The 71670-nt window shown below is 48.1% G+C and overlaps 3 protein-coding genes across 5 annotated transcripts in view; 2 read left to right on the top strand and 1 right to left on the bottom strand.

Moving 5' to 3' along the window:
- The first annotated feature begins 44399 nt into the window (after window positions 1-44399).
- On the top strand, window positions 44400-48110 carry LOC144097077 (uncharacterized). Its single transcript, XM_077629865.1, has 2 exons — window positions 44400-44536; window positions 47252-48110. Exons 1-2 carry the CDS (start codon window positions 44467-44469, stop codon window positions 47785-47787), a joined length of 606 nt encoding a protein of 201 aa, XP_077485991.1. The 5' UTR covers window positions 44400-44466; the 3' UTR covers window positions 47788-48110.
- A 3137-nt stretch (window positions 48111-51247) lies between these two features.
- Window positions 51248-53815, top strand: LOC144098984 (uncharacterized). The gene has a single exon (XM_077631973.1). It carries the CDS (start codon window positions 51981-51983, stop codon window positions 52347-52349), a length of 369 nt encoding a protein of 122 aa, XP_077488099.1. The 5' UTR covers window positions 51248-51980; the 3' UTR covers window positions 52350-53815.
- A 13448-nt stretch (window positions 53816-67263) lies between these two features.
- Window positions 67264-71670, bottom strand: part of LOC144097076 (neprilysin-1-like) — a 325749-nt gene continuing 321342 nt past the window's right edge. For 2 of the 3 annotated variants that reach the window (XM_077629862.1, XM_077629863.1), the window contains exons 6-7: window positions 70023-70226; window positions 67680-69437 (exon numbers count right to left, since the gene is read on the bottom strand). In XM_077629862.1, coding sequence (XP_077485988.1) covers window positions 67868-69437; window positions 70023-70226 — 1774 coding nt within the window. In that variant the 3' untranslated portion in view covers window positions 67680-67867. Of the gene's footprint in view, window positions 69438-70022; window positions 70227-71670 lie in introns of all 3 variants that reach the window. The other variant, XM_077629864.1, reaches the window with a different exon arrangement.

Here is a 71670-nt window from a genome sequence, read left to right as displayed (position 1 = left end):
AAGAAAGAAAAAAAGAAAGAAGGAAAGAAAGAAAGAAAGAAAGAAAGAAAGAAAGAAAGAAAGAAAGAAAGAAAGAAAGAAAGGGAGCAATAAAGAAAGAAAGAGGAGCCAGCTGTCGGAGCAGTAAAGCTTCCTCTTTGATACTCAGTCTCAGTATGTTCGTGGGGGCAGCAGGAGATGCACGCCCGGACAAGCACGAATGAAGATGCCGAATCTGGATGCCTCATACGACTCGTAAGAATGGCAAAGAAAGAAAAAGAGACGTCTGAGAACCGAGCACGTGTTAGCGAGTTTCAATCACCCCGCAAGGCACTCCAGCCTGTCAGACCAGAGTCAATAGAAACGCGTGGCCCGCGCACAAACAAGGGGGCAGCAAATGACGCATTCTCAGTACTTGCCCTTCGTCCGAAGCTTCGGCCTCCCATCCGCCCGCGCTCTTTGCCTTTAGTGGTTAGAAAAAGCGCAAGATTCGCCCGGTCTGTTGAAAAAGCACGACGCCGCGCGCGCCCACCACTTCAAAACCCCGAACCCGGAGTCCGCGGTTTTCCAGTATGCCCCGAAGGCACAGCGCGTTATGTTGGAAAAGGCAAGCCCTTGAAGAGGGCCAGCCCGAGCACATTCGAAACCCTAGCCCTTCCTTCTCTTTTCATTCTTTCTTCTTGCAGAGCCGAGCCCGCGCAAAGCCCTGCTCTGCAAACACTGCAGCTCTTGAGAGGGCGTCAGCCCCCGCGGTGTGTGCTCTGTGGGCGTTGCGGGTTCCCGCGCGTTGTCGGGCTAAACAGACCCTTCCCATAATGCTCGCGCCACTGCGAGCGACCGCGGTCACGGTTTCTGTTTTGGGACCTTTACCCCCATCCACGACCACGACCTCAGCGGCGAGTTCGGGCGGGGTTTGACGCAGGAACGGCGGCGTCAGGGCAGGCGTGCGCGCTCGGACCCTGTTTACACCAGCAAAGAGTGTGCGCGCTCAGCCCAGGATCCCTCCGCGAAGCCCGGAAAAAGGTCTCAACGACACTTCACAAGCCCTTCGCTACGCCCCCCCCCCCCCCCCCCCCCCCCCTCTCTCTCTCTCTCTCTCTCTCTCACCCATGAGCTGGGCTTTCTCCCCCAAGTTGATAAGAGAGATGTACTCGCTCCCAGGCGCCCACTAGAGGACCGAGCCGTACTCTAAACTCTGCTTTCTGTCGCGGTATTATCGACAGGGCTCCGTGTACCCGCGTCCGCCGCAGTTTGCCCGCGGTCTGGCACTCACGCGTCGCCACAGCGCAAAGAGCGACCATTTTCGTCACTCGACAAACACATGAAGTGCGAGCTAACTATACGTCGACGCTGAAATGTGTTCCGTCGCACCGAGGCGGGCTAGCCCGACGGGCACGTTGGACGGCCGAAGATGATAACATCTAGCTTAGAGGTGAAGCCTCCCCTTCCAGGTTGCACACGTTTCCGTTTTGGCGTATGTGTCTACCGGAGGCATGAAAAATAAACTATCAATAAAAGGCAGAAACGTTGGGGCGTGACGGGCGGGAAGATGGGGGTTGCGGGGCAAAAGCGGCGTCTCTGCAACATGTTTCTCACTTTTTTCCTCTTTCTTTTTCTGTCTTTCCCGAGCGTTGTGAGGGGCGGAGGGGAACTAAACCCGTTCCTCACGGAATCGCGACTGCCGCAGCGACAGACGTTCGGTAGCGAAGCCGGTGGCGAATGATTTGTTGGTCGGAGGAAAGCCGAAACGGCGGTGCAGGATGCCGCCCGTGTGCTGGTGTACGTGTGCCGCACCCGAGCGGAAATAGCGCGAGAAACAAACTGATACAAAACCAGCGCCGAAAGCATCCCCCACTGCCGCAGTGACGCAGCGGTTTTCCCTGCCGGCTTCAGAGCATTCAATATTCAGGGGAATTGCCCGTAGCGAACTCCGACCTGCCGGTGTCAGGTCACATGAACTTTGTGCTTAGGATTATATTTAAGAAAGGTAAATTATGGTTATTATACCTGCGGCTGAAGACGTGCTCAGGGAGAAGAGGCATGACTCAAAGGAAGGAAGGAAGGAAGGAAGGAAGGAAAGGACGGGAGAAAGAGAGAAATAAAAAATGAAAGACTGGTAGAAAAAATACAGATAGAAAGCGGTAGAAAGGAGGAAAAAGGAAAAAAAAGATAGAAAGGAAGGAAGGAAGGAAGGAAGGAAGGAAGGAAGGAAGGAAGGAAGGAAGGAAGGAAGGAAGGAAGGAAGGAAGGAAGGAAGGATGATGGAAAGGACGAGAGAAAGAGAGAAATAAAAACATGAAATACTGGCAGGAAAAAGACAGATAGGAAGCGGTAGAAAGAATGAAAAAGAAAAGAAAGATGGAAAGAAAGAATGAAAGGAAGGAAAGAAGGAAAGAGGGAAGGAAGGAAGGAATAAAAAATGAAAGGCAGAAAAACGACGGATATAAAATGGAAGAAAGCAAAAGAAGGAAAGAAATAAATAGAGAGAGGAAGAATGAAATTAATAAATAAAGAGAGAAAGAAAGAAAAGAAAAGAGAAGCAGTAGGTTGCTGATTTTCCCGACATCACACAATCCTACACCGTTGGGTTCGAATGGGCTGATTACTACACCGATGGTGATGCCACTTGTGACAACCGAGACAAAACGATTTCGAAAGAAATGCACAGAACATTGTCCTGACAGCAAAGCTTCCCAATTTTGAACAGGATGCCAACACAGGCCCGTCCAAACTGAGCTGGGACTGTCAACTAGCATCCCTGCAATAGGCGGCGACCGAAGTCAGTCGTGCGGTCACATTTCGCGAACATTTCTTTTATATACATATAACCTTATTGCGTCTCGTATTGGTGACTCCAGCCTTTGACACCAGAGCAGGGCCGGTATGATGTGACTGCTGTTTTCTTTTCGAGGCGGTTACACGCTTACTACTCGCCGCGCCACATGGTGTACCGTGGTGGCCGCGCGGTCGTATCGTTGCTCAAGCCAGTGACGAAAAGGATCAAGGTGGAATGCATTCATTTTATTATACTTGCCCTGAAGGTATGCACTGCCCCCTAGCTACTAGCGCTTACGTCAGAAAGTGCGGTGACCTATTTTCATGAAGGTCAAAAACTAACTGAGAACATTGTCACATTCAGCAATTCACTTTTCAGCAATTCACGTTCAGCAGTCACTTCTATGCGCAAATCTCGGCAATACCTCCGCTTCTTTCTTAACAGCTTTCTTTCGCGTGTTCGGCGTCTTCAGTCAAAGGCTTCGCGCTTGCAACTTTTTAGCCACGCAAACACTGCTCCAGCCAATATTTTTTTTCTCTTCGACAAGAAATTCGTACAGAGAACCAACCATTTAGGCGTGACACTGACCTCTGCATAGTGGCCTGCTTAGCTTACCCGACGTCTAAGTGCAAGGTCAAGCCAGCTGTTTCTGCGCAGCTCGTGAGAGTCATAAACGGGCGAGGGCCAAGTGCTTAAAAAAAAAAAAAGTTTGTTTATGGAAGTACGCGAGGCGCACGCCTGCGAAAGCAGCCTTTTACACTTAAGGAAAAATCAATACACCCCCGCTGCTTGGACCAGCACGTGGCGCTGTTGCGTTACTATGGGCCGACGTTCTCACTCTCCGCGTTGCGCAAACAGTTTCGTGGCGACCTCTAGAGTAAAGAGTAATAAACTGCTCTCGCAGATTTAACTACGAAGGGCGCTGAGGCAGTAACTCGACTCCTATAACATTGTTCCACGGGCTTTTGTCAGTGCGGGAGGGGACGAAAAAAATAAAAATGGAAGAGGTTCTTGGGAGCTCCTCTGGTCAATGCTGGGCAAACATAAAGCGCGGCCGTGTACACGCGTCGTGCCTGTATTTATACGGCGGCCTCTATTGACTCGGCGGCAACAGGTGAGGCATGAAAAACTGAGCGCTAGGTTTGCGTTGTACCGGGGCTTTTGGCTTTCATTTATTTATTTTTGCTTTTGCGAGACAACTTTGTACCGGTGCTTTTGAGGTCTGAGAGGGCTGTAGCCCGAGAAACAACTCCGTCGTTTTCAGCAGCGTTCGCGTTTCACGTTGCAAAAGTGTGGCGCAGCCGCATAGGATACAGTATGAGAGGTTGAGGTGTTCGCCGGCTGCATGCTAGACTAGACTTGCGATCGCTGGAGGCCATTGCAACGCCGTTGCAGCAGTTAATAAAAAAAAAAAACTCGCCACTAGTGGTGGCAGAGTTCAGAGACCACGTGATTGTGAGAGGGCCTATAGGAATATAAATATGTCTAGCTGTCGTGACCACTTGTCGCTCGATTCTGTGTCGCGGGAGTTATCGGAGAAACCAGAAAGCCTCCCACTGAGATGTCCGGTTCTCGCGATGGAAATCGATCTCTTTTACTGAGCCATACAATATACTCGGCATATGCTACCAGTAGCTCTAATGCCTCGGTTTAGACGATACCTGTGCAAGAGAAAACATCTTAAATGAGCCTTTTATACTGCTTATTTTTTTACTATTCAACTAATGATGTATGAAAATGAATAGCAAGGAAAGGAGCAGTAACTGCCTAACTCTCGGTGCAAACCTCAGAGAGAGAGAGAGAGAGAGATAAAGGAATATCGTGTTGGAAGGGATATGAAGGCGGGAATGAAAGATGACATAGGGAAATATTTAAAAAGCACCGTAGTGGAGGGCTCTGGATAAATATCGCCCACCGGGAAACCTTTAAGCCTGGACTCCATGTACGCGAAAACTCACGCGAACGCGAAGGCGACGGCGGCAAGCGACGAGCGACGCCGTCGCGCGTATGAGGCACACTCGCAAAATTTTCAGAGAGAGAACAGGTTACGGGCGTGTTTCTAAGCTTGAGTCCGCTGCGCAGGTCGCGGGTTCGCGTCGCCTGCCGCCTTCGCTTGCATGGAGGTCGCCCACAAGCGACGGAGCGAGCGTCGCCGTGCCGCCTTGTCGCGTCGCTCGCTCTTTCGCGCACATGGAGTCCAGGCTTTAACGTGCAGTGACATCAAATGGTATGGTATGGTATGGTATGGTATGGTATGGTATGGTATGGTATGGTATGGTATGGTATGGTATGGTATGGTATCTGCGGCTTAACTTCCCAAAGCGACACTTAAGCTATGAGAGACGGCGTAGTAGTGGCCTCTGGATTAATTTTGGCCACCTGGGGCTCGTTAACGTTCCCTGACCCCGTACAGCATACGGGCGTTCTTGAATTTGTCCCTTATCGAAATGCGGCCATCGCTGCCGGGATTCGATCCCGCAACCTAAGTTTCAGCAGTTTAACGCTATGTTCACTAAGTCACCGTGGCCGGTCACTGACTTCAAATGACAGAGCTGCTGAGCTAAGGATGAAATAGAGCTGGTACATATAGCAGACGCTCCTAGACGAGTAACACGGGCAGAAAATAATGAAACGAAGCTAGGAAAGGACGACTAAAATCAGAAGACGCGGATACTGCATACATTGAGGCTGAGGGCGGTGGAACAAAGACGCTATTCGTTTGAACTATGAAGTGCGATCACTGTACGCTGTGGAGAAAAATAGCGTTTCACTGAGACTCCATTCACTGAAATTGTTATAATATTCTGTTCTTATTTGAACAGCGCGCCACTCGACTTTCAGTTCTCGCTTTGAATACATTCCTTGTTCTGGCTGCGAGCCCAAAGACGTTCCCAGAGCAAAAGAGAAAGCTGAAATAGTTGGAACGCGAACAATGGTCGACTAAAATGAGCCCAGCGAGGAAAATGAGGCAAGGTATAAGTAAGCAGAAAGCGTCTACAAATCACGTGCGCATTGGTATGCGTACATGTGTCCTCCGGGGTGCGTATGCGGAAGAAAATGAACGTTTTCACGTCTAATCGCATTGTAATACTCACGGAAGTCTGTCGGAATGAAGGATTTCAGCAGTTCAACAGCAGAGAGAAACGCAAGTGATCAATACACACAAGTGAGGTCGGTGAAATCACACCGTCGCACAGCACGGGATCATCTTGTACAACTAGGCGGCTCAGGAAGTCTACCATTGTCATGATGACGTCATGAGTTATTAAGAAGCCGTCTTTAATTGATGTACTGACGCTGGTCTGGTCATCGCGTCCCGGGGCTATGGATGCACAGGACATTCACTGTATATAACATGAAGCGAAGGTGAAACACAGGATTGCATGGTGACACATGTACTATCAGCAACGGATGAAACTGAGGGGAAACACAAAAACACCAACATATTAGCTTCTGGAGAGGAAATACAAGCGAGGCTGATTAGCGCTTCTGAATAACAGTCATCCCACCTACGAAGTTAAAATAAGCTCAGCTGGTGTTTAGCTTCCTCTTGCGAAGAGCTTCTTGTTTTGGTGTTCTGGGCTCAATTTTTATTTTTTCGCGTTTCAGTTCTTGCTCATAGGCCACTGAGCTTCTGCCTGAGGTTCCTAGGCGACTGAAGAACGACCTCCCCCTAAGAAGCCGTCCCGGACTGTCCACCAACGATATGCACCGGGTGGTTTTCGCGCCATTCCAGTAAAGCGAGCCGTCCATGCTGCCTCGGGCGAGTCGCATAAATCTAAGCGCTGCGCGCTTCGGCGGTACGCGGACTCGAGCGCGGCTCGAGGAACAGAGAGAGGGTCGGGAAAGAGGCAGAGCGTTTCCCATCGGCCTAAAAGGGAACGTCTTCCGCTCCAGCCTCGGGGTAAGTAAGGGTGCAGAGAGAGAGAGAGGGGGAAAAAAGGACCGCTGGCTATTTCACCTAACACCCGGCGTCTGTCTTCTTCCCCCCTGTCCCGGAGGACCGTAAAAACCTGGCCACGCCGCGACGGCGACCCAGGAACGACAGAAAAAGCAGCCCTGGCATCCCTGGTAAACGCGGCGATGGAGAGACGGTGAAATAACGAAGACAGGAAAAGAAGTACGGCAGTAGGAGAAGCTGGGAAGGGGAAGAGGCATGAGGGAGGGGTTGCTACGAAAACGAGAGAATTACGCGCGGAGTTAGGGATAGAAAGAAAGAACTCGACGACAGCGGGAGCCTGCCGTGGCGCCATAGTTCGTGCTTCCTCTGGGCGCTCGCATATAGTGCGAGTGAAAGAAGTCACACAAGGCTGGCTGTACGACGGGCTCCTGAAAGGATCTCTCTCTCTCTCTCCTCTCTGCAGCGAACCAAGCCTGGCCGACCTTTCGTCGGGTTCTTGGACCCATCTGTCACGGCGGGCCCGGTTCTAGAACCATGCCGAACCGATCTGCATGCCTTCTGCCGTCCCCAGCTCTCCTTTGCTGGCGGTATACAGTGCAACAATAAAGGCGCGTCGAAAAAGAGCGCGCACAGGCTGCCGTCATCCAACCTTTCTTGTACGCACACACAAATATACGCAGACTCGATCCCCCCAACATATCCACCCTCCGTCCCCCGTTTCGCCATTATTGTCGCGCCCAGCGTTTACGCCTCGCATGGCCACTCACAAAAGCGGGAGGTCGCGCGCTGTTGGAAAACGGGCAGACTGCAGCTAGACCCCGCGTACACCTCTATTCAGTTTCCACAAAAACGGTGCAACGCTGAGGAAGCTGTTGAGGACAAGGCTCCCAATGCGGTCAAACGCAGTGCGCGGCAGAAAGTAGTTCCTGGCTTCGACACCATTTTAAACCGTATTTGCTGCCGTATAGTTTTGACGAAGCATACAGCTCTACCAGTTCTGACTCTGCGGCATCGTCTGCACGATTACGGAAAGCAGACGACGTTGGTTTGAAAGCGGCAGAAGACACGGTGGCCAAATGCTGGACGCGTAGTAACACTGTAAATTGGTACTAGTTAACTCTCCCGACCGGCTTGCGCCGATTCATAGCTTCCCGCAACACTGCATCGTTTTAAGCGAAGAAGCAGATGCGTCCCGCTCAACCTGCGCGCATGTGTTGGCACATCGGTGACGCGTGTTGAGTAGGGCACGCACTGCTCTAAGGTAAAGTGGCCTTCGCGTGCCCTACACCGATGGGCGGCGGATATCAAAGTGGCGGCTGCATGTATCGACCTGAGTGCCCCGGTTCGCTTTGTTAGGCTTGTGAATACCGCAATCTTTTGTCTACTTCCCCTTGCTTTCATAAATTCTCTGAACGCATATATATACCTGCTGTCAGCGCCATGGTTGGAGAGGCGAACCCGAAATGCTGGTTTTTGCCAGCACAGAAGCTCTGCTTGTATGCGCTGTATCAGGCTGCAACCACCGAAACGCGTTTTGTTCAGGTTTCGAAGAAGCATCGGTGACGTGTGTTTGTGAGGAATCCAAGGTTGAAACTTCCCGGATAATGATGAGCACCAATTTCTTCATAAGCGTACACTGTGTACACGGTTACATACAAAGTACTATGCCTACATACGGCCGCGCAGGTACGAGTTGATGGAGTTTTCTTGTTACTTAGCTCAGCTTGGACTGAAGACTCCACCCATGAAGACTCCCAAGGCTCTAGGAGCAATGCAGAGGAATGAAAAAAGTGAAGGCGAAATCAAATTCAAAGACGCAATGACAAGGTGATCAATGAAAAAGTGAAATGCACATCCAAAACCACGAACGCAGATTTGTCGCATCACATCGAATGTTCGCTTCAGCACTTTCTTTTTCCGTGCACCCTGATCTAATTTTTGTACTCTGAGGCGACTAACTTCCAGCTCTGTCAGACTGAGAAATCCATGGTTTGGTTTATAGGGGTTTAACGTCCCAGAGCGACTCAGGCTATGAGAGACGCCGTAGTGAAGGGCTCCGGAGATTTCGACCACCTGGGGTTTTTTAACGTGCACTGACATCGCACTGAAATCCAAATCTGGCGTCATGTGTGTTTGAAAAAGAAAATCGCTGTCTTCTCGTTAAACCCGGAATTTCTGAATATCCGATCTTGTTAACCAACCAGCTTGTTTCTAGTAAATGAACGAAATCAATCAAATTGAAATTCAATCGTTGAATCAAAAGTCCGATTATATTGTTGGTTATTCTGTTCAGTGCTTGAGCTAACATGATCTGTCACCTCCCCAAACGGCATTCACACCCGCCAAAGGCAGGTACTTAACAACGTCCCGCAAAAGGCAACAGTCATGATTAACAACAACAAAAAAAGTCAGCAGCCCGAGCAGGAAACTTCCGGTGTGCAAGAAGAGGCCAACTTCTCCCTCTTCCTAAGGGCGGCAGCAGCGTCGCGCACCACTACACTCTCTCATCTCTCCAGGTGAGGCTGGAGATCCTCTCTGCAGCCCCCGAAGCGAGGCCGGTGCCCCAAGCACAGCGGCTGCGAGACCTGTCAACGGGCGCGCCCATACGCGAGCGGTCCCTTGTTGAGCTGGGTGTTCATACAGGGGCCCGTCCCCCTGTTCGGAGACCGTATCGCTCACGCTTGTTTGGCCCCCAATCGGGACGGATGTAAATCCCCGCGCCAAGGAGCTCAGCCCCGCCCCGGAGCTGCCTGCATGGGCGCGTGCTAGTCAATTTTTGCTAGTTGAAAAAAAAAATAATAATAAAGGCCCCGAAAGCCGGACGTACGTCTTCGAGTGGTAGCTCGATCGGTGGACAAAGCCGAACGTCGGCAGCAGGGCTTCGTGCCGCTACTGCGGGGCGTGCTTATAAGCGGACTCTCGTTAATTCGAACTCATTGTTTGCTCCTGTCACATGCCAAACGTATAAAAAAATTGCCCTTTAATTCAAGCTCCGCATAATTAGAAAAATATTCTTGGTGCTCTTCCTTCGTGTTCGGCTTATCGAGAGGTGACTACTCAGATCTAGCAAAACGTACTCCTGATTGCGACAGAGTGCCGGGGTCGGAGGGGGGGTGTGTGTACGTTGTCGGCTCGATGTATATTGAACGAGAGCTCCGGAAGATATTTGTGCCCCTTTTTCTCCGACTTTCCTCATCTCGGACTTGTCGGCGAGATAATAGGTCGCGTGTCGATGCTTTGTGATGGCTTCATTTCTTGCGGACGTCGACCAGGAGATTTCGTCATCAGAGTGCCTGGTCGTAAGAACGTTATGGCGACTTTGTCCCAATCCAAGTGGCTGAGTGCTGGCTAAGTGGTACAGGTTGCCTAATGTACGCGGCCGGATCAGTTTGTTGCGGTAAGCTATAGACGTTGTGGATGCTTAGTACGCGCCCGGAATGAATTGGCTCTTCCTCCGTATTATAAGTTTACATCTTCGGAAAATTTTCACAATCATCAGGCAGGACATCGCTTTTTTTCTTCTTGCGTTTCCCTTGTGTTCTCGCGAAGGGAAAACTGCAGTTTCACGGGAAAATTGTGGAGGTGTATCGCGTGCTAATACAGTCAAACCCGGTTAATCGAATTCGAAGGGGATAGCGAAATAGTTCGATATATCAGTAATTGGATATACATAAGAAAGCTAACAGACAAGCTTATTTCAAACCTAAATGAAAGAATACATTGCAGATATGCTAGCGACGCTTTTTTCCACCGGTCAGCAGCATACGGCTCGCTAGGAGTTACTAGGCCTAACCTGCTTCGTACATCGAAGCCGCCACAGGCGGCGCTTTTTGAACTAAAGCCGCATCCTATCATAAGATGTATAATCCTGTTACGAGTGCACTACAAATAGAATATTCGCTCGTTAAGATTAAGGTACGGCTCGTTTTCGCAACGCCTTCGGCAGCGAAGAGAGTTTGGTTGGGTTCACCGCACGACAGCGATGTGCGTGGAAGTAGTGCGCAGGAAATCGAAGGCAACAAGCACAGCCCACGTTAACATCGTCACGCGGTTTCACAGCCCTATCTATCGTTGCCAGCAGGTGCCCAAGGTTGCCAACCCTTCCGTTTCCGCGCACGAAAAGTGATCGAAGAGTGTCGTTAGGAGAAGCGTCATGTACAGTGGCGCGGAGCATCGACGGTTGGATATATCGAATGACCGCCGAAAGTGGAGCCGAATATACTACGAGGCTGTCCTATATTTTTACGCATGGTTTTCAAGGGAATAGTATTCGAAATATCCGGGTTTGATATGTATGGGTTTCACTGTGGCACAGGCATGAGACTAATTAAATTGCTGTCATTCAACTACAGTAATTTAATTACTTTTCTAGTGTTACGTCTCGCATACGACGCGCGGTATAGCGGGCGCGGATGCAACGGACGCCGCGGCTTCGTTCTTCGCGGCCGCAACGCCTCCCGCCAAGCGCGTCCAGGCAGGTTTCAGTGCCACGTGTCGTCGTGCGTGCGTGTGTGTGTGTGTGTGCATGTTGGCGCCCACGCTTGTCAAAGCGCGGCAGCCGGGGAGAGGAGCTCCCCAACTGGGAGGCGAGGAGGTCTGACCGGCGCCGGCCTGGCGGACGCGCCCGTCACGTCTGGACATGTTCAAGCGTCGCCGTATCGGACGCCTCTTCCCAAGCCGTTCCTTCTTGCCCTCGACTCCGTGGGTATAAAAAACCAGCTGCCCCGGACGCCGGAGAGCCTTCGATTCCTTCCTTCGAGTAACGTGGTCGCCCTGACCGGCTGCTCTTTTGCGATGCCAGAATAAACAAGTTGTTCTGTTGCCAGTCGACTCATCCTTTGCCGGGACCTTCGGATGTTTCCAGCTTTGCCCCAGGCCGCCAGGCCAACGCTACCCTTGGGGCTTGCAACCCAAATGCAACAACTGGTTGCCAGCGGTGAGATCCCGACAACGGAGGCCAGCAGCGAAGATATGCGGTCAACTGTATGCTGAGCAGCACAACGACCATCCGGGAGCAGTGCAACGAGCCCTGTGTGATGACTGGTTGCCTGCAGCGGAACGACTGCGCTGAATTCGTGGCTGCGAGGTTTGGTGAGTGCGGGACTTTCTTCTTCTGAGTTTTGCCAGGCTTTTGTTAGTGTCAGAAACAGAGCTGGTAATTGTGGTTGTCGTTGCTGCCGGGTTAGTTTGCGGCAAGACAATAGTAGGCAGTAGAGAAAGCAGCATTCGGAGCAGCCATGGATTTGAAGTCGTTGCGCAAACCGAAATTGCTGGAGCTTGCAAGAGAGTTGGGTCTTGATGTCTCAGACAAACTCAGAAAACCGGAACTGCTAAGGGCGATTCTTGAGTTGGAGGCTGAGGATGACGAGCTGTCGGAATGCCTTGAGACCATTGAGGAGAGGGAACAAAAAGAGAAAGAGGAGCGCGAACGTAAAGAACAAAAAGAGAAAGAGGAGCGCGAACGTAAAGAACAAAAAGAGAAAGACGAGCGCGAACGTAAAGAACAAAAAGAGAAAGAGGAGCGAGAACGTAAAGAACAAAAAGAGAAAGAGAAAGAAGAGCGCGACCGTCGACACGCTTTGGAAATGAAGCGTCTCGAGGTAGAGATGGAACGCGCTCGTAATGGAAGTCAGGCACACGGTGCAGGAGAACGGGTATCGTTCAAAATGACTGACCTGATGCGGCCGTTTAAGCTTGGAGAGGACATTGGTTTGTTCCTGGTTAACTTTGAGCGAACGTGCGAGAAGCAGGGGTTCTCTCGGGAAACGTGGCCACAGCGCTTGCTCACTTTGTTACCCGCCGAGGCGGCCGACGTAGTCGCTCGCTTGAAGAGAGAGGAGGCAGAGGATTTCGACCAAGTGAAATCAAGTCTGCTAAAAAAGTACAGGCTGTCAGCGGAGGCGTTCCGTCGGAAGTTTCGGGAAAATGAAAAAGGCAGAAATGAGTCATATACAGAGTTTGCCTACAGGCTTATGTCAAACATGCAGGAGTGGCTCAAAGAAGAGAAAGCGTTTGGTGACCACGAGAAAATTCTGCAGTGTTTCGGGCTGGAACAGTTTTATAGTCGGTTACCTGAGAACGTGCGGTACTGGGTCTTGGATAGGCCAGACGTTAGTACAGTGGCTAAAGCCGCCGAGCTAGCCGAGGAGTTTGTGACGCGTCGGGCTCGCGGAGCTAAGGACGGTCAAAAGGGTGAATTTGGCTCCAAGTCTGAGAGGCCGAAGTTCACACCCATGAGAGCAAGGGGGGACACACGTAGTGCGGATGCGAGTGAAAGCAGTCCGACCGAACGTAAGGAGACGGCGGCAGCCGAAGCCGAACGCAGAAAGCGGTTCGAGGCGAGGCAAGCGCGCGTGTGTTATACGTGCCAGAAGCCGGGTCACTTTTCGGCGCAGTGTCCAGAAACAAAAACAAAAGTCGTTTTTTTGTCATTATGCAGCACTGACGAGAACATGAAGCTTCTCGAGCCTTACATGCGAGACTTCCTCGTGAACGGGAAAGAGTGCCGAGTGCTTCGTGATTCCGCAGCTACAATGGATGTAGTTCACCCCTCTTACGTAGAACCCGATATGTTCACGGGCGAGTGCGCATGGATCAAGCAAGCCGTGGAAGCTCACAGCGTGTGTCTGCCCGTAGCAAAAGTGGTTATTGAAGGACCTTTCGGAGCAATTGAGACGGAGGCCGCAGTGTCATCTATGCTGCCCCCCCAGTACCCGTACCTATTTTCGAACCGGTCCGATCACCTCCTGCGCGAGAAGGGTCTTTTGTTTGGTGAGGCTAGCGTTCAGGCCTTAACCAGATCGAGAGTTCGGGAGCTCGCTGCAAAGGCGGTAGTTGCGGGGCCGACGTTGTCGAACAATGAGAAAGGGTCGGAGGCGCAGCAAGCTGATATTCAGAGCACGTCCGAACTGAATAAAATTGAGCCTGTAGCGCTTAAGGCACCAGGTACTGGAGAGGAAATGCCCGACACGGGAAAATTAGAAGAGCTATCTACAGATTTGCTCATCGCGCCTACGTCCGATGGACTTAATAGGTTGCTAAAAGTCAGCCGGTCGGCTTTGATAGCAGAGCAAAAAAAGGATGGCAGCCTAGAAAACATGCGCTGCAATGTCAAAGAAGGTATCGCCAAGAAAAATGTTCGTTTTGTGGAAAGAGGTGGGGTCCTGTACCGGAAGTATCTAGACCGCAGAGGAGTCGAGTTCGATCAGCTGATCGTGCCTCAGTGCTACCGTCAGGATCTGTTGCGCTTGTCGCATGGCGGTTCGTGGTCCGGACACCTAGGAGTTAAGAAGACTAAGGACCGTCTCTTGCAAGAGTACTATTGGCCAGGGTGTTTTCGTGACGTAGAAACCTTTGTGAGGACATGTGACACCTGTCAGCGGGTTGGCAAACCAGGGGACAAATCGAGGGCGCCGTTGAAGTTGGTACCTATCATTACGGAGCCTTTTAGACGGCTCGTTATTGATACAGTGGGACCTCTGCCGGTAACAGCCACGGGGTACAGACACATTTTGACTGTGATCTGCCCAGCGACAAAGTTCCCTGAAGCAGTGCCGCTTAAAGATCTCAGCTCAGTTGAGATAGTCAATGCACTACTGTCCATATTTGCGCGAGTTGGTTTTCCTGCGGAAATCCAGTCAGATCAGGGCACAGTGTTTACCAGCGCTTTGACGACAGCCTTTCTCGAAAGGTGTGGGGTAAAGCTGTTACACAGCTCAGTGTACCACCCACAGTCGAATTCCGTTGAGAAGCTCCACTCCGTCATGAAGCGCGTGTTGAGAGCATTGTGTTTTGAGCAACAAAGTGATTGGGAGCTGTGTCTGCCTGGGGTGATGTTTGCATTAAGGACCGCGCCGCATGCGGCTACGGGGTTTTCGCCAGCTGAGCTGGTGTACGGTCGCTCGCTGCGGTCTCCGCTTCGCATGCTTCGAGACTCGTGGGAAGGCAGGGGCGACGACCCAGTCGTGGTCGAGTACGTGCTTAGTCTCCTCGAACGCTTAAGAAGGGCACAGGAGTTGTCAGGTGAAGCAATGGCAAAGGCCCAGCAGAGAGCCAAGGTTTATTATGATCGGACAGCCAGGGCCCGTCGTTTTGAGGTGGGCGATGAGGTGATGATATTGCGCACATCGCTAAAAAACAAACTCGACGTGCAGTGGGAGGGCCCAGCACGGATTGTTCAAAAACTGTCGGATGTTAACTACGTGGTGAGTCTGCCAGGAAAACGGAAAGCACAGCAAGTTTACCACTGTAATCTGCTCAAACCCTATAGACAACGGGAAGCAGTGGTGTGTATGATGGTAAACGTTCCCGAAGAGCTTCCGGTCGAGCTTCCGGGACTAGGCTCAGTGACGAACAGGGAAGACACTGATCAGGTCATTAGTGACTTAATCATTAAAGCACCGCTGTCAGCTGAGCAGAGAACCGAACTACACCAACTCTTACAAGAGTTTCAAGGTCAGTTCTCTGAGAGGCCTGGTAGGACTTCTGTCCTTACTCATGATATAGAACTTACCTCGCCAGAGCCAGTACGATCCAAGGCGTACCGGGTGTCACCCCGCCAGCGCGATATTATGGAGGCTGAGGTAAAGAAAATGCTACAGCTCGGTGTTATTGAGGCGGGTGAGAGTGATTATACCTCCCCTTTGATTTTAGTTGAGGTACCGGGCAAGGAACCTCGTCCTTGCGTCGACTACCGCAGGCTTAATTCCATTACTAAGGATCAAATTTATCCGATCCCTAACATCGAGGAGCGCCTTGAGAAAGTTAGTAGCGCTCAGTTTATTTCCACCCTAGATCTTGTCAGGGGTTATTGGCAGGTTCCACTTACAGAAGAGGCTAGTAGGTATGCGGCGTTCATTTCACCAATGGGAACATTCCGTCCTAAAGTTTTGAGTTTTGGTTTGAAGAACGCGCCATACTGCTTTTCAAGCCTCATGGACAAAGTGTTGCGGGGACAGGAAGAATTTGCTTTACCGTATTTAGACGACGTAGCGATATTCTCCGCATCCTGGTCTGAGCATATGGCACACTTGCGGGCAGTGCTAACCCGCCTGCGCGAAGCGGGCTTGACAGTCAAGGCTCCCAAGTGCCAATTAGCACAGGCCGAGGTTGTATACCTCGGTCACGTGATTGGACAGGGTCGTCGCCGCCCCTCTGAAATAAAGGTGGCCGCTGTGCGAGACTTCCCGCAACCGCGCACGAAGACCGATATTCGGTCGTTCTTAGGTGTCGCCGGCTACTATCAGAGGTACATCCCCAGGTACTCCGATATCGCGGCTCCCCTGACGGATGCTCTAAGAAAAACAGAGCCCCAAACAGTCGTCTGGAGCGAGACAAAGGAGAGAGCTTTTAGCGCCCTAAAGAGCGCCCTAACAAGCCAGCCTGTGCTACGATCGCCAGACTATACCAAAGGGTTCGTTGTTCAGTGCGATGCTAGTGAGCGAGGCATGGGCGTTGTACTGTGCCAAAGGGACAATGGAGAAGTGGAACACCCCGTCCTGTATGCTAGTCGTAAGCTGACCTGTCGTGAGCAGGCGTACAGCGCCACCGAGAAAGAGTGTGCGTGTCTCGTGTGGGCCGTTCAGAAATTGTCATGCTACCTAGCCGGCTCGAGGTTTATCATTGAGACGGATCACTGCCCTCTCCAATGGCTGCAGAACATCTCTCCCAAAAATGGCCGCCTCCTGCGCTGGAGCCTCGCTTTGCAACAATATTCCTTTGAGGTGCGTTACAAAAAGGGGAGTCTCAACGGTAACGCCGATGGCTTAAGTCGAAGCCCCTAACGTGGGAATCCGCCTCAAAGTTGTTGGTTACTGATGTTTTCTTCCTGAGGCAGGATTTTTAACATATTGCTTTTGTTTAGTGTTTCAAAGTGATTATGTGCTTTCTAGTGCAATTTTCCAATTTGTGGACGCGTTCTGAGTGCTGCTTGACTACTGTAAGGAACTAGGCAGTAGTATAAAAGGGGAAAGAGCCTGGCAGAGCTTAGTGAGGGTTGTCTCGTGCTTGCTGACTGAGCGGTTGCGTTTCGGCGTAGTTCTAACGCTTGCTGGGAACGAGCACAAAAATGGCAACTCTCCTGAAGTGACTTTGCAGTGCCCTGTGTGATCCTGAACCTGAGAACGAGGCCTTCTCTGTGCGCTGCGCTCAAGCAACGTCGAGGGACGATCGGTTTCGATTACGAGCATCATCGAGCGACATCCCTCTGGACAGCGGATGCAGTCCCCTGACCATCGGGATCTCCTTCTCCCGGCGGGGCGGTCTGTTACGTCTCGCATACGACGCGCGGTATAGCGGGCGCGGATGCAACGGACGCCGCGGCTTCGTTCTTCGCGGCCGCAACGCCTCCCGCCAAGCGCGTCCAGGCAGGTTTCAGTGCCACGTGTCGTCGTGCGTGCGTGTGTGTGTGTGTGTGCATGTTGGCGCCCACGCTTGTCAAAGCGCGGCAGCCGGGGAGAGGAGCTCCCCAACTGGGAGGCGAGGAGGTCTGACCGGCGCCGGCCTGGCGGACGCGCCCGTCACGTCTGGACATGTTCAAGCGTCGCCGTATCGGACGCCTCTTCCCAAGCCGTTCCTTCTTGCCCTCGACTCCGTGGGTATAAAAAACCAGCTGCCCCGGACGCCGGAGAGCCTTCGATTCCTTCCTTCGAGTAACGTGGTCGCCCTGACCGGCTGCTCTTTGGCGATGCCAGAATAAACAAGTTGTTCTGTTGCCAGTCGACTCATCCTTTGCCGGGACCTTCGGATGTTTCCAGCTTTGCCCCAGGCCGCCAGGCCAACGCTACCCTTGGGGCTTGCAACCCAAATGCAACACTAGGTAACTTGTAATTTAATGAATTGCTATTCTGTTCTGATAATTAAGGAATGTAAATAATTACTTTCTAGCAATAATTTGCGGGCGAAACAATTACAGTCGAACTTACTTTTATTAAGAGTACACCATTGCTCTTTGTGCAGGCAAAGATTTGATCTGTGGTTAGCCGGGTAGGCCACCTGCAAAAGCAGGAGCAATGCGCGAAAAGCCTGGGCCGCAAGCCAGCAAAGTTTCACACGCGGGCGAGTGTGAAGATTTGCACGCGGACTTAGCCGTACAGCCTGCCACCTTTCGAAATGGGAAGATGAAACATGCATAGCCACGGCTGGGACTCAGTGCCGCATCTCTGTGCTCAAAAGCAGACCGCCGTACCACATGCTCAAGCTAGCAAGCAGCACGTGTCCAAGGAGCACCATACCTATTTCGCTTTACTGGCTTGGCGTAACCTTGAGCGACGCTAGACCCTGGATAAGCTAGAGGACAGCACGTCTCGCCACCGAAGCCTGCCTCAGAACAGGTCTCGCCATCTATCGGAGGCTGGTAGAACGAGGCGATTCGTTCTGCAGCGGGCGAGATTGTCGAGATCGTCGAGTCGAGACTCAAGGACCGGCATAGAATTCTATAAATACTCTGAATCTGTACAGCTTTAGAACGCTTAGCACTGCGCAGCATTTACCTTTAGGTGTGTTGACACGTGCTATGTGTGGGACTGTTGTCGGTAATTCTGGTGAGATTATTTCAAAGCACTGTGAGTGGCGTCTTCCAATTTCTTGCGGTCTTGGAAACCGAAAAGCTTGTAAGGGGGAGAAAAACATGAACTTAAAAAGTAGTGCATTGTAAGTGCAACTGACCATACAGATGTCCCAATAGGACAAGATGGTGTGTTCGAAGTCTAATGAAAGAAGGGCGAAAACGCATTAACGCAACCGAAACACACAGAGAGAGGGGAAAAAATTGCTTGTTCTATAGATGGATCAAAAGCGAAGGGTCAAAAACTCAAGAACGAGGGGGCAGATGTCCCTCAAAAGAGACCCTCCAGCCAATGGCGTACACCGATTTTCATGACGCCCCAGTTAATCCGATGAAGTCGTGTTTAATCACCAATTTAACCGCCACCCCCCCGTTATCTCATGCTAGCAGGCCCAAGGAAATTAACTACAACGTCATGAGAATCAGTCGTCACCATTGGCTGGAAGGTCTCCTTCGAGGGACATTTTCTACTTCGTTTTTGAGTTGTATCCGGCTATAAGAGTGCAGTGTTTTTATTTTCAGTTCTTATTCCCGTACAGTAACTTTATTAACTCTTATATGATTCATCTCCTATGGTTTAATGCTATATTCCCTTTCAGTGCAGCTCGCAGGGTGCGCTTGTTGATAGGGGAAGTAACCTAACACAAGAGGGAACTATAAACCTCATAATTTAATTTGGTTCGCGCAGTCGTATAATTTCTCTTCAAGCAAGTATCTCTCCGTTTGTATGCGGACTGTGTTTTAGTCGAGAAACTCGCAACTGAACGACGAAACAGACATTTCGCGCTTAAGAATAGCACAACTCCCACCGCCAAACGTGACGCCACAGAACCTCACCGCGCGATTGCGCCGTATTCTTTTTTTTTTTTTTTTAGTGTGAAAGCACTACTTCATGAGGTCAAACCGGCTCACCGAGTTTGTGTGAAGCTTGACCTTAAGGGTGATCTTGGCCAAACCATAAATAAATAACGTAAATATTGCCGTGACTGGGATTCGAAGCCACGGAGGCGCAAACAGATCAGCTTCGCTGGCCACTGCACGAGCGCACTATGCTGTCGCCGCAGCCGATCACGTCTCGCATTAAATTGCAGCACACTCTCTCGCTGTGCATTGTGCATCGTCGTCTTGATCAACTAATATCACTAACTAACAAGAAGATGATCATGCGCCGACGCCGAAGCTCTTGAGGCAGCCGGCTTGCGATCGTGCTGGAGAATTGCTCCTTGTAAGATTACGCGCTCACCGTTGGCAAGGAGTGCAATTTTCTCCACGTTTATAGAACCGTCCACACCGCGCGCGGGCGTGATTCGTTTCGCGCCACGCCCGCTTTTGAGATATGCGTCGATTTTTGTGATGTCTTCATGAGCAAGGAGTACGTTTTTAGTTAATTTCAGGGCATTGCGGTGCGTTCCTTCAAATACGACGGCCGATTTCTTAGCGAATACAGAAATCCATAGGCCTGTTGCCCATGTCGTTCCGAACCTTATCCCGCTGGCTGTGTCCCGTTGTGAACGTTTCCAACTACGTCACAATCTGAGCAATGAGCCTATCCTTGCTACAGCGGAGTACGAGCATCGAAAATGCCCACGGAGAGGACGTTCGCGTGCTTCAAGGCAGCGTGAGGTTTTCACGACGCTCTTGCGCTGCAGTATTCCACATATCAATCTTTATTTATGCCGTTATAGGTTAACGCCGTCGGATCTGTGCCTCATGCGGGGACGTTGAAACCTTAGATCATTTCATCCTCTCCTGCCGGTGGCTTGCATGCCAGATGATTAGGTGTTTGCAAATTCCCCTCGCTCGATTAGGCCTGCCGTTTACTTTTCCCGGCCTCCTCTCCTTCCGTGCAGCCGTCAAAGGACATGCCCTTAACCTGGTGTGTGAGCTCCTTCACAGGTATATCATTGAGATCGGGAGATTCTTGTGTTAACACTTCCTTTCCTTTACTTTTCTCTCAAAATTTCTGTATTTTAATTATTTAATTTAAACTTCACTTATCAGTTCCCCAGACTTTCATTCCCGACTCCACAAAATCTTTCAGATTCAGTATTCGCTTTGCCAGATTTCTCAATGTTTACTTACGAACCGTTTCAGCTACGTCGGAGTGATTTTTTTCCTGTTTGGATCTGCGCCTTGAAACAACAAGTTAAACGGCGGAACGATAGTGCTGCCTATATATCCTTTTGAGTGGAATGACGTACCCTGCGATGATGGACAAATATATTCTTTTCTCCGAGGAACTGATCACGGAGGCAAAAAATTGCTGGTGGTTTAGCTATGCATGGTTACCCCTGGTCGAAAGCAAAAAGCTGCATCTCCCTGGCTACGTTCGCGGTCGAGCGACTGGGGGTTTCCACAGATAGCCATACTGAGACACACACAGTAGTAGACATTTTTTTATTTTTTAAACATCTTGCTTTCTTTGAAACGACATAAACTTCGCGACCATGGCTTCTCGGCGCGAGGCGACGGCAGGGTGTTCATATTCCTCCATCGCCCCAGGACAGTGAGCGCGCACACACGCGCTTATACACCCCTCGACTTCTTGCTCCTCCTCTTTTATATGACGTCAGCTACAGCAGCGACACCAGCGGCTATTACACCAACTATCTCAACTTTCGCCTTCGACCTTGACCTTATTATGGACCACCTTGGTGTCGAACCTGACTACCACCAGTTATGTTCATGGTTTGACCTCTAGCTACATTCAAGGTCAATCGTGCAGCCCCGTTGACGGCTCGAAAAGCTGGCGCAGTGCAGCTTTTTGCTTCGAAATGCAGTACGAAATTTTCGCGATAGTAGAAAGCGCTCAGGGGCGGATCATAAGAATGACACGGCAAGGCGGAATAAAGTCCCGCATTTAGGCTCGCCTAATTATGCTGCACTCTCGTGCCTGAGCATATCTCGAAATTGGTTCATGTTTCCGTAACTGCACAGCGCCACTGGAACTTTAGGTCACCGCTACGTCATTTCAGGATCGCTTGTCCAGGACTGCATCTTTACACTCGCAGGACGTTATTGCACAGTGTTCTGCATACTGAGGCCATCTGGGTGTAGCTACATACACCATTACTGAAATGCACACAAATGAGTAGAATGTGCCCCAAACATAACGAACCACGTCGAGGGCGACAAGAGGTTAATTTAATACCAAGATGCAATCCCATGATATGGTAGCTTTTTGGATAATTTTTACTTCTCTTATTTGCACTACTTCGCACAACGCCTCTGTTAAGGTCTAAACGTTATATCTAAATAAAAAAAAAATAGACGCAGGTAATGTATTAGAGGTCGCATAGTTGGAAGACATCGTAAAGGGACACAATGAGCACAATATATTATTGGTCTGTTTCTACAGATCACTGTATTCTAATGACATAGGTACCGCATTCTATGAAAACGAAGATATTCTATGAAAACAGAGCTAGGGAAGGTCAGAAAAATAAACACAAATAACGCCGCCATCTACATTCTAAACACGAGTATGCTTATACGGGGTTAAAAAAGGAGTAAATTGCCCTCTCTATACTCCGTTTCAAACATCATGTGCAACGCTCTCAAAGCTAGCGCTCTTGTTTGCGCTGCCTGCATCCGCGACCAAAAAGTAGTGCGTTATTTCTGGTGAGCGAAACAGATCTGCCACTACCTGACAGGTGCCCTCACTGTGGCGCTGCACCGGACATATGTGATGTGCGGCACTTGTTGTGGACGTGCCCAGCGACGGCTGCTATCAGAAAACGGCTCCTCAGGGAGGTTGGCCTGCGGTGGAACCGCGAAAGTGACTTCGTGAAGTGGACAATGGACAACCGTTTCATTAACAACCTCTGCGACTACCTCAGCGCAACGGTTCTTCACTCCTTCTTTTAACTTTCAATCCCGTGCATTCCTTCCCCCCTTTCCTTTTTCAACTTATGCCTCATGGCACACTTCTCGAATAAAAAAAAAAAAAACAAGCTGTCGCTTTCTCGTGTCATAGACCACTAGGGCACAGAAGAAGCGCGAGTAATACGCATCCCTTCATTTTTGCCGTGCGGACTACTTCCGTACCTTTCACAGCGTTGCGCCTGATGTATGAAAAACGGAGTATAGCCGCTCCTAAATGGCAGCCTCGGAGTGAATTATAGTCTCGAAATCATCACGAACGTCACGAGTTTGCTCGTCCTACAATAAAGTTTCACTAAGAAAAAAAAAATCAGCATAGAGTGATGCTCAGTGCAGCATGAATACAGAGCGGATGGCGTAAGACTACATAAAAGAGCACTACGTTTGCTGCATGCCAAGTAATCCTTTACCAAGTACGCTGTTTGCAAAGGTGACGAAACGAGCTTTGTAAAACTCCCTCACTCGGTATTGTAAACTGCAGCGCGCGTCAGTATAAACCAGCAGGTAAACTTGATGCTCATATCTCTTGCATCGGATATGATTAAATTACGTTACTGAGGAACGCAAAACGGCTCTCAGTGATAGATAGGGCTGTACGAGCGCGATAAACAAAATGCTAGCAGAAGCTACTGGAGACCGTCGGCTGATCAAAGTGCAAGCGAAGTGAAGCAACGTCCGGCAGCCTACGCAGAGGAAAAAAAAAAAATCGCACGCTGCGCAAAATTCGAACTAGCCAGACTCAGTGACGTCGCCTTTCTGCAATGTTCCTTCGCAAGCACTGTTGCCATGACGGCAGACACCTGTGTACTTCGCGTCGCATAAGATGAAAGAGAGCGTCCGGGTGTTCTGCATTTTGCTCGGCGCGCGACGTCTCTTAACCTCGAGACGGAAATCGGCGGGACATGGTTTCTGTGGTTTGTTTTAAAATTTATGCACTTGTTCCTTTTTGCAACCGTGACCTCTAAGCGCTGCAGGGTTTTACTGGTCTTTTGAGTGGTACCTTTTCAGTCGCAGTTTGTCGACTGACCAAGGTGAGTTAACATTGGAATAAAAAAAAAAGTTACCTTACCGTGTCGGAGTAAATCTATTCCGGCTGTGTGCACAAGATGAAAGAGGAAAGAACCTAACTGAACAGTATATGAATACTCGCCTGTATGACTTGAGACTGCATGCAAGTTTTCGCAAGAAGGAACAATTTTTTATAGGAGCGGAGGTTAGCCATTGCACTATCAATATTCCTGCAGCACAGTTGACAAAAAACACCCCGTTAGAACCGTACTGTGCGCAAATATATTTCTATCGCCTAGGTACATCTGTCTTGTAGGTTTTCCGCTTCCGCAGCTGCTTGGAACTTAGTCGTGTGCAACTCAAGAACGGAGCGGCAAACGCCCCTCAAAGGGGCGTCAGTGGTGTCGACCGATTTCTATTAGGCGGGGGTAAATCCCATCAAGTCGTGGTTATTCTCATTTTTTATCTGCCACATCGTGCGATTTCACGCTAGCAAGTAAAATGGCATCGGTCAAGGGGGAGATTGGTCGACGCCATTGGCTGGAGGGCCTCCTTTTAGGGGTATTTGCGGCTTCGTTCTTGAGTTGTATCCGACTATAGCAGCGCATATGTCAACAATATGATCGTTTGAAACACGCAGAAACTATAGCAAAAAAAAAAAACCTAAGAAACGACAGGGCAAGCAGGCGTGCATTTTATTTTGAATTACCATCTCTTGCCGACATCAATCATAAGCCATAAGTTAAATGTACAAGACGAAAAGTTCCTGGCGCAACTTTGTCGGCAGTCTGGCGAAAAAAAAGTGTCTGCAAACATTTAAGCAATAATATTTATATATACGCATATATAAAGCGACATGGGCACCGATTTAAAATTTCTGGTGCACCCTAATTGGTTGTGTATATTTTCTGTGCTATTTTTGCTACGAGCAGCTCTTCGTGTTTCCTTCGTGGCAAAACATCTTCCATTGCAATGTCAGCCATATTAAGCTGTTCCGGCAAATCAAGCCGCCTCCTTCGACCATTTCATGATGCTCTTCCATTCGCAAGCCTTCGTGCCAGCTCAGAACGGCCAGTGTCAGGGAGAAAACACCCCACCGCTAGCGTCATACCAAGAAAATGGGAAAACAAGTTTGCCTTTTGTAGCGATAGCTACATTACGGTAGCATTTCGAGCCTTCAGCGTGGCGGCACTGCCACCCTGTGGCGGCGCCGCCACGCTGTTACATGGTTGGTCACGTGCTGCGGAGCAGCTGCCAGCGGCGCGGCGCCGTGGCTGATCACGTGATTGGTCACGTGACCAAATTCCACTCGGCCAGCTGTAGCTATCGCGTCACTCCAGGTTTAACCAGCGCTAAACCACCGAATTTTTTTTTGTTTTTATTCGCGAGGCGGCGCTTTAGAGAGAGCATTCGCTAAGGTGCTTCAGTACAGCTCCTTAGTACGTTGCTTTTGCTAGTGGATATATTTATTAATAAAATAACAATGTAAGGAAAAATATCGCTATCTGCGGCATCTGCCATCGAACCCTGAAGCCCCCGAGCTTTAATATCGAGGCACTCTAAGCATTCGGCAACCATACCAGTAGGCCAGGCTATGACGTAAGTCAGTACTCCCCATTAGTAGCGCCACAACGCGACGAGAAAACGAATCAAGGCGTCTAAAGGGGCCCTGTCACAAAGCGTGTCATGTATTCTGGCACTGAAACAGAGGAGGCGTTGCCTGAGCAGCTATGTTTGCGAACGCTGGATGGGCAGCGACATTCAGAGTTAAATACAGCGATCTGCCGGGTGACAACAAGGTATGTTAGGGGAAATCCGATCGAATAAGTTGAAATGCAAAACTTGCGTCATCAATGCGAAAGGCGAAAAACCTATCTGCTCTCCAAACGCCGCACCAAAACCTATGCAGTGAAATCGTGCAGACACCTGAAACCAATAGAGCGGTACAGTTCCTCGCTGTATATGACAAAAAAAAAAACAGTCCTTATATGCTAACGGGCTGACGGCGCACCGCTGTGAATAAAAGTTATGCATGAAATAAAACAGGCACTGAAAGTTAAATGAAATAGGAGAAAAATAAAAAAAATGTGGAGTTTAGCGCATATCCCTTATCGAATTGACACTGGTCTGTAAGCCGTCGTTTTAATCCGGATTGAACGCACCAGACTGAGACTCGGCCGCGGTTATGGTGCTCGCCTGCTGACCTGAAAGATGCGCGTTTGAACCCGGCCGCAATGGTCGAATTTCGATGGAGTCGAAATTCTAGAGTTCCGTGTACTGTGCGATGTCAGTGCACGTTAAAGAACCCCAGGTGGTCGAAATTTGCGGAGCCCTTCACTACGGCGTCCCTCATAGCCTGAGTCGCTCTGGGACGTTAAACCCCAATACAGCTAAAACATATCTTCCTGTGACGTTTTCCTTTTTAAAATCTTTTGCTCTAGTTGCCTGCCTTCTGCTCACTAAATACTCGTACACAGCCTTTCATGCCTCTGACGCTTTTGATGGCATCATGTTACATACTTCCGCCCATACAGATAAATAAAGGATTTCATTTAAATTCAAATCATTTGCCGCACGAAATGAAAGTACGGGGAATGGCGACATTGCGAGGTCACTACACCGGCAAAGAATTCGAGAACACGTATAACGCCGAATGACAAAAAGAAAAGAAAAAAGAGCACACGCAATCGACAACGAGCAAAAGCTGTGCTGTGTCACACTGACACACGAGGCAGGGTCGTCCGACGCACCGAGGAACTCGAGGAATGCGATCCAGCGGAAACAGTGGTAGTACGTTCCACTGCCGACGGCCTCGGACACCGCCGGGCGGGAGCGTCGCAATTCGAACCGCCGTGGCGATAATTTTTCCTGTCTCCCAGCGCTCTCTGTTCTTTACTTTGCGCGTTTGTAGTCTTTTGAACTCGCTTTTCGAAGATCCCAGTGACCGGAAAATCCGGTGCCCACCAAAGGAGCAGTGTTACGTTAACCCAGTCGTCGTGCGTTTTTGCAGTCTGCTTCGCCCAATGAATAGATGGCTAGGGAGCAGATCTGATGTCACTGTGTTTGGTCACTGCCGGGCACGATGGATCACGTGGCTTCAGTTTTAACTGGCTCCCATGACGTCCTCTGGCAAACGACACCGGTGTTAGTTGTATGCGAAGCTGTTGCTATTGCATTTCGCGGTTGCTATTAACATGAAACCCCGTTTCTCGGAGTAGTCGCAGTCCTATAAACAAACAAACAAACAAACAAAAAAAACAAACAAAAACAAACAAATAAATAAATATTAGGCAAAATCATGGCAAAGTAAGATTTTGGCCCGTCCCTTCACAGCATCCAAAGAGTTTTTTTTTTTTTCCTCCAAGGGTTCGAGAGCACTACTGCTTTATCTTGTGAACTTCAAGATACTCGTGACAGCACTTACTGTAATACGTTCCTCCACTATCCTAGCGGGGTAATGACTCTGCAAACTGCAGTCGCTTCAGTCAAAGGCGTGCACTAGGGCTATCGGTAAATGCAAGGAGGATGGGGTGAAGCGAAGGTCATGGCAATGCCGAAGCCCTTCAGAGCTTTGAAGGATTCTGGTTGTCCCTACCATTTCATGTCTTACGGGATGTAGGGACAAAATGGGACTAAATTTTGGCTCCACTATGCCTATTAACGGGATCCTGCGCCCTTCTTGAACCCGTGTGCGCACGCCTGTGGCTTCAATCAAAGCGATCACGTCGCCTTAATGTTGCAACTGAAAGCTGATAATCGGAAGCAATGCCGAGAACATACGTTCTGATTCGTGAATCTCATATTATAATCCACAGATATTGCCATTTTTGTAGATTTAAGTTGCCTGCAATTATAAACCCCTATCAACTTCAGTGCCTCTATTCTATATTTGTTTGGCAAATCGCGTATGTCTAAGGCTGTAGGACGTCGTCGGTCGTGCTTATCGCAGCGACTCATAAATCCGATTGTGAAGACGTCGTTAGGGCGCGTGGCATCGTTCGCACTGGATAACGCTGTGATAACATGTCCTGTGACAGCGCTGCCGCTTGTTAATATGTCCCTCGGAAAGCTCTTTTATGCCTTGGGTGATAACTCTAGTGGTTCTTTTTTTTTTCTTCAGGAAGCTGATAACAACGCCGGAATCGCGTGCCGGTGGTTTAAAGCCGGCCTCCTCGTTGCATGCATCTTCTCATAACTGCCGTAACGTCGACACGTGTTACCTAAATATGGCATGAAATTGGCCGTAAGCACTTATACGGCAGCTACGCGTGACTTGATCTCCTGCACTCGGGACAACACGATGAACACTCCCTTGTCACGTACCTGATCTCAGTCAATAGTCATTAAACGGGTAAAAAAAAAAACAACTGTAGAATGGTTTGGGGGGTTTAACGTCCCAAAGCGACTCTCAGGCTATGAGGGACGCCGTAGTGAAGGGCTCCGGAAATTTCGACCACCTGGGGTTCTTAAACATGCACTGGCAGATCGCACAGTACACGGGCCTTAGCACTTCGGCTCAATCGAAATGCGACTACCACGGCCGGGATCGAACCCGCGTCTTTCGTGTCATTAGCCGAGCACTATAGCCACTGAGCCACCGCGGCGGCTCTGTGCAGAATGATTCCAGTCTTAACACAAGGGTATGAAAGCAGTCATGCCACGTCAATACACAGGTATACGGACCGATGTAAGATGGAAAATTGCCAGTTACGATCTATAGATGCGCTCTGCGATCACCAGAGCCTCCAGGTACCCACCGTTGACAAAGTGGCTACAAGCGTTTTCCTGGCTTGGTTCTAGGCTTATAGGGAGGGGGGGGAGGAATGCATCTTTGACTCCAGCTTGTGTGAAGAGAAATACCTTCCACCATAGCGTCCTTTGGCCAATTATGCCCTTGCGCCATTAAAAAGTCATCGTCATCATCACTCTTCTGGTTAAACTTCTTACTATCTGTCGTTCGTTCTCCGGGCGAGCAGGGCGAAGTCTGCGACGAAAATATACAAAGAAATTTATACAGACAGCAAATCAGCCATTGTGCCGTATGCTGGGACAGGAGTAGTGGTCATCGCGCTACAGAGGCAGCAGGCAATGTCCGTCGTATGTGCGCGCTTTATAAAGGGACAAGAGTACTGATCACAATGCTATTGTTGCCATTAGCTTCGCTGTATCTCCTTCCTTTCCTGCGTTACCCCACACCCGAATTGGGCGCTGCAAAATACGAAACGCCCCTTGGCCGCATACTCCGTCCATCGCGTCATCTGAGCTGTTGAGCACCCGTTTAGTCTCACAAGACTGCCGACCTTGTTACTCGGCATTTGCTTGGTCTTACATTTGTGTATGTGTGTGTGCGTGCAAATATGACATAGACCAATTCCTTCAATCCTTCGCCCTAGTCAACACGAGCTGAGCAATGTTCACAGGAAGACGCTATACATTGCTGAAGAAGACATAAGCCAATTCCTTCAATCCTTCGCCCTAGTTAACACGAGCCGAGCAATGTTCACAGGAAGACGCTATACATTGCTCAATAAGACATAGACCAATTCCTTCCATCCTTCGCCCTAGTCAACACGAGCCGAGCAATGTTCACAGTAAGACGCTGTACATAGCTGAAGAAGACATAGACCAATTCCTTCCATCCTTCGCCCTAGTCAACACGAGCCGAGCAATGTTCACAGGAAGACGCTATACATTGCTGAAGAAGACATAGACCAATTCCTTCAATCCTTCGCACAGTTAACACGAGCCGAGCAATGTTCACAGGAAGACGATATACATTGCTGAAGAAGGCGACCTGCTCAAGTACGTTTACGTCCTGCAATGTTTTTACCACTAAGTAGAGCTGCTGTCTGCGCTCTACGAGATTGCCGAGGTCGTGCCCAGGAGGCGCTTGATGCCAACTGTAGGAATGCCGCTTCTTTCGCGCGACATGTTTTTCAAGTGTCTGGAACGATGATGATACGTTAACGAGCTAGGGGCTCCTTGTGACAAGGCTTGCTCAAAGAGCCGCGGCCTTCTCACAGGCCCAAGTACTCCGCACTGACACCCGAACCCGATCTCAATAAGCGTTGAGGGCAATGCCTGTCGTCCCAAGCTATGTTTTCAGGGCACAGACAAGATAAGGATAAACACACAAGCACGTACAGGGCATGGGCTCACGAACTAGATGATCGCCTTTCACGTGTCTGTCGGATGCCAAGTCAACGGGGCCCCAGTTTACTCGAAAAAGAAAAAAATAAATAAAAAACGGCTGGCGAGTTGCCTGATATTTCGCTGACAGGAAGCCCGTTTGACGCAAGCGAAAAAAGAGAAATAACTGCAAGGGGTTTGCATAAGAGTTTCCGAGCAGGCCTGAACAAAGTGCGCGAGGCATTGTCTTTGAACGGAGTTTTCCGCTTGGGGTCGTCCACTGGTTATCTAGAAAGAGTTCCGGGAGTAGGCCATTGTTTGTACACAATCTGACAGTGAAACTGCACGGCAGCTGGAGTCAGCACCAGGCTGAAGATAAGATGGCAGGCTTGTCTATTTCGAGCAGGCACCAAAGGAAGGGTACAAAAATAACACCAAAGTTTGACTACTACTCTTAACATACCCTTAAGAGTACAATGCAATATCATTAGAGATCCCTCCCGTGCGAGTGCTCCATCCTTTGCATATATTCATAGATCGCAAAGAGTCCTCATACCAATGCTGGCGCAGCAATGCAACATGTAAATGGTGTGCCGCTGCCGCGGCAGGTGGCTGTTTCAAAATACCGCCACTGGTGAGGCTTGTGTAAGACCCAGGTTGATCCGCTGGCGTAAAGCTCACTGTTGCACACATAGTTCTTTGGGAGGCTGTTCATTTGTTTATACCAATGAGCTGATGCGCAGTGCTACGGCGGGCAGGTGGCAGTTGCGCTGAATTTGTTTGAACTAATTTCACTGCCACGTGCCGGGGTGGACAGGTTGTTCGCAACCAGGTGGGCAGGTTGCCACCTTCCCACCGTGGGAGGCACGGACGGACAGACAGCCGCCTCCTTTTCTTGAGAATGGGACCTCTAATAACAAAGCTGTGAGGGCAAAGCCAACGCAGTTCGAGTTTGCCTACCCTGTTCTCATTTCTATTAGTACACAGGGCTGAGGGCGCAAGGGCGACATCTTCAGCTGACGCCGTTGTAATTAGCTTAAGTGCCTGCAGTATGAAGGAGACTAACTACGAGTAATTAGTTTGTCGATCTAGATTATCTCACCTTGTCCAGTGCTTAAAGGCCAGCCCACTGCTAAGTTCACCGCCCAGAATAACCGTGAAATTTCAAAATTAGCCTACAGCCTATATAGCATGCAGCCGGGAAGTGGATGTTCATTTCGTCCTCGCTTTGTCCTTGCGGGGCTACTTTTCGCGCCATGGGCTCTGAGAAAATTTAGTTTTAAAAGAGCTTCATTAGTCTGCTGAAGCAGCTGTCTAGAAGGTGTGATTTGCTCCTCATTGGTCTGGGGCGAATGGCATCGTTTGCCCCATCTGGTCTTGACAACCTGTCAACTAAGACAGGATGACGGTTGCCAGTGTGTGGGGAGACTTTAACGTTAATTTAAACGAATAGTTAGCACAACTATATCTCGTTCTCAGTAAAAATTGATTACACGGCACTTGCTGGCTCTCGAGGCCTGTCCGGCCGGAAAACATGCATCTATTAGTTAAGGTTCGTTTCTTCGGGCTCCACAACAGGTGCCCCACCGTCCGAGACGCTATAACAGACGAGATCCGGCAACACTTGACTGAAGGAAGGAAAACTGAAACTTTATACAGGAATTTACATATTTACAACAGAATAAACAGCGAGCATGATTACATGGAACTGGCTAAGGGAAAATCTTGCCTCCTTGGCATCGCCGAAGATGCAAGGGGTCTAATTCTAGCTCATAACCCTTTTACAGGCTCCGGGACCCGGTTTTAAAGACCTAGAATCCTGGCCCATCCCTTGCATCACCAAAGCACAACAAACTAACACATGATTGGTTTACAAACTGCATGGCACGCCTTCCCGCTTCGGCAAGGTTCTAAACCCGCTTCCTAAAATACAGAGCACGAAAAGAACACCAAAATTGCTACAAGAAAATTGAATTCCGTGAATGGGCCCTCGAAATGATTGGTCCACCAGGTTTATGTGCCACGCCCCACACATCCACAGTATTACTCTAGCTCTCTCCCTTAGAAGAAGAAAAGCAAAAACAACCCCACAACCGTGCCCGCACGTGCAGTCTGTTTCGTCGAAGCTCGTCAACCCTGTCACCGTTCCGCAATTAGAGCTGTCATGGGACTCCGGCGGGGTGCTCCCGCTGTGTGCGACCGTCCGCTCGGTCCCGACTTTCCCAGGGGGATTAGCGTTCTCTTGAGCATACGCGTCTTAGCTTCAACACCGATACTCGTTCGTTGGGGTTGTTGCAAATCTGGCCGCCGCGGTCCATCCGTCATTCCCATTGCTCCCCTCCTTGACATTTTCAAGATCTTCCCACGAGATGCCCTTCGCAAGGTCGCGTCGCGTCCGGTGTTTGCCAAGACGAGGGGGCCTCCAGCGTGAAACAGTGCGAGGACAAAAGCGCGCGGCCGTCACTGTCAGGGGTGCCTGACCCCAAGACCGAAGCTCCTTTTCAGCGCGCTCTGCCGCCGCCCGTCACCGAAAGGGGGGGTTCAAAGTGGGGGGTGCCGCGGGTAGGCGGCGAGACCGGGCAACTGGCCCTAATGACCCCGCGGATCATCCGATCTCTTACACTATTGCCGAGAAAATTTGATTTAAAAATCTTCCCGCCAGCCTATTCAAACTCATGACGTCATCAGCGAAAAGTTGGGTTGCCACTGTTTTGAAGTGAATGGCAGTGTAACCTAGCCTCAGTGATTCGCGAAAAAAAAAAATCTGGTGTCAATTCGCGCATTCACTCGCGAAATCGGCTTGTGGCGGCGACACCCGGATTTCGTTTTTTTTTTTTCGGGGGGGGGGGGGGGGGGGTTAACATGATAGCGTTAAGGCTCTTGTTCCGCAGAAAATCCGGCGTCCTTGGCGGTGTGGTCGTCGTGAAAGATCCTCAAGAAAGCAGCCTAGGTAACGCACTTATGTGGCAGGTGGGCCACCTAGGCCACGTGACCTTGTGATGGCATCACAACCTGCCCACCGTGGCAGGTGGCAGTTAAATTAATGTTTTGTTGCGATAGGTTGCTCTGGAAGAGCAACATGAGTCTCACAAGCCCCACCGGTGGCTATGTTTGAAACAACCACCTTCCCGTGCAGTGCGGCATCGTTTAACCGCTGCTGCTCTGCGCCAGAAGTGGTATTTATGAATGTAAAGTAGAGAATGACCATTTCCGCATACATGGACTTTAACTCATTAAAGATATCGCGTCATACTCTTAAAGAGGAGCTTGTATGTTCCCCTCCAGGTTTTCTAGCTTACAAAGGCTCCGTTTTCGGGGGGGGGGGGGCGAGGGGGGGGGAGGTTTCATTGTGATTACAACGCGGTACACTGCCTATACAAGACAACTTATATCAGTTCTCAAGGCCCATTAAATATCACATATACAATCTCGACTTTGTCGCCAAGACAAAAACCGTAACAGGCGTTTCGATTCTTCTAGAGTTACATCAGTCGCAAATTTAAGAGTAAAGCATCAAATGCATGAAGCGATGTTCCTGGCGACACAACGTGCGGTGGACGTCGCCTACCACTCCCGCTGGTGCTCTCTAAACAGAGAGGAGTAAAAAGAGAGTAAACGTCCCTTTAGCACAGTTCTTTTCATAAAAGGAAGTGCGCTTGAGAACGGTTTACTCCCATTTTAATCCCATATAGGCGTATTTGTGTTTAGAGTGTACACCCAAACGAAGCGACGAGACTTAGGAGAGCAGCCCATTTCAACATCGTTGCTCGGTTGCGGCCGCTTCAGTGTTCAAATGCACTATAGTATACCGCCTTTGAGACTTTAAACAGCATGACTCTCAATAAAAGTGATGATAGCACTGCAATTTTTAATAAATTATATGGACCCTAAGTGCACTGCACAGTGGCGCCTAACTACATTTTTAAAGTGTTGAAACTTTTAATGAGAGACAGACGTATCATACACCTTTTTCGGTTGAAAAATTTACCAGGCTTTCTTTGAACGGTTTCGGTGCATGGGTGATGAAGCGAGCGTCGGCCTCTTCTTGGCTGAAACCACGCTAGAAAAAACGAACTTTGCTGTCAAAATAGATCGGAAGTCACGCACGTGCCATGCTTTCTGCTATTGTATAGCCTAGCACACGCGTGTGGGCTTCGCCCTTTGGCGCTGGAGCTCACACTTTTAGCGTGGAACACGGGAGAGTTTTGCAACCTCCGCCTCAAGGCACTGGACCCTGGACTGCGCCTTCGTCTTCCACGTAACTTAGCACGTCGCGAAACAACATAGTTATGCCGTTTATGGATCGGCGTTGCATTTACCAATTACTATGCTTTCCGGATGGGGATGGCCGACAGCCCTGCCTGTGAGAGCTGTGGTTGTGAGGAGACCATCGCTCATCTTCTCTGTGAGTGCCCTGCATTTGCGAGTGCAAGACATACACTGTGTTGTGCCCTGGACCGCCTCGATCCTCGCCCATTAACAGAGCAAAAGATCCTCGGTCCGTGGCCACATCAGTCGACTGCCCTCAAGGCATACAAGGCACTCTTTGCCTACTTGAGAGCGACTGGATTGAGTGACAAATTGTGACAGCGTTGTGCGTGCGTGTGTGTTATGCCTTTTTCCCCTTCTCTCTTCCTTCTTTTAGTCCCCTAATCCCTCTTCCCCAGTGCATGGTAGCCAACCGAAACCCCTTTCTGGTTAACATCCCTGCCTTTCCCTCCTCCTCTTTATCTATCTATGTATAGTCTAGCGAGCCAGTTATTGGGGATGAGCTAAATTTTCTGCCAACCCAGAACCTGAGTGACGTGACGAGCGACAGTGGCACAGCGGGCATGCAGGATTTTCTCGCGAAACCATCGTGCGCCTCATGCGGTTAACGCTTAACGCATCAAAACTGCCATGACTGTCGCCATTTTGCCGCCCACTAAGAGATTGCCGGGATGCCAACAGGGTGTTCCGGGACGTTACAGGATGCTTCAGTAAGTAATTAAAAATGACGCCGAATAACTAAACCTTGTCCCGGAAGAGCGCGTTCCACACGAGCATGTTTGTTGTTTTCATCGTCCGTAGAAAGTATCGAGAAAATAGGTTTGGTTTGGTTTATGGGGGTTTAACGTCCCAAAGCGACTCAGGCTATGAGAGACGCCGTAGTGTAGGGCTCCGGAAATTTCGACCACCTGGGCTTCTTTAACGTGTACTGACATCGCACAGCAGACGGGCCTTTAGAATCTCGCCTCCATCGAAATTCGACCGCCGCGGCCGGGATCGAACCCGCGTCTTTCGGGCCAGCAGCCGAGTGCCATAACCACTCAGCCACCGCGGCGGCTCTATATGAAAAAATAATATGAGAAAATAATAATAATATAATTACAATATTTATTCTCGTCAAAACACACAAAAGTCTCGGAGGCGGTGAGAAAGGAAGCCAAGACGCTTCATTAAATTCTCACAAATTAAAGACAATGGCATACAGCCAGAACCACATTTGCACACTACATGTATCTGCCATACACATGTCGTCAGAACTAGAAAGTAAATAAATTCAGAGATGGATACAAAACAGAAGCCTGCATATTAAAAGTGGGGGTAGTGTTCATTAGCAAGAATGACGTACTGCACTCAGTTAAAGCTTTCACTAATTAAACTTCGAATGGCTAAAACCCGAGAGTGCGAGGAACATCAATATTTGAATCAATGAGCGCGTTTAAAATTAACGGCAGTCGATAATTAGGCATTTGGCGGCCGTAATTTGTTTTCTCAACGGATATTGTACTGCGTGGCTTGTGGCATCGTCGGTTTGGAGTCCAAAATTGCTGGAGTGTCTAGAACTGGCAAATTGTATTTGGATGCGGTTCTTGTGCAGTCATATAATATTTAATTAGCAAGTAATTATAAACGTTCAGAACGTTTAAGATACTGAATATTGTAAATAAACTCTTGTTTGCATGCCCGAAAGGTGGGCCATAGATTACTAGAAGCATCCTTTTTTCAAGTACTGATAATTTTTGTACCTTTGTTTTTGTTGTGGCGGTCGATACCAGTGTACTGTAATTCAAGTGATAAGAGATTAATCTTCCTTAGAACACTAATTTTACTGTTTTTGACAATGCGCTCCTTTGGCGACAAGTAAGATTGTCAGTTCTGGATGACTTTGACATTAAATCACCCATACGTTCACGCCACGGCACGTGTTCTGAAAAGTAACTATACCTAATTATCGGGATGAGTTTACTATTTCGATTCTTAGCGACCATGTTCAAACGTCCTCTGATATACTGAAAAGCTTGTTTTGAAAAAAAAAATACTATTTTTGCTTTTATTGTAATAACGCCGAGTGTAGACGCCTAATCTGGCATGCTATTCTTTTTCTGCTCGTATCCTCGCATCGTCAACGTATATGATGGAGCCCACGGCATATTCTAAAGTGACAATATCGCTAACAAAAATTTAAAAAAGCGGCAACCCTCACGTGAAGAACGTGTCTCGCTGGTAGTGAAAGAGAGTGCGACATGACAAAAATGATTTAACTGATAGCGACTGCCCTCTCATTCCATAAAATTATAGGTCATCAAACAATATATTTCGATTTATTCGATCAAACAGTTTTGTGAAATCTGCCAATATTCCCACTGCATTCTTTTTGCTCGAAATTGTTCGATATGTATTCTTCCTGATGAAGTAGAACGAGCCCTGCTTGCTCGCTTTTTCTGAACCAGTACTGAGAACCTGTAATCAGGTTGTGAGCTTCTAAAAGTTTCTAAACATAACTTTCACCCTCGTCTCAGTCACCCTTTAAGAAAGATATTGAGGAAAAAGTCCCGACCCGCACACTGGAGCGTACGGTTGGACATGCGGTTTTCCACTGGGCTAGCCACAAAATCTGAGCGCCTGGAAGAAGCAACCCGCTTGACCGCCCTTGGACAAGTACCGATTCATACTTTGCACAATTTAGAATCTTGTTCTGTCTAAATCTCTCAGTCTACTAATTTTGGTAGTACTGAAATGTTAACATTGGTGCCAATTTTTTTCTGAACTAAAGTACACAAAAACTCTCGAAAGAGTGTGAGGCATAGGTATACCTGTCCTCTGCTTCCCAACTTGTCTGCAAAAAAAAAAAAAAAATCCGGGTTATCATGGAGGAAAGACGTCACATAGCGGGGTCAACAAGATAAGGGCATGCTTAGGAATACGAAGTCCTTTTCCTTATCATAAACCGTTGGTCCCCATTGCTAAGTTACCAAGAAAGAATGAAGGCTGGGCCGAGCTGAAGGCATTGCTGCGGCTGTATCGACTGCTGCACGCGAACGAAAGCCTCTCGAGATAACCTTTTGTCATGTCTTTTCCCAGGTTCATAGTAGTGATGAAAGCAAGAATGGCTGTACATTGCTTGAGCGAACTTCGTAAACGAATTTTCCAGCCTGGTGAACTTACGAAATCATTCATCTAGTCTTCGTTGGGGCCTAATGAAAATAAGCTTCAGTAAAACTAATTTCAACACTCTGCAACTTTCAGATCAAAAATCTTATTGGAAAACATATAGAGGGTGTTTCACCTAAGACTTTAAACAATTTTTACAAATAGGGTTTTTGAGTTAGAAGAGCGCTTTTTTTCGGCATAGCATTGCCACAACGTGTAGTACATCAGAATACAGCTAATATGTGCTAACTAGCATGCTGCTTAACTAATACTGAATAGCCAACTTTTTAACAATTACTCTAAAACTAATTAATTACAGAGAGGCACGTAGCCCACCGTAAGTAATATCCAGATCAGTCTTTAGAATTTCGAAACCTGGGTTACCTTCTGCGCTGCGACCTAACAAATTTTGGCTATTTTGACGAGTTACGTGCACTGGAGAGGTTGCTCTGCCTGCAAACTTCTCGAATGCGCACGCATTTTGGTACGATGCAGCCAAGATTTGTTGGGCCGCAGCGCCGAGGGTAACCGCGTTTTAGAAATTTTTAAGACTGATGTGGATATTACTTACGGTAGGCTACACGTCTCTCAATGATTAATGCGCATAGCGGTCATAGTTACAAGATAACTATTCAAAATTAGTTAAGCAGCATGATAGCACTTCGTGACTGTATTCTGAAGTACTGATGTAGAATTACTTACGGTAGGCTACACATCTCTCAATGATTAATGCGCCTAGCGGTCATAGTTACAAGTTAACTATTAAAAATTAGTTAAGCAGCATGATAGTTAGCACTTCGTAGCTGTATTCTGAAGTACTACATCGCTGACATTGCTATGCCGAAAACAGCGCTCTTCTAACTCAAAAAGCCTGTCTTTAAAAATTGTGTGAAGACCCAGGTGAAACACCTTGTATACATACTATTTCTGCTTCAGAAAGCGTAATTTCGGGAGACGTGCGGAAATATTCGTTCGCGTAACTTCGGACACTTCCAAAGGTTCGGAAAGCGAGACAGAGAGAGAGAGAGGAATTTAATGATTGCAGGAGGGGTTCGTCAGGTAGTTAACCTAACATGCCACTCCAGATGAGGATGAAAAAACAGTACTAACTTGCCTTAAGGACAGGGGTTTGTTACACATCTTTTAAAAATCCTCCGCGTTTGCGAGTGCGCGAGTGCAAAGAATCGGGATTCCATATGTGTGTTAGTCTCGTTTGGCTACGCAGCTGGCATTAACTTTAGCATTAGCCGAACGTACTGGCTCCGACGTTTACAGTTAATCTTGTGTAGTCGAGCAAATCACCAGTCGAAAAAAAAAAGATAAGGATACTGCTTTCCGAGAGGCATTAGTATGCACTAATGTGCTCTTATAGCCGAATACAACTAGAAAACGAAGCGGTAGACGCCCCACAGAGGAGGCTGTCCAACCAATGGAGTCGACCGATTGTGATGACGTCGCGGCTAATTGCATTTCACGGAGGCACCAGCTAGCCGCCTGCGATGTCAAGCTGGGGATTGACCGTGGCATCATCAGACACGGTCGAAGCCATTTCCTCCAGGGCAACCTCAAAGGGATATGTTTGCCGCTTCGTTGGTGAGTTGTATCGACTATAGGAGCCGAAAGCTTATGCCGCTCAGCAGCAAGAAAAAAAAAGCTTAGTAAAAGTTCAGACAAACTCGCCCAGTTTATGCGGTTGGCGATTCCAGCCAAATAACAAGGTCCAGGAGAAATTCAGTCAAATTTTATCAGAAGCGTCAAGTAAACAGTACACATACCGAGTTTTCTGTGTTGTGCAATAAATGCATGCCATTGATATGAATGAAGCTATGCAAATGTACAGTCTTAGCCCAAAGTCTTAAGGCCAGCTGGTTTGGTTTTCTGCCATTTAGTGGAGCACTTATGGCGCCCACGACGGCATCCGATCATTGCATAGGTGCGGATAGGCTTCTGCGTACTGCTCTGATTTCGGGGCAACTCCAATCCAAGTTTATCGAAGACGACGCCAGGCTCTAACTATCTGTTGTATAGAGAGAAAAACCATCATTCTCATCTTACGAGATTTTCTTTTTTTGTCCATCGGGGTGGCTTGTGTACTGTGCGATGTCAGTGCACGTTAAAGAACACCAGGTGGTCGAAATTTCCGGAGCCCTTCACTACGGCTGCCCTCATAGCCTCAGTAGCTTTGGGATGTTAAACCCCTATAAACCATATATCATATACCATACCCGAATACAGTGAAGTCTAATTTAGGAGCGTCACAGGGACGAAATACAACACTTAACTCTAGAAGATTTGAAGCTTCTGGCACAAGTTAAACGCCCGCGATACGAAATGTAGACGGATCACTCGAAATCGTGAGCATTTGCTTCAACATCTGGAGGCAAATCATTCCACGTGGTTTCAATTACATCTGGAGAAAAAGGAATATTGGTAAAACATCAACAGGTGTGTTATATGGCTTAATTACACAGCTGTGATTCGCTCCAGGTCATCGTTTCTGAGAGAACTGAATGTATCTATCCTTCCTAATCTCTACTTGGCCTTGGAGTATGTAAAAAAAGAAAAAAGTTTAGTCTGGCCACTGGCCTTCTGATTTCCAATAATTCAAGCTGACATGAACGCCGCATTGCTATCACCGAGTCCATCATTTGCTATCTTGAACCTTGACCAAGACTACGCTCAGGTGCCAACCTATACAGGTGGCTGTAAGCCGCCACCTCTAAGACTGTAAACAAGCCTCAGCTAAAGGGCCTGTATAGGCCGGCGGTTTACAGCACAGACTTTCTTGAGACTTGTAGGCTCACCACTCTGCTTGTTTCCTTCCTGTGCGGGGGCGCGTCTGTGTTTTGGCGAGGTTGAGAGAAATCGTGCTTCGTCCTCGTAGCCATATATGCTCTCAAGCAGCCCCATTCGTGCTGACCGTTAATCCCGCTTCAAGACCTTGGATCCATTTCAACCTTGGCCCCTCTGGAGCATGAACTTCCGCCACAGTCGGTGCATTGCCAGAATCGTGTAGCTCTATGATTACCTTGCTGGCTTCAAGCGACAGCCTAAACGACGACGGTGACAGGAATAGTAATGACAGTGACGCCAGCGGGTTAACCGATTGGTGAGCGAAGCAAGATAAATTGAAGTGCGGGCTGCTCAATAAAATAGCTCAGTGTGCGCATTTTACAGAGCTTTACTTATAATATGGTTTTTGGTTACTGGTTTGGGGGGTTAGCGTCCCAAAGAGACTCAGGCTATGTCGTATAAAGTGGAGGGATGCGGATAATTTAGACCCTTGTGATTCCGGCGTGCACTGACATTGCACTGTACACTGGCCTCTAGCATTTCGCCTCCATCTAAATGCGGCCGGGATCGAACCCGCATCGTTTTTCGGGTCCGCAGCCGAGCACCATAACCACTGAGTCACTGCGGCGGCTTTATACCTATGTAATATGGTTTTGTACGCGGCGCGCCAGGGCGGTCGTACAAGCCTGAGTCATTAACGCTCATTCGTATGCCACCGTAATTTTTATGGTATGTTTTTTTTTCTTTTCTTTCACATCTGATTTCGGTTCTGCGTAAAGTCTTTTTTCCACCAGCACAGGTCGAAGGTTTAGGGGAATCCACCTAGGTGGAGCATATTTGTAATAAGGAAGTAATTGCTCATTAGCATCCTCCCAAGGGTAGCCAAACGGCTACATAGGAAGGCTACCATACCTTTCACAGACACTTGGCAGTTTCTACGACATACCGCAAACAGAAAGGGCCGGCTAGTCTGAACCACGAAGTGACATTCCTCTCCTTCGTGCGCTATTGAAAACGAATTCGAAGCGTGTCAGAATTCAGTACGTAAGGCTAGCTTCAAGAATCGCCACAAACAATGCAGTTCCCCTTTTGTGTATGTTTCGGCCGTCTTGGCAGCTGCGTGTAAAGGCCTCGAAGTCCGTCCGCGTTCTCAGTTTCAGAGTTGCTTAGTTCGCAGAAACAAGCGGAAAAACAGTGAAAAGAGCTCGCTAATTTGTCAGCGGTGAGCGGAATGGTCTTCGCAGAAAATGGATTCAATGGATTTGCTCAGTGTTGACACGTTGAAGCGGACGCAGGAATGCTAGAACTCGCAGCATTCGTTCCATTTATCTTTTCGAGTAGTCTCATTACAGCAAAAAAAAAAAAAAAACGTTGACATGTATCCACTGTTCTCGTGTAGCTAGAACTTTCGAGTATTGAAAGAGAGCGATAAAGCTTGCGTTTTCTGTACTTTCGACGTTTCTTGAGTTCAGCTGATCCTGGAAATAAAACCAGCCCATTTAGCACTCACCCGTGTCTTCAATTCAACGTAGCATCGAACGCCTGTGTGACAGGCCGTGTTGGCCTTCAGAATTGGTGTGTCACGTTCTCAGCGCAAATAAATAAAATGCGGCGCAAATTCTCAGCGGAGTCGACCAATGACGACAGGGCGAAAAAAATAAAAATAATATAAAAAAAGATGCCACGAGGACACGGCCCATCAGGATGAAGTTCCAGCAATTACGGCGTTCGCCTTTGCACTTGCTTCTGTTGCCAGGGCACGCAGCTCGACGACCGAAGGCTCGAGCATTCCGTCTTTCAGACTTCGATGTTGCTGGGCTTCTTTGCCCCATTCAGGATACTTCACACGGCAGGAAGACGCAGCTGCGCGAGGAGTGTGAGAAGCTGGCGGGCAAGGGGAAAGGATGTGGGAGTAGAGGGAGGGGAGGAGGGGGGGGAACTGCCGTTTCTTCCAGACGCGTACTGCGGTAGGGCTTAATGAGCGCGTCTCGTTAAACTCGGCCACAAAACCGAACTGAGCCTAGCGCCCCCCGGTTTCGCGGGCATCCGCTACCGCAGGGTCTCCTTTCACGCAGCTCACATTCATCTGCTTTCCTCCTTCCCCTCTCTTCCTCGCATCCTTTCCGCCTCTGCAATTCGCGCCTGTCGGCGGCGAGCATCTTGTGAACGTTCCGCGATTCACCGGAAATAGACACACACACACACACACACACACACACACACACACACACACACACACACACACACACACACACACACACACACACACACACACACACACACACACACACACACACACACACACACACACACACACACACACACACACACACACACACACACACACACACACACACGCGCGCACACACACACACACACACACACACACACACACACACACACACACGAAAAGAGGCAAAGTTGATTTAGGAGAACTGAAATGCAGCTCTTGCATGGTGTCCGTATAGCCAGACGTGTGACAGATGGGAGCGCAGTGAAAGGACAGAATGGAATAGTTTTAATGAGATGTTTTGAGGATGATGGGTAGTTTTAATGAGAGGACGCTTTGAACACTCATTCCTCTGAGTCTTGAAAAGCAAGCTTCTGCTCTGGCAACGTGGACGGCTGCACGTGAACGAGAGAAGAAAGAAATCCCCGCGTGGTAACTAAATCTGAGAGACACAGCAGCACGTCGGGTTAGCCGGATGAGCGTTAACGATTGCAGCACTGGCTGGCGCGTATTTATATTTTCCTGCTGACTTTAGCGCCGGATTAGGCCGGTGACAACGACGGCTTCAAAACCGGTTCGTAGTTAGCCAGTAGCCATTTATCCATGGATAAAGCGTACATACGAAAAGCTCTGTGATTTGTAACACACACACACACACACACACACACACACACACACACACACACACACACACACACACACACACACACACACACACACACACACACACACACACACACACACACACACACACACACACACACACACACACACACACACACACACACACACACACGCTACACTACACTACTGAGGAAATTCATTGCAAGGCCTCTGAGACGTGCCAACGTGACATACAAACATCTCTTCGAAGACCTCTCAGTTTTATTTAGTAAAATGCCCTATATATAACATTTACTCTACTGGGCGGCTTATCCCGGCTACAGCGGCGTTGGCGTCTCTTGTGAGAGGATGAGGAGGAAAGATCAAAGAAGAAATAGAGAGAGCAGACGGTCAGAGCAGGCGAAGAGATGCTTGTGGCGTCCGGATGGCATTGCGTCAAATAGAACTGCTGCGTTGGTCAAACGCACTAATGAGGTGGCATTTTCTTTCATACGTGAATCAAAGCGTAGATTGCTTTTTGTTTCGTTGACTCTGTGTCGGCGCTACGAAAACCACTACCGGCCTCCTAATTAACCGTGACACTTTTAGAACTTAACCAACCATGACAGAAATTTTAATGCCATAGCATTAGACGTCCCGTTCACGAGGAAAGCCGGCGTCCGCCCGTCCGTCCTTACATGTCACGGAAAAAGAAGGCCCACCTGCTACTGTGGGCAGGTGGCTACGGATAAAATTAACTCGAATAAATTCAGTGCAATTACAACATTGCTCGAGAGATAGAGATCCGCCCTAAGAACTATCTGCACAAAAATGACCTTTATGGGAGCTAGGGAAGAGCTACCCATGGGTCTCGCAAGCCTCACCGGTGGATGAGTTTGAAACGGCCGCATGCCGGGCAGTAGGGCAGCGCTTAAGCGCTGCACCACTGCGGTATGAGGACTCTCCGCGATCTACGAATTCTTGAAACAGATGGAGTACTTGCGCAGGAGGGATCTCAAATTATGTTTGCATAGTAGTATTAAGGGTAGGTTTAGTGTCCTCCAAGATTTCTGTTGCTAGGCTGCTTGAACAAAAGTTGAACAGAATAGTAATTTAATTTTATTTGCTTTTACGCTCAAAGAAAGCTGCCACACATAGCATCGCGCTTTCATTAGGATTCTCACTCTTTGTATTTTACTGATGACTGGATTTGCGTAAATTTCGCTAAGCAGAAGTAAACGCAAACTTGTCAGTTTTGTTTTTGAATGACTGAATTTTATTGCACATACGCTGCTCCTGCATTCGCATCAAAACGTAAAGCAGGCTAGCGGCTCCGCAGCCGGAAAATACACTCGCACAATGTTGCATTTCACACGGCTGCCATTCCGTTGACCGCCGAGTAAAAAACGCAGTAAGCAGCGGTTTATAAACGATGAATTCGTTGATGGCATCTATGCTTCGCTCGACTTCTCTCGGTCGTTCTATTGATCGGTTATTATTGAGAGCAAGAGAGTCGTGGATCTTTACGGCAGTCTTAACTGCTCAATGCGAGCGATTAAAAAACTTGAACAGAAAGATTTTGCTACACATTGGAAAAATGAACTTTAACTTTAATATTTCTATAACAGCACCTCACAGTTTTTCAATATTCAATTATCCAAGAATGTTGGACATGGTGAAGGCAAGATAATCGATAGTCGTTAAGGGTAACGAACTAGATTACAAAAGAAGGCAAGCGTAGCAGGGGGCTGCAGCAAGTTAAGTGGGCGCATGGGATAAGGAAGTTTGTGGGAAAATGTGGCCCGGGTTAATAGGAGACGGATGTGCGAGAGACCTCTGTCCTGCAGTGGGCGTATTCAGGTTTATGACGATGATGATGATGATGATGTTTAAGCGTTGGGTACAGACTGATGATGATAATTACGATGTTCCAGCCTTCAATACACTGCACAATGCGACGCCACCTATAGAGTCCTGCGGCCTGTCTAAAACACAGCGACCAGGGCGTGTTTGGTATTTCAACGCAAAGCGGGCGAAGGAATCCGTATGCGAGGGAGAAGGTCGGGGATTGATAAGGGCGCTTAGATACACAGAAACCCCATTGTTCTTGGCTAAATAATCTCGTCAGCGTATCGCCTCCCTTCGATGCCCGTGAATGCCACCGAGCCGTTCGCCATAGGACCGAGATGCCGCAAAACATTGGTTTCTGCCCTGCTTTTCGTGAACAAGGCGCCAAGTATTTGGAGGAAGCACCAGGTAAGACCTTTTAAAGTACTACTTTTAAGTACCAACAGTTCCTAAGTGCCTAAGCACCGAATTTTGTGCATTAACTTTGAAAAAGAGCCGCTGATATTAGGTACGCCCATGAGCTGAAGTCGAAGGACCTTGCCGTACCACTTTTATTGCTTGTCAACAAACCTGTATCAATCTTTTCTTGTTCTCTTATCGGATACGTTGAAGCGGCTTCCAATGTCACTTGTTTTGTTTAAGTGACAACTGAAGCAATTATTCTTTATATCTTTCTGTACGATTGCTCTTGTTGCGTCATACTACAGTTTTTTTTTTCTCCATTTTAAAGGATCAATACACGAGTGTCACATTTTTATGTTATTACATGTGCCTCAAATCTTTCCTGGAGTCGCTATCTCTTCCAAGGCTTTGCTGACAGCAGTAAACATGGGCACAATGATAGCGTTGCCTATACTGCCTTAAGACCTTTGCAGAAGCTCTGAGTCTGTTTCTTGTTCTGATCATCTCGTTTCATGCAAATAAAAAAAAGTTAGACATATACTTACTATTCATTTTTACCTTTTAAGAACATATCGAAGGAATTACAAGAAACCATCGAAGCTTAAACAATAACATCGACGTTAGCTGACTGAGTCTGAGCAGGCAGACTCAGTGTCAGACCTGAGTATACATCTAGCAGAAATTGTGGCTACGAGGAGCTTATGAAGGCCGGGAGGCGCTCCTCCAGAAAGTGGATGCACTCTAACGTTGCGAGGACAGCTTGCTATCGAGACGACACACCTCGGGTGTGCCTTTTCTTCAGCCGATTAATGGTGAACTTAAAGAGCTCTGGCTTACGGCATATATGATATCTTGAATTGAAAAGGGTCCATTTAGTTCATCTCCCGTATCCTGGTAAAGCGACATGTCATTCTACTTACTTCTTCCACTCTACCATTCTACCGTTTTATCCTTATTTATTTATTTATTAGTACATCAAAGGCCCCATTGAAGGGTTATTACATACCCCTACTTGCATACCCCTACCCTCCACCACTACTTTGGTTCAAGCCGCAGTGACAGGTATCATAAAATAATAACATTCTTTGTCCACGCAATTTTAAGGGTAAAATCATATCCCCACACCGTTCCCTACCGAATTGTTGTAGTTCGCGATGATGGAAAGGCGGGTACTGGTTTGTGCGATAAGCGGTGAACGGCAGCCGTTGAGGAGATACCACGTACCACTTGACCCATATACAGGAGAAACAAAAGGACAAAGTAATGAAATCCTGTCACTGCGATAAGCCTTGACAGTTAGTTTTACAAGAAATTCACTTCACGTGACAGACGTTTTCGTACACACTGACGAAGGAACTAGGTTATTGGGTCCTTTGGGAAAGAAGTATTATTACAGTAGTTAAGGCGAATAAAGCTCCAAAGCGACAGACAGGCAGACATTTCAAAGAAGTACATGGCAATGAAAGGCATTTTGGTTGCATACATTCCTAAGCTGGCATCAATCTATCATTAAAAAATGTTTAAACTTCTATGCCTTGGTTCAAGGACTTACTCAAGAGCGCCATGTGGTGCAGCAGAACACGTAGGTGGTGCGACGCCCCACGCGCTGTTGGCTGCGGGCAGCGGACAGTTATACTAGGATATGACTGTTAAGAAACCGGGGCGTACATGGCAAAACCACTCGCTCTTGGCAGCGCGTGCCTCGGAGTGGCATTAAGGTCACCCCGTGTTTGTCATTTATTTTCGCGGCATTGGAAGGAAGTGTTTACAGCTGCAGGTGGCGCGGTTAGCTCGGTATAAATTAATGCCTTCTCACAAAGACACTTTCAGAGAGTGAGAACAACCGAGAGAGCTGTGTATTGTGTGAAGCAACAACTGTTGCTTGACGTCGTGGGTGAAAAAGGAATCTGGCTAGAAATTCGCTGCATAGCTTTGAGATGCACGTTTTTTTTTTCTTCATTGTACGTTCGCTTGATAAACACGCTCTACAGAAGCCCAGATAGAAGAAACCACATTGTTTGAAGTGTATCAGGTCAAATTAAACTGATAAGTGATCGCGTATGATCCAATGTAAATAAACGCTTGACACTAAAAACGTTTTACCCTGTTGAAAGAACACAGCGTGCGCATAGCTGGGTAATAGTAAAGCGTCTAAAGGTTTATAATGTCTGAGCTCATTCGTTTTAATTACACCAATTACAGAACACCAATGAATCAGATTTGTCCTTGGCCTTGAAGTAATCAGAGAAAGCCTATTCGCTGTTCAACAGTATTGAACAGCAGCTAGACTGCGAGCAAGACTTCGAGCAAACGAAGTGGTTGAGAGGGTATACGAGTACGAGGATTGCAAAAAAAAAAAAATACCGATGAGCAGCTGCTAGCCTTTCTCTTCCATAGAGGCAGAGGAGGACAAAGTCAAGAACACGCATACGCATACCCGAACGCCCGCAGGCCCGCAAGCTCGCACACAGGCTGACTTACACCAGGTAGTGTTCACTGTTTTTTAGGGTGAAGTGATGAAGGCGTTGGCGTAGACTGCATTCCGGTCTGCTTTTATGGCTGTTCTTGCATTCGCTCTGTTTCAGCTAAGCTGTAATCAACTTACATGCTGAAACTGAAATTCTCTTGGAGCTATGCCGTACATGTTTTAGCGAACGGCTGCCTCTCCAACGGTAACGACTGAACCCGTCGGTTCATTCTGCGGCGTCCCTCTCCCTGCAGGAAAAATGGCAGTGCCAGCGAAAGCCGCCATCTTGGATCCACTTTTCTTCGACTACTACGACCTTCCGTCGGCCTCAGATATTGCGGCCTTTCGCAACGACCTCGGCCGGGGACATCCGGGTCGCAGGCCGTCGCAGATTGTGGTTATCGGCGTTGCCAAATGGTTCGGGCGAACAGTGGCACAGCGGATCACGAGGCACACCCGAGACTATCGCGGAGGTCAGCAGCTCGTCGCCATAGACTTGGTCATGTTCCTGCTCACCGAGGGACACGCGCTGGAGCACTGCTCCATCGAAATATACGCCAGCCATTTCCCCAGTTTCTCCAAGCTGTGCATGGACGACCTCGAGACGCAGGCCCTGGACTTGGGAAAGACGCTTCAGTGGTTCGACGTGAAGTACGCCAGAGTGTGGGACCGAGACTCGTCGGACGCCTTCCGAACTCGGGTGTCCGGCTGCGGGGCTAATGTGGCCAGCATGAGCGGCGAAGACTGGAAGTTTTTGCGGGCACTCGAGCGAGAGTGGGTGGTCACGTGAGATTGACCATACCTTTAGGCTACCGTGAAAGACATATGTTTACTTAAGCAGGGCGGACGAAATTAAAATGAACACGATCTGCTGCTCCCAGTCCGAACACATGGAAAGCTTGAGGAGAAATTAAAAAAAATTGGCGGTGGTTGAGCTCTGGTTAAACCTGGAGTGACGCGATAGCTACAGCTGGCCGGGTGGAACTTGCTCAGTTGAATTGCAAAGTCAATCTTTAGCCGCTCCGTTTCGCTGGGCGTTCCTTCTTCATCTTCGTCCCACTTGACACGGCGCGTGCGCACAGCTGTTGCAACTCGGTCTCGCCGGCGCGCCGCGCCGCCGCGCGCCGGCGAGACCCGAGCTGCAACAGCTGCTCGCGCACGCACGCGCTGTCACGTGACGAACCGACTGAAGCAGGCACGCCTCCGCACCACGTGACAGCGTGGCGGCGCAGCCACAGGGTGGCGGCTCGAAATGCTACCGTAATGTAGCTATCGCTACAAAAAGCATAACACCTCCACGCGTAAAGAAAACGACCATAGTAGTGCTTCCGTACTTGCGCTCACTTCACTTCTTAAATTTCCCCTAGGCAACTCATGAGTGATGTACTTAATCTACTTGTCTTGTCGACTGTGCTGCGGACTCGTTGGGGGTATGAGAAGGCCTTAGCGGACTGCGTACGATTTACTTTGAAACTTTAACCTGTATTACATCGAGCATGCAAAGACAGCTATAATAGCGTCACTGTGATTTGAGGGAAGTGAAATAGTCTGGGGCAGGGGCATACAATTTTTTTTTTGACAGTCTATAGATTGTCCATAGACTTTTGTCAATAAAGTCCATAGCTGTCTATAGACAAACCCTAGAGAACAGACTATAGGCAACACAAATCCTATAGGTAGTCTATAGACAATCTATAGATTAATGGCCATACACTTTTATTACCCTTTTGTCTATAGACAGTCGATAATAGACTATGAATAGAAGCAAAGAAATATCTATAGGAAGGCAATAGAGTCGATAAGAAGTCTATTGACTGTCTATAGACCATTTTTATAAGTGCTAGGCTTCGCAAGCTCAAGGCTGATCCGCAGCAGCGCACTGGCTAGTGGAACGACTGCTTGATGGTCACAGCGGAATGACAGAAAACAGTAAGGCGAAATAATAATTGGAAGGACTGAGGTCAGTCTACGGCATGCATTTCTGGAGGCACACAGAGGATTATCCCTCTACGCCCTCGTATCTTTTCGCGGGTTTGGCAGGCCGGGAATTGTACTTTGTATATCAAGACAATAAATGCATCAGGATTCTCATGATGATGATGGTGGCGACGTCAATTGATCGTCAGAGGGAGCGGCACAGGAAACGCTGCTTGTAGGAGTAGTTCTAATAAGATGGGGCGTGCGTTACGGGTATAGTTGTCAATTCGTCGTCAGTCAAGTGGTGAAATTATTTTTGTTGTGTTGTCAAAATTACAAGCTACGGATCCCAGCTGTTAGCGACTGAAATTTAAGCTGCGATTTGACGCAAAATGCCCAAATCAACCTGTTTAGAACAAAACGTTTAATTGTGAGGAAAATGTAGAGTATTGTATGTATACTGTTATGAACATATTGATGATATTTGCGGATATATTCATTGTTACGGTGCAATATTACTATATGGGACTCACTGGCACCCACCCAAGCGCAGCCGTACAGCTACAAAGGAAAGCTATACAGCTTTCTCATAAACTTCGACGTTGAAGGAAAATTCGTACTGGTCCGGGGTTCGAACCCGGGACCACCACTTCACCGGAGCAGTTTGTGGCCATATGACTGAGCTTAGTTGGATACCAATGAGTAATTGCACCCTCATTACAAATCTACTCCACTTTGGAGGATTCCCCTAGACATTTGACCGATATTACGACATGCGAAAAAAAAAAAGCCCTCATAAGCAACTCCTCTTTGAAAACAGACGCTTCTCCAGAGTTTATGGGTATGGGAAGCCTGCATACAGGGCCAGGCGGTCGAAATTTCCGGAACCCTCCACTACGACGTCCCTGATAGCCTGAGTCGCTTTGGGAAGTTAAACCCCATAAACCAAACTAAACCTAGAGGGTACGAGAATTGTTTTAACGTTCCACTACGCTCGTGTGAGACGTATAGTGCTGGATAATTCTTGTAACAAATTATTGTTAGCAGTTGAGTGAGAAAAAGAGAGAGAGAGAGAACACTTGATTAAAGAGCGACCTATTAAGCGCTGAAAATATCTTACACGCGGAGCATCAGAGCACGATGGTAGTTCAGTTGGTCTAACGTCAGCCAAATAATAATTATTCTAGGCGAACCGTAACGCACGCCAGTTGCCGGATGAATGCGGAAGTTTCAAAGCAACCGCACAAAAACGAATACATTACGACCAACGCGATCATGCAGAAACGTTCCGGAATGCGAGCTTCTCTTCGGCAAGAACGGAAGTGCCCGCGAAGCCACACGATGCGGACTGCAGGAAGAAGGAAGTCGTATTTCCGAGTACTGGAGCACGACCAAGCTTTCCCATGACGCGAACTGTAACGACGTCTTCTTCGACGATTTCCCTTCACATCGGCACGCCGCGACCACGCGTACTAGACGGTACCGGCTTCAAGGAAACCGGACTCCGCCGGACCTTCGCCAGAAAGACAGGCGGCTTTGATAAAAAAGAAAAAAAATCCGCTTTCGCAACACCGCACGACAGCGTTTTGCCACGCGTCCAACTCTTCAAGTCGCCCAAGCCCCACAACGGAGGAGAAAAAACTTTCCTTGTTTTCTAATGCTTTTTAAGTATCTAGGACCGTAAGGAAAAAGAAGCAGCTGTGAGAAAAAGTAAAAAAAAATAACCACCACTTGTTTTCGTGTTCACTCAGCAACAGACTTTTCCTTCATGACTATTTACAGCCAAGGATTGGTGAACGCGAAAGCAGATCGGGCGGATAACGGCACTCAAGCCTATATTCACACAGGCCCGAATCAACTCTTTCGTATCTGGCCTTCAAGGGCAATAAAGGCGCATTCTCCGCGCGTCCAGCAAACAAAGCCGACGCTTTAGTGCATCCGGCACAAGGGTCCCGACACCGGCAGCGGATGTTTGCCGATTCCCTTTTGGGCCATCCCGCTTGCTCCGTGGGATCAGATTTCGAACGGATAATCTTAGCGACCCGCTGAAGCTCGCCTGCCGCCGGATCCAGCGATGGCGACGGGGCACAAGACGCATCGTGAAGAACGAGCTACAAAACTGGAAGTGCGCGGCGACAAGGATAAAAGGTCGCTCCAACCGGAGACAAAAACGGCCCAGAAAAAGCGGCGCGCAGAGGCACACTCGGGTGAAAAAACAAAAACAAAGGGATTAAGAGAGAGCCGTAACGGGAACGGAAAGAGAGCTGAAGTGGCAGGGGGTGGGGGTGAGGGGTCGCTGTGGCAGGCAGGCAGCCTCTGAAAGCGAGCGAACCGGCAAGCATGCTCTCACGAGCAGCGCACGCGCCAGCGTGTAGTTGGGCCACGTCGGAGCTGACGTGTAGTGCCTGGAAGAAGAGGGCTAACGCCGGCCGGCGAGCTGTGAGAGGGGGTTTGCACGGGGGAGGACAGACCGCAATAGAGCGGCGCTTCCTGCGCTGATAACGCCGGCGGCGGCTGCGAGAGCGCGGGAATGGTCTCAAAGTGCGCTCCGGCGATACTCGCGGATCTCAGACTCTCCAACCGTTGTTCTGTATACCGCGCTATCGAGAGACTCGCTTATAAAGAGGACGACGCAGCGGCTCCGATTCGGGTTGTATGCACGCACCGGCTACGTGGCTTCGCGGACGAGTCGACGGCTCACGAGCGAAGCAGCGTTGCGTTGGAGCAGCAGGAGCGGCGTTAGCGTCGGAGGCCGGGAACACCTGTAGCGAGGAGCGAGCTGTGACGACAGCGACCTTCACAACGCACCGATCTGACTCCCGAGACGCAGACCACTGCGAGAGCCTGACAGAGCGAGAGAGAGAGCTGCCGCAAAGCGAGGCTTCCCTCTCCGCACAGACTTCGCGGAGCAGCGGGCTTGTCTTGAGCCATTGTTCGCCGAGCGTCGGTGGAAGCCTTCTGGAGAAAGTTCGCGCGGCGCTCCTCTCTCCACAGCAGTCAGTCACCGACGACGTTGACACTTTCCAGTTTCCGACAGCTGCTAAGTAATAAGCAGGAAGCGGGAGAATGGAGTGCTACGAAGACCCTGAGAACCCGGGCCAGGTCTACGTCCGCCTGCTTCGCCAGGACCTGCTGGAAGAACTGGTGATGTCCAAGAAGCGCGGCAGGCTCGTCGTGCTTATGGTGGACGAGGAGTTCCTCGTGTACCGTCCTACGAACGGAACCAGGATGACCTCCCCGCCGAACGTTGACCTCCTGGTTAAGGACGTGAGCAAGGTCCTCGGCCGAGATGTCTGGAGCGTCGGCAAGAATAACGCGTCCAAGGATTCGTCGGTGCACATCTTCACTGACATGGACCTTTACGATCTATCCGACCTGTTGGCCAAGGAACTGAACGTGCGGGTTTTTTGCCATCTGTTCCATCGGGTGAGCTGATTCGGAGTGCTACAGTGGAAGCCCATGTGAAACGAACTAGTAGTCGAGGCATCTCTTCCGTTGGGACCTCTTGCTTCAAGATGGGACCGAGGTTTTGGCGAACTGTTTTGTACATGTGGGAGGCTTCAGTTTGAAAGCTTCAAGGGTGGTTGCCACGTGTTCTGAGCAGGGGAAGTTTTCGCCCTAGCGGACGACCTGAGTATGTGTACACGCCTGATAGCATATTTTGTTGTATTTTGTGTGCGATTCAAATCGTGACGCCGTGTTGATCATGCCTAAGGATCGTGATTTTGAGGGCGGTGAAGCGTGAAGAGAGCCTTCGAAGTGCTGTCACGTCGACGCCGCCTCGCTGGGCGTACGGCGCGAAGGAGCAATGAGGTGTGGGAATTCGTGCCTTTTTAACACGTGCGCGAAAAATGCGGTGACCTTCCCTTGTCGAGCCTGTCGAGGCACGACTTTCAGAACCCGTCGCATGCAGTGTTTCTCTCTTCGTTCGTGTTCTTTTGACCGGGATCCACGGTTTAGCGTGACGGTTCAGACAGCCTAAACTACACACGTCACTTCTGTTTATTTTTTTTCTTGGGGTTTTATATTTGACGCTGACTGTGCATGTTTCAATACAAAAATTTCATTCCGAAATGGTTGTTCAAATTTTATAGTGCGGAGAATTCTGGCTCACATTTTGAATCTCGGTGCACAGCGCGAAAATTACATAAGTGATAACGTGTGCATTTTAGTGTCGCGTGCCGTTTCCTGCGAGAGCAGTTTCTTAACCCTTTTTATCCACATGCACCTCTCGTTGACTCATTGCGACGTGAATAAAAGTGGTTTTATTTTGTTATGATTTCTTTTTCTGGCCAGATATCGGGTTTAGAAAGCCCGAGTAAGCTTCCCAGGCGACTCATTTCTATCGCGAAGTGCCCGATTCAGTCCGCTCCGAACTTGTCTCACTCAATTGCCGGTAAAATAATGCAGGCCCGGAAGTGTTTATTTACACGATTCACAGGAGACGGGGGGAGAGGAGGAGGGGCATGGTGCGCCGCATGTTTTCTGCACGCACCACTGACCAGTAAACAATCAGCCACTGTGGCCTGGCCGGGGGGGTTCATCAACGCGTACGGCTTTCGCCTTTAAGCTTGTGGTTGCCTGGATGTGAGCACAGAATCTTTGGTACGCTTTTGACTGTCAAACGTGCTTTAATTCACATAATTCTCGATGCAACGCAATCGCGAGGAGTCGTTTCTTACCTTTGGGGGCCAGCATTTTGGAATTCCATTTGCGCGCGTCGGTTGCACGAACTGTTACGTGTTGCTCGTCATCTGTGAACTTGGCGGCTGATGTGAATGCCCACTGCCTCACTCTTTATATTTTGCGGCTTTATGGCAAACACAACTGTGTATTACCACTGTTTTTATTTATGTGAAATAATACCGCAGGAAAAATAAAAAAAGAAAGGAAGATACTTATGTCAGCTGCCTCATTCTTCTACGCTTCAGCGTTAATTTGATAGCTCTGTGCCTCGAACGGACTTACCTACGCACATACAAGAGGAGGTAGCACTATTTCTGGATAGAAGTGCAGCATTGCCAGGTATGAATGCATTTATTAGCTGCGAGACAATTGCTTGACACGTGAGAGTACAGGACGAGAGCTCATAAAGCGAATACACAATGCAGTCGGTATCAGGACACAGAAACTGACGTGTGGGCGATAAGAATAGGCAAACAAGAGTGGACAAAGCTCCCTACAGCAATTCGATCCTAATCTCTCGTTCCTCTTTCGAAGACTGAAGCAATTCTGAAACATGCATTGAGAAGATCATTCACTTTCTTTCTTTCCTTCTTTCTTTCTTTCTTTCTTTCTTTCTTTCTTTCTTTCTTTCTTTCTTTCTTTCTTTCTTTCTCTCTTTCTTTCTTTCTTTATTTCTTCCTTTCTTTCTTCCTTTACTTCTTTCTTTCTTTCTTTCTTTCTTTCTTTCTTTCTTCGCAATAAGGTTTGTATTTAAAAGAACGATTTCGAGGCGAATTTCTGAAATCATCGTAAGTCATCTGACACTAAGAAGCGCATAAGATTTGGCAAGTTGGTCAGACATGCTTAAGGGAATAATGGCGCAGCATCAAGTGACGCGGACAGCAGGAGAGCACACACTTGATGAGTCACGTGATGCTGCGCCATTATTCCCTTAGTCATCTGACATCTCTTAACACATAATTCTTGCGTTGTGTTAGGATATATTTGCCCTCATGTTTAGACATCATCAAGTGAATTCACCACAGTTGGCCTCTAACGTCACTAACACGTTAAGAAGAGCAAAATCTCGACGTCGCTGACACAACGAAAAAAGGCCCGCCGACACCGACAGCTGCTCTCTACACGGACCGCATTAGGAGGAGCGGGCTCATATTAATTCGATGAGCAGACACGTGCGCAGTCAGGGCGCCATGAGCGTCGCAGAGCGAAGTTTGGAGCCGTAGGCCATTACTCTGCAAGGGACGTCCGCGCGGTCGCGAGCACGTATACCTGCCCCGCTGACGGTTGCAGAGCCCGAATGCAAACGCTGCACGCTGACGACCGCGGTATGCACGCACAAGCCTTTCCCGGCGTATACGCGACGTGTGGAGCAGAGCGCGTGTAGATGTACAAAAATAGGATCTCGCGCTGACGGCGCTTAGCGGCACGAGTTGCAAGCGCCTAGATTGCTGTGCAGTAGCTTTCCTTTTTCCCTCTTTCTTTTTTAAGTGTCTTCCTATCTGGGGAGGTCTGCAGATCGGCAGAGCGGCATTTTTTTAGTGCGTTCAGAGCAGCACCAACGAGTTCTATTTCAGTGCCCTTTTAACTTTAGTGTTCAGTATAGGTCAGCTAAGCTACAGAAACATACCCAACAGTTCTGGACGAAAGCATTTTTTAACGGGAAAGAGTTTGAACGCAATTTGTACATATATTGTAAGATTTCACTACAACAATCAATATCGACGCAGATCTCCTGTCAGCAGGCTTGCATTTTTTTTGCTATTAACGTTTTTTGCTATCGTTAAAAACGTTCGTGACTGGTTTTCTATGGCAGTCTCAACTGCTCTATGCGAGCCATGAAAACACTATAAAAGGAAGATTTTGCGACACATCGGAAGAATGCACCATTACGTTCAATATTTCTGTACCAGTACCTTACAGTTTTCCAATGTTCAGAATTTCTATCCAAGAATTTTGCACATGAGTGGGAATAAGAGCAAAAAAAAAAAAAAACCGGCGGTGGTTTAGCTCTCTGGTTAATCCTGGAGTGACGCGATAGCTACAGCTGACCGAGTGGAACTGGTCACGTGTCCAACCACGTGATCAGTCATGGCGCAGCGCCGCCGGTAGCTGCTCCGCACCACGTGACCAACCACGTGACAGCGCAGCCACAGGGAAACGCGCCGCCACGCTGAAGGCTCGGAATGCTACCGTAATGTAGCTATCACTACAAAAAAGTAGTATGGGCTTAACGAAGTTAAACCGAGTACATGTGCGAAAGTAGGGGACACCTGTGCTCCGCCTTAAGGGCTTTAGTGGGTTAATGCCCATATATGCAGAAGAGGCCATTCTCTACTTAACATTCATGGGTGGCGGCGAGTCCTCGTGCCAGTACAAGCGCAGTGGTGCAGCGTATAAGGGATGCGCAACTGCACTGGCAGGCGGCTGTTTCTGTCGCAGCAACCGGCGTACGGATTGTGCGACCCACGTTAATTGCTCTTCCTGAGCAACCTCTCGCAACGAACCATTAATTTAACTGCCTCCTACCACGGTAGTCGGTTTGCTCACAATCCGGTGGGCAGGTTGTGATGACGCCACAAGGTCACAAGACAAGATTCATTGATCGGGGTTCATACGTCTGGAATAATGCTTTCGCGCTAAAATCTAGAGATGATGATACCTTATAGTAAAACTGGAAAGGTGGAAATGCGTTTAGGCGGAATAGTTGTATGTCATGTGGAGGAGAGATGATCAGTGGACTGTTAAGGCAACAGAGTGGACTCCAAGAGATAGCAAGGTAAATTTGGAGTGGTAGGGAATAAGGTGGGTAGTGGGGAGGTGTGAGATAAGGATATCTGTTTGGATAGGGTAGTCATGGCTGGCACAGAACAGAGCGAATTAAGTAATAATTAAGTAAGAGTAATTAAGTAATAGAGGGGCTTTGTCCTGCAGTAGATATAATTTGGTTACTTATGATGATGAAGAAACCTTGGCAATGGACGCTTGACCACTGGACGCTTGAACACTGCGCACTTCACAAGTGTGACGCTGTGCAACAAAGAGAAAAGCTCCTGGCAAGGCAAGGGAAAGATGTTGCAACGCCAGCAAAAATGAGTTTTCAATGAAAAAAAGATATACGATAACGCACAATGCAAGAGCAAGCGCCGATAACGTGCACGAAGAAATATTCTCTGAACTAAAGCAGTGGAGGTGCAGTTGCACAGACACTGCTGCGCAGATGAGGCTGCGCAGCAAGCCTTTGAAAAAGTTATTTTTCCCCAGCTGCCCGCTGCAAAATAGAGTTGGGCGAAACAAGGAGGCGAGTGCGACCACAGGTTTCTTTTGTTTCCTGGAACACAGCAAGCTCTCTAGCGGGTCTTTGTGTCTCGCGCCGTTGCCTTCAAGTTCGGGTGAGGGAGAAATAAAAGAAAATACGGAACGCAGTAATTTACAACGCGTGTCCTACAATGCAGGTGGTCGACGGCTATTGCGACCTCGCAGCCGAGAATGAGGTCGGTGTGAGCGCTTTCGCCGTGGAAAGCGTACCTGTATTACAAGGACACTGCGAAAAACTCGGTACAATTTTCGTTCTCACTAAAATTCAGTTGCTTGGCTCTGCGGTTCCTTTTATGTCTTCTACCCCAAACAATGTATTTATTCCATAAAATTTTGGTGTATAAGATTGAATATTTCCTTCCCTCCAATCTTTCGAGGTCGTGACGTCCAGCAATGATCTCGAGAGACTTATGGACTCCGTGACCGTTGATGAAGAGCAAATGCCGTTGTGGTCTGAGGACAACTTCATCCAACTTTTGTTTGCTCGGTAAAAATCGATTCTGAAACTTTTCCGGGGTATGTTGAGGCTTTTATGACAACTAAAGACGCATTTACTCCAGTGTACTTAGCGGAGACCCCCATTTAGCGTCAGTCTGAGCGCTGTACACCTTTCGCAGAAGCTTTGAAAAAGCTGGGCCTACCATCTGCTAGCCGTCCCGGTTAGCTTGGTTCCGTACAGGCGTTGGCTTCGGGTTCGATCCTCAGACGAGGACGAGTTTTAACGCGATCGCGTTAAGGCATAGAGCTTCCTACTATTACCTAGAGGGAAAGCTGGCGCCCCGCCTATGGGAGTTTGCATAGAGCTTCCTCGAGACCACCTGTACCACCATGGGCGCTCTAAGCATCATGGGGCGGAGAGCTACCGACTGCAGAACCACAAATTTTGGCCAAAAAATAATGCAAAAATAAACATTGTTCGACAATAAAGAATGCCCTAACATTCAATATCCTGTCTATAAATTGCAACAAATGAGCAGAAAAGCATGTGAATGCAAAGTGTGAACACAATAAGATGGCTTGCTCACCTATTGGTCAAGTATTGCACACCACAAACACCCGTATTTCATGCTCAACAGGCGCAGTTTTAAAAAGAAATATATTTTCAAAAAAAAGTGTTGTTGCTTAAACATTTTAAGACGTTTTTTTTTAATGGCATTTCGGAAAACAAAAACCTTTTATTGGCATCGTGTGCTGCTGCGTTTTTGCAACTATGGTTTTTGCGCACTACGTTCGATCTAAAGTCGTCTGTGCGAAGGGCGCGCCGTGGACGGAGTAGGACATCTCAGTAACGCCACTCTGTGTTCCGAAAAAATCCGACTGTCCCGCACCAAGTAGGTGCAGCGCCACCAGCTTTCCCTCTAGTTAATAGTAAGGAACTCCATTGGCTAATACTCCCGTTTTGCAGAAAATCCGGTGTCGTCGGCGCCAACGCTGTGAGCGAAAAAGAAGGTGGCCCAACAGCCAGCAATGCCACGTGGCCTTTTGACGTCATCACAACTTACCTACACTGGCAGGCGACACCGACCCATCGGATTAGGCGCAAACTGCCCACCGTGGCAAGTGGGAGTTAAGTTAATGACTGGTCGTGGAGACTTTACTGGGGGCGAGCTACCTGGGTCTATGCTTGAAACAGCCGCCGGCCATGGCAATGGCGCATCGCTTAAACTCTGCACCACTGCGCCAGCAGTGGTATGTGAACTCTCCGCGATTTATGAATGCGAAACAGAGAAGGAACATTTGCGAATATATAGGCATTAACCCATCAGCCCATTAACGCTATCGCGTCATACCTTTAAGGCGGAGCTTAAGTGTGCCCTCCTGCTCTTTTTTTCAGCTTTGAAGCTTCTGAGAAAACCGTACAGATTTCCTTTCTAGTTGCATGGCAGTGTTCATGTGGGTGCTTACTAGTAATTATTCCCTAATTGAACGACGAATTTACTGCTGAGAAAACTGCATCTACCAAAATTTCCCGCCACGCCGTTCATACGCGCGACATCTGCACCTAACAGGATTCTGTGGTCACCGTTTTGAAGTGAATGACGGTGTAGCCTGGCCTTTCGAACGAATGAAAAACTTTATTGTCAAGAAGGAATCGAATCCGCAGCCCAAGAACAGTGTCGACGCATTGCAGTTTACTTGTGAAATATGGCGATCATCGCGACACCTATATTTAATTTTTTAGGTATTTTCAAGCTTATAAAACTCCGTTTTCAGTGCAAATAGTGTCTATGTCGTTAGACTGCATCAATCATCCATACAAGTGAACTTCAATTCTGTCTCAACGTCCTTTAAAGGAACAAGGTAGGCCTGATACTTGTAATGTATTTTGTGGCCTATTTAAGATCCATTTGCTCGGAAACTGGAGCAAATAGCTCATTCAATTATTTTTTATTCCCCATTCTGTATTCCTTTTACAGAAATAGTTATGACTTTGTAGCAGACGTTCACAGTTCTGTGATCTCAGTTTGTTTTTTTCCTGACGCTTTTTGCTCTTTTCATGAAATAAAACTGTTTTAGAGAATAAAACATACTTCGCAAATGTGTACTATTCGAGTTCGGTAGATTTGCATCTCTGTGTTGATAGAGCTCGGAAGCAAAAATGTTTTTATCTTCTTCTGTTTTTCCATTAATGGGTTAGATGTAACAGAATATGAAATTAGGTGATATTTAAGCTAAAACGCAAAACTCATATTTAGTTTTGTTGTTTCTAAAAAAAAAACAACATGCACTGGAACATCATTCAGAGGGCACTAGACACGTAGTGTACCAGTGTCTATTTTACACTTCTTTGCTCGTCAGTATGCATCTGTGCCCCCTTTGTGATCAGTTCTGCATCTCTCCCAGTAAAGTCATTTCGACAAAGGTCCACCTCAAGCTACCATGTCACGATAAAGCACACCAGTAATATCCCACATGCCTTGGGTTTATGACCAAGGATATCACAGAACGTCAAGCGGGGCCATGCTCCCATCGCTGAATGTGAGCACTAGTCTAAAATGATAATTAAGAGATGCATTTCAAGGATGGCATTGTGTCGTTCGCGCTGCCAGGAAACCTGATTAAATGACTGTCTGGTTAATGACTAATAAATAAATTAATAATTAATTAATGGTATTTTGGATGCTCTTACTGAGCTTTTTTTATATTCCAACAATTGCATAAGAGATAACTCGGACTGGCGGTAGACTAGAGAAAGTCGTGTTGGCTATTTCCATGCAGGATTCTCAGTTGCACGAAGAATCCAATCGGCCGAGTATTTGTGCACCAAATGCGCGTTCGTCATCTGGCTCTAGTACGCGAGCCAAGCGTCGAGGTGTTTCAAACACGGCCAGTAACAATAGCGAACAGGTTGGAATAGATGTCAGAAACAGCCCTATTCATGTTCGCTAGCTGCCCAATGAAAAACAAAAGAAAACTGTGAAAATAACTACCTAGGGCTGAAGGGAGAGCACGCGGTAAGAAGAGCCCAGAGTAGAGCGCACCAGCTTTCAATGAAACATACCATGTGCCTTATTGCTTTGCCTTACTACGTTTTAAAAAATCATCTGATCTCGGAGAAATTCTCAGTTTCGCTTTAGACATGATATTTATGACAGAAATGCGAATGAGGGCAAGCTTCAAGGAAATCAGGCGTGCCCGTTCGCCACTTGGTTTTGCAAGTCGGGACTTTTTGCTATAATATAGCCTCACATAACTCTCAGTAGTTCAGAAACGTCCTTAAATAAACTTAAGAATGGCTTCGACATTCGAGATTAGCAGTAACCCAAAAATCGATTTCAATAAAAGTGTTAGTCTAACTAGTGCCGTTAAGTAACAAAAGAATACTTAATGTTAACCCAATTTGCTTCTTATCATGGGGCAGTGACATTTGTGTTTAATGTTTTTGCCCGTTTCTAATGAAAACTTCGTTTTCAGTGAAAGCATCCACTTTGGTATCAGAACACGGTAATCAATCGATATAGACTAACTTCAACTTGCCCTCAGCATCCGTTTAAGCTGTTGTATTGGCGATTTTCACGAAATCTACGCCACGCTGCGGCGGCGCCGCAAAATAGTCTTAGAAAGATCTGCTCACCGAACCATGCCGCTGGTTCCGTTGCCTGGGCGGTTCACTGGCGCATGGGGGCGTTGATCTCGCAGTTTGGCTGCAAAAATATTCAAGCGAAAAGCTTCACTACGCTAGGTAAAGCAGTCTCCGGGTACGCATCACAACGACCCTGAACGACTTTCAGCCCAACCAAAGACAGCTATGGTGTCGAACTCTAAGCCCCTGACCTTGACCCATTACCTTTAGTTGACCTTTGACCTCTCACATTGGGTGACCTTTGGGTTTACCTTTGACCTTAGACCTTAAGAACATCCGATGGGGTGATGTGAAGCCACGTGATGACATCCGATGGGGGTGTCGTAAGACCACGTGATACACGTCATAGCCACGTGGTCGTGTGGGTATATATAAAACGGCTGTCGCGAGCGTGTAGCGGAGCTGCCATGGACGAGCCTCAGACGTTTAGCCAGCGTGCTTGCTTTTTGCTGAATTCTTGGAGAGCTGTTCAGTGGACACCGGCAAGCTAATGTGATAGAAGGACCACAAAGGGTGATTGCGTTACTTTTTTGGGAACTAGCTAACAATGCAGAACGAGCATGCGAAGAGGTTTCTCCGCTGCAGCGTAATGCTCGCTGGATCCGGACAGCACAGCTCTTATCAGACAGCCAGTCTATATGCCCAAGTAAGATTATTTCCCTTGTCAAGAAGGGCCTGTTTAAATACGGTGCGCTGTAATGCTAAAGAAAGAAAAACCTCGCCAAGCAGGCATGATGATGATGATACGATACTTCGTTGTCAACGAAAAGGGGAGGGGTTGATATGATGACGTATCTCACCCGAATTCCGTATAAGTTATGATTATTTCTGAGCTTCGATTGCTCAATGCATTCGCTATCACTGGAATAAAACAGACGGGAGGACGAAAGAATCGAACACAATTGAAAGAAAAAACCGTTTCATTACGGCCTTACATTCATTACAGGTCCTTCCATTCACTGCATACGTACGAACAAACGGAGGGCCCAAGGAAGACAGCGCGCGGAAAAAGGCAACCTAATTGGTCTCAATTTCCAACTGCACGTGCAGTCAGAATTACGCACTCATTTAATGTAGCACAAGAATGAAATTTATGCGCATGAAAAAACGCTAAATGTCGCACCTTTATGAATTAAATGCGAAGGGAGAACGACTTCAAAAATCTTCTAGCTTGCTTTGTGCGCAGCAACACGGAGGATTAACAATGACTGGGTCTTGCTAGGCTTATCTCCTGGATTTGTCATCTGCAGCTGTACGAAATTTTTCAACGTCGACGTCATCAACTTCAAATTCCCTCCAAAGCACTCGTCGAACTTCTAACGCTCCATATCCATGTCGGCAGTTTTCAGATGACAGACTGAGATCTCTTCATTTCTTGTTTAGTCCTTTCCATCCTCAGGAAAAGACACTGTTTGACTCGCACGAGGTTGCTTCCATCGAAAATAAGCGCGAGGTTATCGTGAAAAAAAAAAAAAAAACGCGCGATTTCTCATAGGCTAACCTCAGGAGCAGTGTTCCGCAGTGTCGCCTATACTGGATCAACTGAGGCCGTCGTCAAAGTCGTCATCGTCAAAGTTTTATGTCGTCAAAGTCGCCAAATATGTGCAGTGAAATCAAAAACTGCCTGCCCCTAAAAATGCAATGCATACTTTTACGCATTAGCGATAGTACCGGAATTCCCTTTCGTTAATTGATTAGTGCACACGCATTTTCATGTTCATTTATTCGATGATCATCTGGTTTTGGATAGCACGGCGTAACAACGAGCCTTTTAGAACTTCTAGAGATCGGTGCATTTATATGGGAGCATCCCATACAGCGTAAAACAAAAGTAAGTTCTGTTACAACTGTTGAAGTAATTTTTCTTGCATGCATTTGATAGGTACTCAATGACCTTACTGCATGACAGGGGGGAGAGGGGGGCTTATCGGGCAACTGATGCCGCTACCAATTTGCAATGGAAGGTTGGTTTCAAAAGTTCGCAAGATGTTAAATCCAATGACTATAAAATTCACCTCAGCACCAAACCGAATCCCACTGTTCGTCGGTTTAAATTATTTATTTTTAAATGATTACTGATTTCGTAAGGGCTCAAAAGTACCGTCTACTCCAATCCGTTTGAAGAAAAAACACTAAAAAATATGACCCTAAAGAAACCGTATTGTGTTCGAGTTAAGTCTCACATAATCCCGCATTACGGTACCGGGGAGCTGTTGACTCTAGGTTTTGCAAGTCGCTTTTCAAACAGAAGTCAAAACATGTTGCAAGCATGGGGCTTTTTCTGGGAAGCAATGCGACTACCCTTTGCCGAAGAGTTCGCAGCATAGACTAAGTTCCATGACCCTTTGCTCGCTTGAGAGTCAGTGTTTGAAGACGTACCGAGAATGAAAATGTTTTGATTCTCAGTTGACTCCTTTTTATGGAGTTTACAGATGTTTTGATTCTCAGTTGACTCCTTTTTATGGAGTTTACAGATGTACTTTGGAACACACATGACAAGAGTGCAAAGAACGCGGTTGTTTGTTTAGAACTGCGTTGATGACCTGCGTAGACGTGAGGCCGAAGCCCGCATCGAATCGATAAGACAGCATTTGAATGACTGTGTCTGCACTGCAGCTTATATACGCCGTTTCGAAACGTGAGGGAGTGCATTTTCTCTTCAGACGTCGCAAAGAAACCGCGGGTCACAATTTCGCGACCTAGCCGCTGATATTTTGTGGACGCAGAGCAAAACATTGAACTTCGATCGTGCCATCTGATATTTGTAAGCTGCACCAACTCTCGCACTAGCCCTGATGGGCTGAGAGGTTTTTTTCTGATCGAACAGTATAGAACACATACCCAACAATTCTGGACAAAGGCATTTTTGAAAAGGAAAGAGTTTATAAACGCAATTTGTTCATATATTGTAATATTTCGCTACAACAGTCAATAAATATATCCGCAGATCTCCCGTCAGCAGGCTTGCAATTTTTTTTAGCTATTAACGTTTTTGCGATCATCAAAAGCGTTGCCTATTGGTTTTCTAATACAGTCTTAACTGCTCGATGCGATGGAAAACCTTTAAAAGCAAGATTTTGCTATACATTGGAAGAATGGACCATTACTTTCAGTGTTTCCACAAGAATAGCTTATAATTTTCCAATATTAAAAATTTTTGTCCAAAACTCTTGGACATGTCTTGTAGCGTTGTGGTGCCTTGTAAACCCATACTGCTCAGTAAAATAATGGGGCTTTTTCAATCTCAATGTTTTACGCGCAATACTGATATTCTTGTGCTTTTTGTGGCGAACGCTGGGGCACACTTTTTGAGCACTGTGTAATCAGGATCACAAGCTTATTTTCAATGAGAAGTGGTGAACGCTAATCTATTATTATTCTTTCTCTTAAACCAGTGAACGCAAAATACTCGCTTCGGTAGTCTAAATATATGTTCGAGTAAGAATGACCCATACTCTTGACCTTCTCTTCGAAATAAAAAAGACACAATACTCAACAAGTCCAGCAGTTACACTTGTCCTCATAAACCACAAAGACTGGAGCACTGTGTAAAGTAAAACAAGAACCAGAACCGAAAGAACTACGCAAATGATGGCTAGGAATTCATCTTTACTGAACAAGTAATGTAATTTCAAGACACGCTGATTATGACTCCATAGGGTTTTTGGTATCAGAAAAATTTGATACCCGGACTTTACGTGCTGCTTAACACTTAAGGGAAAACAAAGGAAAAAAAAAACGCTCCTTTGTTGCTGGAAAAACTGGAATGAATGTCAACTCCCTCCTCCCTTTAATTCAAATCTATGACGTTGGTGGTGACGTTAAGAGGCGTAGGTTTGCTCCGTTTGATTTGATCGTTTTTTTATTCTTTTAGTCTTCCCGGTGCAATACAGGTGCACAAGAGGTCGTAAAAAATTTTGTTATTCGCTCCTGTCTCATATTTCTCTTCCATGCAAGAAACAAACAAACAAATATCCCCTACAGCTCCGCTGCTTAGTTGCAGGAACGTGTGGTTGCGATACCTCTCTTTTTATTCTCGCTCTTTTCTACTTTTAACAGCTTCGTTTTCAGTGAGAGCAACTGCTTTGCAATTGGAACGTGGTAATGCATCGATCTTTGCCGATTTTCAACCGATCCCTCGAGTCCCTTTAACGCGACACAGAGGTTACTATAGCTAGAAACTTTCACTGGAAGACCCCACTTTCTCTGCAAACGCTGTTTTCATAACCTAACAAAAGCCCGCCCCTCCCCCCCCCCCCCCCCCCTCTCCTCCAACAGGAAATATAAAGGTATGATCGCTAGCAGCCTGCGTTCATGATTAAACTACGATGACATCAATGCATTTTGCTTCGCGGATCTGTGAGGCTAAGCATAGCCTCATTTATTATCTGGTGATCACGGAGTTCTTTTCGTCATTGCCGTCACGAGTTTGAGTCAAATGACGCAAAAAAAAAAAAAACCCCTTAAATCCAATTTTTTTAGGCATAAATGCGTGTTTCGCTGCCCAACAAACATCAACATAGCCACGAAGGACCAGCAACCCAATTTTAGCAGCAACAAAAATCAAATGAAATTCTCCTCATTGTCGCTTTAAGTGCTACTTGCATGCACGCCACCACTGTATCATCGCTTGAGTGAAGGCAGGGGCACCATGCTGGATGCGCTGCAGGCATGCATGCAGGCTGAGATGAGCAACATGTCGCATAGCGATACAGGCATCGCGTACGTACTTACACACGCACTTGCGCAAAGCCAGCGCATAAAGAGGAACAGCGACCGCGCAAGCAAGAGCGGACACTGCCGCATGCCGTGCCTGTACATCAGGATCGCCGGCGACGCGCGTGATGGATGGTAATTAATTCCGGCTCACGGCGCAGGCGGCGTCGCAACGGGGGGGGGGGGGGGGGGGGGGGGCAGGGCCGGGCAGCCCGCCACGAGCGCAGGGCACTGGCATCGGCGATTTAGCTGCGCTCCCCGGCTGCAGCACTCGCGAGAGCGACACTAACATCGAATGCATCCTTAATGGGACAGTAGGGTACAACTTAAAAAAAAAAAGAGCAGCAGTTGCTAACATTGGGCCATGGTCAGCAGCGTCCTGTATTACTCCGCTAGCCAATCACAACAGCAACTGAAATCGGCTTTTTAATGCTTGACTTCATTGAGCGAGCCAGATATCAAAATTATCGAGCTTATAATTTTTTTTATTCTAATTAGTTACTTGTTTTGGTAATGAGAAAAGTTTTAACTCCAAGAAAAAATGCAGCAGTCAACTGAAAAGCTTGTACAGCGAACTGAGATACAAAGGTACTGACATTGCACCTCACCTTGTGAAATGAAAACTTCCTTGTGTCATGGCGCTCTTTGGCCAAAGCTGTGCTTGTGCCATAAAAATTCATCATCATTCATTCATTCACATTGCATTAATAGTAATAATGCCATGTCCTCTACCAGTAAACCAGCTGCTACAGAAGGGTGCTGTTCTGACTTCGCTCAACACTGCACCGCATATTACTAATATTTACGAAACTCGCCATAAACCGAAAGAGTGGCCAGCATTTCTGGACACCCGCCAACCACCGCCACGTTGTGCCGCTGAGTTGAAACATCAAATCTTCGGTAACGTTGAAACCTCAAAAACTTAGAAATTCGTGGTTCACAGTGCTGTTCCAGCTGGCTTTACTGGATTTTTGAGCAATGGAAGGCGTCCATATAACTGCGTTTGGGTGAAGCAAGTGCCCAGCGCAAAGTTATTTTTCAGAAGTAAACAGAGCTTCTTGCTGAATGATACAGCCTGTTTCGTATGAAGGCAGACGACTGCTTTTAGAAACTGAACTCTGGTGCAGAGCGAATCCTCAGAGTAAACTGCGACATCCTGTGAAAACGTTAAACATTAGCATCAATGCCCAGGATCGCTGCACGCCGACTGAACCCAAGATCTCGAAGTGTGCATACTTCAACTTATTTTAGAATGAGCACATCAGCTTGTAATCGGGTAGCTGAGACCGCCTACGGTTATGTCGCGGTCGTAAAGTCCCTAGTTATCCTTACTTTTTGGGTTGCAAAACTCTGGTGACTCCCGAATACATGCCGCTGATCATGATGGCAAATACTTTCAAGGGAGATGGTGGTGGTATGTAGTATGTGGTTTCCACAATCCGAAACTACACATGCATGACAGCATGAGCATGTCGACTGTCTTGCTTTCTTCAGCCATTGAATACGGCCACTGCTGCAGGGTGTCCAATTGTCATGTATACGGTGTCAAATTAAATTCAACATATTCAACATATTACACACATCACATAGGTAAACATGTAAGGAAACACATCGTTCATTTTTCAGGTAAAGGTCCGGATAGGCCCGCTACCATTTATCGGCGGGCCTTTGTGAGTCAAGTCGAAAGTTTTTTTTTGTTTTTTGTTTGCCTCATCAGTGTCAGCTAGATGTTTTCTGCGATGAATCTGAGCTTTTTCTACAATTCATTTTCAATTCGATTTAAACTGGGTACAGCTTAGCTGGAGAGGCTTTACATCACTTATTTTTATATTTTTCAAACAGAACAATTTTACAACTTTACTGGGAGGTCTGCGCCGTTAGCAAGCACCGCGTAGACGCTGAGCGACAAGATAACAGTTTTAAAGAACTATATTCGGCGATTACAAAGTAAAGGAACACGCACAGTCATCACAAGTCCGCTTTTAAGCAATGTTGAGCACAAATGTTGAAATCACAGATTCATATTTGCGGTGCATATGAATAACAATAAACTGCCGACAGGCGGAGTACTTCATGCATGGTTACGTCATATACTACAGTGCGAAGCTGCGGACAGCCGCCGAGTACCACAGGCTCCAAACTCAAAGTTGTCTTACGTTTCTTTTCGCGACACATTAAAGAACGTGCACTTAACGGCGGGATTCATAGGCGACCCCTCCGGGCAGTTGAAGGCGGCGGCGAAGTGCGGGAAGTTCTTGAGCGCGACGTTGCACTCGTCGCCCATGGTCTGTGGCCGCTTTGCGCACATCGCGTAGCAGTAGCTGAGAAAAAATATCTGCTCGTCGGTGTACTCTTCGAGGCGATGGACCTTGAAGTCGACGAGACTGCGAAAGTCCGTGGCTATGGCGCCCATGAAGGAGGCGTAGGACACCTCCAGCGCCGGCACGGTCGGGAACAGGCCCAGAGGACGTCCCATCGACGGCTTCTTGCTGGTGCCGAGGTCGCAGCGTACCTTACTCTCGTACTGCGCCGCCGAAGACGCCGAAGACCCGACCCCCCACCAGCGAACGGCGCGACCGTCGTGAGTCAAGGACGTCCCTTTTTCGTCCAGCGTCTTTGTCAGCTCTCGGGCGATAAATCCTCCGAGCGAGGCGTAGAGGATGGCGAACGTAGCGTCCGGGTAGTAGGCCGGAGGGGCCAGCAGACCGACGGCGATGCTCATTGTGTTCGGCAGGTAGAGGTACGAACTGAGGCCGGTGGGGGGGAACATCCGACGGCTGTACACGTCCATAAAAACCCTGCTTCTTCGCATCTGGCTGTAGGCGATCGAGGCGTTGATCAGGTTCGACATGAAAGTCTCGCCGGTCATGTTGGGGAAGGCCGAGTACAGTTCGCGCCGCGACTCTGAGCGAAAGAACTCCTCTGGCGGCAGCACGATCCGGGTCATGAGGTCTAGCTTGCGCCAGGCCTCCTCCTTGACGCTATGTTCCACCCAGGTGAGCTCGTTGATGAGAATCTTCAGTCTGTTCTTGATCCTCTTCGCGAAGCTGTCGATGTTCAGAGGCGTCAAGCCGAACTTGTCGCTCAGTGGCTTGGACACGCTGAGCAATCCCAGCTTCGAGTCGACGTAGTCCAAGCAAGCTTCATTCTTAAGTGCGACTCTTCTGTCGGCTTCCGCCCAGTGGAAGCGCAGGGCGGGTTCTCCTAAGGCGGCCCACAGGTGCGTCTGTATGAACACCCAGGTCAGGCCGATGACGAGTGTAGACGTGCTGTTCGCGTGGTCCTTGATCAAGCTGTCGAGGTTGCTCAGTATTCCGACGTGCTCGACGATGACGGGGCTGTCCGGCTTCCATTCGAAGTCGTCGTCGTGCTTGGCGAGCATTGCAAGCCAGATGCCGGGGGGCGCAGACTGTGTCTTGTTGTCCAGGGCGCTCGCTGGGAACCACTCTTGATCGGGAAGATCGTTCATGGTGCGGACCTTGGCGTCGAGGATGGCGTTCTCAGTCTTGCGAAGTCGTTCGACGCTGATGGGAACGTCGTTGAAGTTCACGCCCAGCGCTGTGTAATGGCCCTGCACTATGGTCAGGTAGTCATTGGCCACCACGGGATCAGAGACGCGCTTGTTCCAAGCAGTGTCCAGGCGGCCGCGTCCTATGAACAGCTTGGGCGCCTGATGATATCCGTCCACTACGCTCACGTCGAAGAGGAAGTTCATGCCCCACCTGGATTAGGAACCGTGAAGCTCTTTCAGCTGCAGCGTTCATTTCTTGTGAGACAGCAAATACTCTCGTAGCCCTTGCCTAGCCGCGTTTAGTTGTTTTAAGCTAGAGCCTGACGCAGAAAGTGGAAACGATTAGCAAAAGCGCCCTATTAGACATACAAGCACGTTGTGAAGCTCACCGAAACAGTAGTGGCTTAAATGTGTACGGAATTCTTGCCCCGTTGAACCCCTCAGTAGTCCCAAAGGTGCACCTGTTTCTTTCAAGAAAGCGTCTACATGACAATGTTTAATCGTCTCTTCTTACGCAAACCTTCAGCGCTACGAGACCACTGAAGCGAATGAAAACAATGCTGAAACTAACCTACCTAAACTGAAACTCTGCCAAGCAAGGAGTCTCGATTAGAAAAGAAGGCGGCGTGTATAGGGCGTCACCCCATGCACTGTAATTGACGTGACCCTTAAACATAGCGAAACGTTACTAAGAACCGATTAACGTCCGTAGGCTTGTTTTCTGGGTAGCGAGTATAACTTCCACGCTATGCCGTTGGCCAACAGCGCGATCAGACCTTACGCTAGCCATCCTCACTTGATCGCCAGTCTGAGCATGATGTCCAGCGGGTGCGTGGAGCCCGTGGGCTCTTCATGTGGCCACACCAGGCCGAGGGAGCGCTTGAATTCGAGGAACTGGTGCAGGTTCTGGTCTCTGTTTTCGCGAGCGTCGATGCAACTGCTGAAGAATGTCTGAGCCATGTTTTGCCTTTTCCTGTCTTTCTCCAGCACCTTGATCGCCCTGCGCGTCCAGGAAGGCCAAGAAGGCACAGACGTACATGCAGCGAAAAACAGACGACCTCTTTGTTATGCGCCAAAGGAGCGCTATATGCTCGCAATATTTAGAGGGCAAGGGAAACGTTGGATGGGCTTTTGCACAGAGCAAGAGAACGCGTGCACTGAAAAGCGACCATCGCGGAGCAGTAGCAAGCTAACCTTTTTATTAATGCGTAAGCATTACTTGGCTTATGCGTGGCGTCCACAGAAAGTGTGTACAGAAAGTGTGGGCACTTATCCGAGCTTACCCGAGGCACTCCGTAACTCGCTTACTCGGTGTGTCTAGTAACTCGGGTAATTTCGGGTAAGTTCGGAGGATACTGCCGCGCAAGCTGCAGCCAGTAGGAGGAAGCTCAGGTAAGTTCGGAGAAACTTCGCGCCAGCTGCGCGAGAAGTTGCTCGGGAACAGCAACATGGGTCGCACTAGAGTCACGAAATAAGAATGTAAAATTTTGAATATCAATCTTTATTTAGTGACTCTAGGTCGCAATATCCCCGCCGGTGGCTCAGCCACCTGCCATTGCAGTGGCGCAGCTCTTAAACGCTGCGCCACTGAGCTGGTAGTGGTATGAGGACCCGCCGCCATCTATGAATGTTAAGTAGAGAATCACCAATTCTGCATGTATTGGCATTAACCCACGAAACTGCAAATGGTGTGCGGTTTGGGGACCAATGCGAACTAAGTTACATACCGCAAACGCACAAAAGAGCAGTAATAAGCAGACATAAGTGCCCTCGGCAGTTTTCAGCTTATTCGTTCGTCACCTTGCTCGCAGGTCGACTCCCTTTGTATATACTCCCCAGTCTAAAAACGCGACAGATAATTTCCTGTCGTCACAACAGATTATTTGTAATGTTCTTGACCATTAACTTGCAGTAACAATAGAAATCTTTGTAGTAACAACAGAATTCTGGGTGCTTACTACACAAAAGTACTACAGAAATAACTACAGTGTCGCACACAAATACTATAAAACAGAAAAATACATCATTGACAAAACAACAAAATACATTTTGTCGTATTTTAACACGGTTCTGTCGTTTTTTTTTCCTTTTTTCGAATGGCCTGCACCCCTGCATCCCCTTCCCGAAGGCTCGCCTCCTATCGGTTCTATTAGATCCACCCTCGCGAATTTCCTCTATCGCCCCTTATTGAGGCTTCACCAGACATCGGACAACAGAGGGCAGCTGATATCAGTTATAAAAGCGCTAAAGGGTTGGTCGTGGAAATATAGGAGCTGGTAGTCTGAATAGCCATCGATAATAGTTTTGAAGCGAGGGATATCTTCTCTTCTTACACCAGCACCCATATTAGAGAACGCAGCGAAGATATTATCGTAACCACATAATCTGATGTCGCCGCTGTCACACTCTCACCCTTGCCGCTAGTTGATCAACAACGTCCGCCT

Source organism: Amblyomma americanum, chromosome 7 (assembly GCF_052857255.1).
Source record: "Amblyomma americanum isolate KBUSLIRL-KWMA chromosome 7, ASM5285725v1, whole genome shotgun sequence".
Classification (NCBI taxonomy): Eukaryota; Metazoa; Arthropoda; class Arachnida; order Ixodida; family Ixodidae; genus Amblyomma; species Amblyomma americanum.
The sequence above is the reverse complement of the archived record's forward strand: the minus strand, read 5'-3'. Positions and strand labels throughout refer to the sequence as shown.

Excerpts from the sequence above, each read along its gene's own strand:
- LOC144098984 (XM_077631973.1), top strand. The coding sequence starts at position 51,981 with ATGGAGTGCTACGAAGACCCTGAGAACCCGGGCCAGGTCTACGTCCGC.
- LOC144097077 (XM_077629865.1), top strand. The coding sequence starts at position 44,467 with ATGCCGCAAAACATTGGTTTCTGCCCTGCTTTTCGTGAACAAGGCGCC. Across the intron at positions 44,537-47,251 it reads GTATTTGGAGGAAGCACCAG|GAAAAATGGCAGTGCCAGCG; the intron begins GTAAGACCTTTT and ends CTCTCCCTGCAG.